Source organism: Mangifera indica, chromosome 11, assembly GCF_011075055.1.
Source record: "Mangifera indica cultivar Alphonso chromosome 11, CATAS_Mindica_2.1, whole genome shotgun sequence".
Lineage (NCBI taxonomy): Eukaryota > Viridiplantae > Streptophyta > Magnoliopsida > Sapindales > Anacardiaceae > Mangifera > Mangifera indica.
The window spans coordinates 12,917,965-12,990,053 of NC_058147.1; the positions used below are offsets into that span (position 1 = coordinate 12,917,965).

The window sequence follows — 72,089 nt, forward strand, 5'->3', positions numbered from 1 at the left end:
ATAGAAATTACATTGAGTTAAAAAAACAAGGCCAAATAACCAAATAAAAATCCTAATCTGTCCTTTCAAGGAATGGATAATCGGTGTAACCAATAACAGGATCTTCTGTGTAGAAAGTATCTCTATGGTACTTATTGAGAGGGGCATTGAGCTCAAATCTCTTCGGCAAATCAGGATTAGCTAAGAACCAACGACCATAAACAACAAGATCTGCGCGACCCTCAACTATAGCCTTGATTCCATCTTCCCTGTCAAAACCACCGGCAACAAGAAAAGTACCATTGAAAGCCTTTCTCATGGGCAGTAAACTGTGAGGACATTCACATTTTTCTAAAACTGCTCTCATTCTCGGTTCAACCATGTGACAATAAAGAATGTCATACTTGTTCAAGGACTCTGCCATGTAGAGGCCTAATGCTTTTGGATTTGAGTCCCCTGCTTCCATAAAGTCTGCAAAGGGAGATAGTCTTATCCCAACTCTCTCTGCTCCTATCTCATTTACAACAGCTTCAACAATTTCTAGTGCAAATCGGCAACGGTTCTCAAGCGATCCACCATACTGGTCTGTCCGATCATTCACTTCATCCTTCATAAACTGTTCAATTAAGTAACCGTGTGCACCATGAATCTCAACTCCATCGAAACCTATACACAACATGAGCACAACATTAGCATTATGAATATCAGGACTAGATGTGGGTTATGAAAACTTTTATAGAAAATTAAGGGTAAAAATTACCAGCCTCAATAGCATTCCTAGCAGCAATCCGGAAATCATTCACAATCTGAGGGATTTCATCTGTGCTTAGTTGCCTTGGAGGTGTGAACTGTGCGACATCAATGCCATTAGATCTAATTTGAGGTGTCAATGGCTTGTTAGTACTGGAGATTGGAGCTTGACCGTTTGGCTGAAAATCTGAATAGACAAGAGAGTGAGAACAGTTAAAGATCTGACCAAAGCAACATAAATGAAACATAAAAACAAAAAAAGAAAAAAGAAAAAGAAAACGATTGAGCTCTTACTAAAACTTGATAAACCCAGAAATGATTCAGCCATTACAACATACAAAAGAGAGAGAAATAGAACAAACCTTTATTTGAAACTCTTCCCACATGCCAAAGCTGACAAAAGAAGATCCCACCTTTGGCATGAACAGCATCCACAATAGGTTTCCATGCTTCAACTTGCTCCTTTGTCCATATACCAGGAGTATGTGGATACCTAAAAAATCAAAGAAACAAAAGAGCTTATCAAATTTCAACCAAAATAATTCAAATTAAAACCTCAAGTCCTCTTACAATTCTTATCTAAGACATATATAAACAAAATTAATTACCCTTGAGCAGTGTCAGAAACACCAGTGGCTTCAGTTATGAGAAAACCACCTTTGGTGGTTCTCTGAGAGTAATATAAGATGGCATGAGGCTGAGGAACATTGCCATAAGATCTCTGTCTAGTCAGTGGTGCCAAAACAACTCTGAAACATACAACAGAAAATCAACCATAAAGTTCGATAATACCTAACAAAGAACTGCAGTTTTCCATCCAAAAAAAGTCATAAAATTGCAACACTATACTACTTTACCACTATTTTAACCCATTAGCAAATTTACATGCATGAAAGGCTATTTTTTAAATAGGAAAGTGTCATCTCAGCTGAAGAATCAGCAGGTCAAAACAAGAGATAAACAAACAGTTTATATAGACTGTCTCCCCAATTTTGTTCAGTGATCCTTGGGCCCAACGTCGGAACCAAGATTTTTTAATAACTGAAATATCAAAAATACAAAAGCTGGACTAGAAAATTAAAAGTAGAGGTGTCAATTAATACTTTTACTACGAAAGAAGAAAAATTTAGCCATAAATGTAAGAGAAAAATTGCAATTATTATCTCAAAGAAGAAAAATAAAAACTTGAACTATACTGGAGGTTGAAGAAAAAAAGTCAAAACATGGAAAAATGGGTGACATAGATACTTGACTACTTTCACAGAAGAAGACGGCTTTTGTTACAAATTAAGACAAAATAGAAGGAGATTAGCTCAATCAGCCAATGTCATTGGGACATGGAGCCCCCACTCAGCCCTCAGTGGCTCCTTCCCTGCTTGCGCCACTATATAAAAAGTTAAAAACCCAGCTAAGAAAAACCTTACCCAGATGTCAAAACATCATATTAATCCAAACCCATCAAACAAAAACATTAGGAGTCAATGGGGACATGAGCACCCACTGGGTCCTTGGTGGCTCCTTCCCAACAAAGCAAAAGTTCAATTACCCGGAAGTCAGAGAATCATATTAATTGATCCAAACCCATGAACAAAAACCAATAGAAATGGAGTACAAGGGGTGCAAAATGTAATATTTTCAAAGTTATAATACCCACCTGTGAGAAAGATTAAACGGGCCCATCTGGTAGGGGGTGAGAAGAGGAATACGAGGAGTTTCTTCGGACATGTTTGAGGCTTTGAGCTTGCTGTTTTAGTAATAAAAGTGTTAAGTTGCTGAAGTTGTAGAATGAGTGAGTATTTATAGTGTGGTGGGAGACAAGAAGAGCAGCAATGAGTGTGATAAAAAAAAAAAAAAAAACCTAGAAAGCGAAGACGAAACCTGCATCCCACAGTGGTGGGGCTACAAAAAAAATTCTGACGTGAGAAATTACGTAAATTTGTTCGTCAATCTTGACTAGCCGCCGCCCCCCACCCACCACCAGTAATGCACAAAAAGACGCGTAAAATTACATCATACGAATTTGTTATGAACATATTTTTTTACACACATTTGCGCCAATGTAATATTTTTATAAATGGTTTATGTACGTTTATATAATTTAGATATTAATTTTATGGGATGCTTCAAAGTAAATTAAACTAGGTAGACTTGTAATTGGACAATAGAACAAAGCTTATAAAAAAAAGTAATATTATACGTATTTATTTTAAGTATATAAATAAATATATATTTATATATATTATTATATAATTAGATGTTACTTTATTATTAATTTAAAATTATTTAATCAATATATGTTTATTTATTATTTAAAATAGATATATATAGTTTTATTGTTAAGAAAAATATATTATGAAAAATTAATTATAATAAAAAAACTATGTACATACATTTTTTAGTTTACAATTTGGTACATTGATGATTTGATATTATACGATTGAGTGATTTCAAATTAATGATAAAATAATATTTAACCGCACAACAACATCTCATCTGTGCACACACCCAAGCATATGTATATATAACATTGCTCATCAATTACATTAACTATTTAGGGGTGTAAATGATTTTGTTAAGATGCAACACTTGAACCTACAAAAAATAAGGAGCAAACTCACAAGAAAGAAAACAAAAATATTTGGTTTGAGTTAGACACAATAGTGGGTCATGTCAGTGCAACCCACCATGCCTACAAATCATGTCGGGTCGACTTTGAGTTGCACAGTCAGCGGACTTTGTACTGGCCAGCCTACAAAAATATATATGTCCACGACACAACCTGTGCTACAACAAGTCATATTGTATTGGGGTCTTAACGGGTTAGATTGTGAACTTTTGGTAGGTAGACCTGTTAATTATATATATATATTTTTAGGGATATTAATTAAAATAGGTACAAAATTTTGTGCCTAAACCTTTTTAGACAAACTTTTAATGAATTTACTTTTTAAAGTAAACTCAATATTTATTCTAATAATACCCCTCTCTAGTAATTATTTTCTTCAATCGTGTTTTTTTCTCGACAGTGTTTTTTCGACAGTATACTTCAACACTATCACATTGATTGTAAGTTGGATAACTTATGAATCGAACCATTTATAAACTTGTTTGAAAATAGATTGATTTTTGGTTTGATTGTTGATATATCCAAATTGGAATGAAAAATAGAAAAGATGCAAGTGCCAGTGCAAGAGAATGTGTGAGATTTTAGTATTTCAAAAATTGTCTGAATTATGAATTAAAAAATTGAATGGAATCAGTTGTTTATCATTAATATAAAAAATATGTATATAAAAATATTTATGTACATGAGTGCAAGATAAATATTTTTATTTATATAAATAAAAATATTTTTATTTTTATAAAATTCTTTTATATAAATAAAAATATTTATATAAATAAGTACGAGAATGCTCTCGCACTTCTAACACTCATGGACATAAATATTTTTATATAGATATTTTTTAGATTATTTTTATATACATATTTTTTATATTAATGACAAACAATTGTTTTCATTCAATTTTTTAATTTATAATTTAAACAATTTTTGAAATACTAAAATCCTGCACTCTTATTTTCATTTGTTCTGTTTTTCATCTTGATATTAATATATCAACAATCAAATAAAAAATGAACTTGTTCTCGAACAATTTTATGAATGTTTTAATTTATAAGTTACCAAACTTACAATCAATGTGATGATGTTAAAGTATGTTATTGAAAAAAAAACATAATTAAAAAAAAGTAATTATTAGAGAAGAGTATTATTGGAATAAATATTGAATTTGCTTTAAAGAGTAAATTTATTAAAAGTTTGTCTAAAAAAATTTGGATACAAAATTTTATGTCTATTTTAATTAAATCATTTTTTTTTTCAAATTTTTATTATTTTTTGTTATGTCTTTTACATTTTCCATACTAATTTTTTAGTTTCCTCATAATAATAATAACAAATAATTAATAAATTTAAATTTCTCACATCATCTTTCGGTTTTCCATAAAATTAATAATAAATTTATTATTACTTTTTAATTTCTCATGACATTAATGAATACTTTTGAATTCCTTATGTAAATTATTTGGATTCCCTATGTAATAATAAATGATTAATAAAATTAAAAAAAATATGCAACGTGTTTTGTTGGGTCGGGTCGACCCAAGGGATGTTATAGTGTGTGTTGGGTCCCCACCGGCCGTGCCAAAAAAAGAAGGCTCGGTTTAGCCTGACACCTTTGACATGTTTAGTTTAGGCCAACCTAAAGTGGTATATTTGAAAACCCCATTAATTAATAAATCAACCTTTAATGAAAAGACATAAAGCTCTTTATGACAGTGCAATTTTTAGAATGAAAAAAATCATGGAAACTCTTTTTAATTATTGAATCCCAAAGAGCCCTATTACATAATTTAATAGCCCCTCATAATTCCATCAATGTCTCTCACTATCTGGGATCACCTCATCTAAAAACAAAACAACATATCTATAAAGAAAAAACTTCTTATAAATCTTCTAAACAAACATTGTGGGACAAATGACCTTTTACAACTTTTCTTGAACAAGAAATGTGGGATAAGATCAAGACATAAATGTAACATTCAAAGGTATGTATAAGGGCATATATGCCTTTTTCCTTGCATTTAAATTTGATTATGTGTGTTTTGGATGCATGAATGATTGTGCATCACAAGGGCATATGCCTATGCATGCCTTAAGGAAGGCAAAATAGTCACTTCACATTGGGCATGAAAAGTGGCCAAGGAAAGCAGGAATAATGACTGTGTGTGTTTGGAATGCACATCCATGTATCCATTCATCAAATTTCAATTTGAATAAGGATTCGGTTCTTAACAATCTCAAAACATGTTTCCAGTCATGTAACTAAAGGAAAGATTGTGGATAAAGGAGGCATGATCGTTCGTGACATTATTTTGGTAAACTAAAAAGAGGCACAAAACCTGACATGTTTATTTATGCATAACTTTCATAGAGCCACACAAAGGGAAATTATGAGCTTAGAGCATGGTCAGAGGACATTAGAGGAGAAGTTGAATCACTAGATACCTTGCCACATGAAAACTTAGCTAGATTTTGAAGGTCATGTAAGTAGTTGACGTACTTTTTTTTTTTCTATAGTTCGATTATTTGTGGAGAATACCATGGTTCTGTAATAGTGTGTTATATGAGGATAACATGTTATGTGTTTCATAATTGGCAGAATGGGAAATGGATTATGATGTGTTTGTATATAAATTGATATGCTATGTTGTGAGAACTTGATGTTAAATTTATGATATTGTAACACCCTTCTATAGAAGTATTGTTATTCGGAGGAAGATATCACTGAATTGACTATTTGAGCATGCATTTATTTTAAAAAACATATAATAAAACTCATAAAATCTTTAAAAGAAACCTCATTTATTAATCATTGAACAAATTATTAAAATACCCCTATTAAAAAAAGTATCAAAAGTGTATAAAAGATGTCTCAAACTATGAACATAAACTGAAAAGTCAAGATATGTGTAGCCAAATAAATAGAAATCAATGATACTATAAAAGCTTAATAAAAAGAAATGACGGAAATGTTTATTGGCCGCCATTTGTCTAGTAGTCATTATGTTCATTTGCATCCTAGACATATGAAAGTAAGGGAGTGAGTGACAAAACACTCAGCAAGTAAAAGACTTTACTACTAGCTTATACATAATCTCTAAAATACCCTTGATCTTGACCTACACAATTTTGTCATCTAAAGTTAACATTAAACTTCCACTAGGATGATGGTGGATCATATCTATCATCTCTATGCTTATACTAAACTCTAGGGAATATCTAGGCTACATATCTTAACTTTCAAATCGAACTATGTTTTGCTCAATCACTAAAGAAGCATTCCTTGGATTCCTACTAAGCTGATTAGATGGAAGCACTATCATCTGAAAGCTATAATTGAGACTATATACTAAGCTGATTGGATCAAATCGAATACAAGGATTTGGCACCTTGGTTGTATGAACTATCTCTCTATTCTACTACCCCAAAACTATATCTCAACTGGACTTTATTGCGAGCAAGTACCCTATTGTGGGTAAGGTGTCCTATTATGGATAATGTAGGGAATGTGTCCTCATGGTACCTCTTCATAATGATCCTATGAAGTTTAGTATGCATGATCTCGAGCCTTAACTCGACTAGGCTCATTCTCACTTCCACCTAAAGTATAACTTATGTTTTACCAAAGTTTTATCTCACACGCACGTAGGGTACTACTACGTACTTGGGATTTCTATATTGTATCTCGAGATGACTTATAGATCTTTGGCCTAGTTCCCTTTTCTCTTGTCTTTCTTCGGTGTGGCTTTTTATACAAAAGGTTGTATCCCTTTATTTGCTCGCATATGACCATCCTCTTTGTAGCCTTTCCTTGTGTGGGATTTTTCTTATACCCACAAGGGTATGCTCTGGTTGCATAGGTATGTGCCCTTAAGATCTCTAATGCACTTTTCTTTTTAAAACTTATCTTAATTATGCCACTTCATTTCACCACACATAACAGTATGCCCAAGTGTTCTAATTGACCATTCATTTATCAACAACATCCAACGATTGTCAAAACACTAGAAAACTCGATCTAACTTTGGGGTGGCATGTACATGAGTGTGTGTCTAATACCACATTATTGTATGGCAAACCCAAAATTCAAACCTTGTTTCACACTCTAGTCTAGTTTCTACGCATCCTATCATTGTTCTATGAGATTTAGCACACAAACCATCCTTATACTAACACCATATTTTAGCAATGATCACAAGTATCATGACTAAACAATCATTAAATAGAAATTCAGCTAAACACATACATAAATCAATCAACAAGAATCATCGTGGCAATACTCATTCTCTGGTTCATATATTTTTTATAACATCATCTCAATAACATTACATATATATACATAGTTACTAACCATCTTTTTATAGAAATCAACCAAATTTTCCTTTACATAGATCACTACAAACTTTGCCATATTCATGATAACTTCTCTCATAATCGTTTTCTCAATTGATAACCATGAATTTGACAAACAAAAAACCTTGTTCTACATACGTCAATAATCGATAACAAAGGAATGAGAGCCCCACTTAACTGGAATTTTTGCTGCCAAGGATGGAGATACTATTATACTCTTCTTCTTACTACAATCTCTACCGTTCCTTTGCTAGAAATTGTCGCCAAAAACTGCTAAAGTAAGGCTTGAATATTAGAGCCAAACACTTTCTCTCTCTCTAACAAAAGTCATACATTTGGATAGGGATTAAGATCCCTAAAACATAGCCATCATGCTTTATTTAAGTTGACTTTGCATAACATCATACATGGGAGTGTATCGTGCAATTTAAATTTTACACGAAATCTCCTTATCTGACTTACATAACAATGATACATAGGCGTAACCTTCATATACACAACCATGTGTCCCCCAAAATTTATACTTTGACTTTATATCCATATTAAATCATTCACACATCAATCAAACTCATGCATAAAGACTATTTTTCCCTTGAGACGTACCAATGGATGTTGTAGATATGGAATTTGGAGGCTTGCTTGATGATTTATTCTATGTAGAAACATGTTTAGGGATGAACTTAGGGCTAGATTCAAGCTAAATTGAACATGAGCATAGGCTTTTCAAGCTTGCTTCAAAAGAGCTTGAGCTTGGGTTGTTTCAAAAGAGTCGAGCTTAAGCTTGAATCTAACTTCTATAAAACGACGTTGTTTTAATACATATTAGTCAAAACGACATCATTTTATATCAAATTTTTTAAGCTTGCGAGCAAGATAAGCTGAACACCCTAAAGTTGAAGTTCGAAAATATTGAACTTTCAGGCTTGAGATCACTTCAGCTAAGCTTGTTTCAGGCTTAAGCTCGAGCTCAAACCAATTTGGCTTGAATCCAGCCCTAAATAAACTGATATAGTTTTACATGATTAGAATATACTATACTGTTAAGGTTTGGCCAAAAAAAAAAAAAAACTAGTAGGATCAAAATTTCTAGACGCCTATGAACAATCGTTCATGCATACATGGATACTTGTTCATCCTTTAAGAAGAAGAAGACTCCTTATTAGTCAAATGTGCATTTGTCCTAGCGTATATGCTTTAACATATGTACAATATAGGACATACTTGTTCATGGTGTTTAGAATGAACAATGTGATAGAGAGATAGACTATTGCGATTTCAAGTATAAGGACTTAAAGGCAATAGTCAAATGTTTGGTTGCCTTTAGTCAAAGGTTCATATACACACCTGTCACTTGTAAGGGTGAATGGTCATGCAAATGTTAAGGTTGAAGCATAAGGATCAAGGGCTAGTATAATGTCCCATTTAAAAGTATGATCGTTTAAAGAAATATGTCACTAGCTTTGATTATGTCAGCATGCATTCACTTAATATTAAAATCCATCACTTAACACATATAATAAAATTGCACAACACTTTTATTGAATTAATAATGCAGAAACGTGCAAAGGATGTCAATAAAACAATATATTACCTCTAAACATGAACATCTAACTCAAATTAATTGCTTAGCATTAGTGTTGCTTTTGAATATTACACAAGAAAATTTATTTAACATATAGTTCTAATGACTCAAATTAATTGTTTAACATCAGTTTCACTACCATTGTTAAATAAATCATTGGACTTCAATCCAATGTGTACAACACATATAAAATATGCTATAGATATAAATGTGGGTTACAATTTAAAGTATTTTCTTTGAACATTTAACGGGTATTAAAACTCCCACTACACCTTAGGTAGTAAATTAGACCTTTTGTTTTATGTATTCACCTTCTTAGTTTAACCAAAGTAATTAAATTCATGCATTAAAAATTCTCTATTTTATTCTTAAATTCCTTGAATTTCTTCAAGATATTCAGATTTACAAATCATATTCATTAATATTTTCAATAAATCGGTTGAAATTTATAATTTGTTGTGCTCGACATCAATTGTTAATTCTCGTTGTTTGGAAGGAATTCAATAGTTGAATAATGCTCCCACTGAAAATAGTGAGAGGTTGACGTAGTCACACTTGTCTAAAAGACATAACCAATATCCATCATTCAACAAAAATTGAATGAATCAAAATTCTAGCCATGACTGAGTCTTTCGTGTCATTTGACATAATATTGTTCAATAATTGTCATTAAGACGATATTCAAAAGTTGAATAATATTCTTACTAAAGCTAGTAAGAGATTGACAAAGTCATCTTTGTCTTAACAGACAAAAATAGTATTCATTATTTAACAAAAATCAAGCAACTCTAAATACTAGTCATGACTGAGTCCTTTATATGTAAAATTAATGGTCTAATTTATTTATACGATTAAGAATTGTTGAAATAATCACAATTATAACTCTTGTGGAATTTTTATTTTTGAAAAAATATTACAACTAGATTTTATTTCTTTTCATTTTGCATGTAAAAAGAGTGAATACGTTGATTTATAACTATTATGGACTGCACGTGCTGCATTTCTAACTTTTAGGTCCACCTCTTCTCTTGGCAAGATTCCACTATGTCTTGGTTCCTACATATCAATCAAATGTGAGAATCCTAAATCCCATCTTAAATAAGATGAGATTTCGAGAAAAGATTCGATTCTCAATCATACCTGAAGTTAAAGACTCAGTCTTCTTTCTTTTGTTATTCGATGAGGTTTTGCAGTGTTTGTTCCAGTAACCAGACTCACTACATCAAAAGCAAATTACCTTACTCTTGCTAACTGCACTATTATAAGGGTTTATTTTGTCCTTAGGTACTAGCTGAGATTTAGAATTCAGTTTGGTCTTAGCCTTACTTATTTCTTTTTCCCTTTTCAAACTGGTTTCAACCTATTTGGCCATTCTTATATGTATGTCAACATACATTACCATCCTTAACAATCATTTCATGGATTCTCCTTTGTTATCCTTTAGAAAGTCTATAATGAACTTAGTGTAGGGTTTAGGTAGAGATGAGATTACAAGGTTGAAAGCCATGTTATTTGTCATATGTGCACATAGAGTTTTAGCCCTCTCGTTCAATTTAACTATATTAAACGCGTGAATTCCATTCTCTGCTTCATCATCCATTTTCTTATTAAAGATTTTCTTCATCACTTGATATTGCTCAAAACAGACATGACCTTCTACAAACAATCAATTATATCTTTATTACATAAACCATTAGTTTGCATATCAGGGGTCAACAAAGATAATATAATGTTCAATACAAGTCTTACATATTTTTTCATGTTTTTTGAAAGCATCATATTCCCTTATTTTAGCTCCATGTTTAGGCACATTAGGTAAATCTTATAATACAACAGATAAGATTTTTTTTCTTCTAGTATAGTCCATAGACGTCGATACTAGTGGACATATCTAGCATTTAACCCAAACTTGTTTTCAAATATCTTTTCAAAGGTTGGGTCGATTATTAAGTCCATTCTACAAAAGACAAAAATAAAGTCATATTTTCATTTTATATTTATTTAATGTGGTCTTTCGTCAAATGAATGCTCCCACTATTTTATTCAAGTCAATAGCCCTCTCAATTGAACTCGAGAAGTCTAGATAGATTTCTTAGTGGGCTGAGATCCTATTGCATTAACTTTCCCTTTCGCTTTGGTGAACAAGTTTGAATTAATCAACAGGTAGGTCAATCAAACCAATCACAAAAATTCATGATATCTAATTCAGTAGTTAGCATGAATCAATTGTGAGATATTAATTGTGACTCTCAGTTTACAATAGGGTGGATACTATATATCGTCTTATGCAATGATAATTGTAGTTCCCTACTTCTGCCTCTATTACACTTTCACCTTTGCTTTAACGAACAAGCTAAGTGAACTAGTTAAGTCGAACCCAATATGAATCATTCGGTCTTCTGCTTGAGAGAAGTATACCTTTTGTTTTAGAGAATAATGTTCCAACGAATAAAGGTTTGTCTTGAAGCATCGTATTGAAAGACATTGGTTATTTTCAACTTAATATATTTAATGGATTCATTATGATCTCACCAATTTTAATTGTTTAGCATGTAAGGTGGTTATTTTGAAAATAAAACTTAACATGCATGCTACAATGTAAATTTAAATATGCCAGTATACAATTTTAACTAATGTCAATTCCCCGAGCCATGAAGAATTGACTGGTCAACCTAGGTCTTGCTCTTCGAATCTTTAACTGTCTTTCATCTTCAATTTTTTAAAGGTACATTTCTTTATTTCCAAGTTACAATTTTTTAATAAAGAAAAACAAATTTTATTCTAATTTTACATTCGAGAAGAATTAAGTAAGGAAAAAAGTATATCAGAAATTGATAGAAGGCAAGACATCTTAGTGTTTGCTTTAGTTTTGAGCATTGATGTTACTTGGGGTATGCTTCTTGTATTTTGTACTATATTTTTTCTTTTATGATATCTTTTAATTTCTCCAAAAAAAAAAGAGAAGGCAGGACACACAAGTCGTATTTTAAAATTACAAACCCAATAAAAACATCCATAACATAGGTCGTCCAACTATATACTGAACACCATGCATATAAACAAACATGCATATATGTAATCAAAATTAAAAACTATTAATTTTAATTTTTTTTAACCCAAGTGTCAATCTTTTTAGTCCCACAAAGTTTACATTATTGTATTCTACCCCAAAGGTTAGGAAAAATTATAATTCAATCCTAATTCATCAAAACAAGACTAAATTAAAATTTTTCCCACCTTAGCCGAGCGTGTTGGTAGGTTGCTAGAAACGTGCACAACTTAGTGCCACCTACACTAACCATGCACAACTATGCCATTCTTGGGACAATATAGGCATAGTTGGCACAAGGAGTGTCTAGCCTTGCCATTATTAGGGCACATAAACCATACTCACGCTAGTAGCAACCTTTGAAACGTGTAGTAAAACATATCAAAGATGATTTCACACAACAACGTGAAACCAATTCAACCTTCAACCAAACTTTTAATAGCCTGCATATTAAATTCGACAATATCCAACAAAACTAAAGGAGAAAAACTAAATAAAATCAACACAAATTTATGTTCTCATTGCATCAATCACAACATTGCTTCAACAATTTTTATAACAACAATTTACAAATTATAGATTTCCGATATCAACAAAATTTTATGCAATCGAATAAAATAAATTCACAAGTACAGTCTTTTGTGAATTAATCCCTCAAGGGTGGCTCTGATGTCACTACAACGATTTTATGGTCTTCGACAATGGAATAGCAAATTAAAATTTAATTTAATCAAACAAAAAATCTACAAAACCCCTTTCTAGATCATCCCCGTAGTATAATTAATTCACAAGCATACAAAATACATATAAGGTGTTTGTTAAAAATACCTATGTGAGCAGCTCATTGCTTGTTCGATACATATGGAAACAGATTATGAAGAAGTCACTATCAATACCAAGCATAGGCCCGCTCCTTGGTATCCATACGAAGTAGTAACTATGAAGGCTATATTATGCTCATAGCTTGTTAAATGCATAGGACAACTTGATGTATGAGAAGGAACGAAGAATATCTCCCTCTAAAGCCATTGGGATTTTTTTTTGTGCATATGTATATATATATATACACTACACACGTCTGCCACCTAGAACTTAAATATCTCCTAGCCAATATAACCATGCACACCTGACACAAATGAATGTGTCAAGTAGATAAGACTTGCGTTGGAAGATTCCAACTCAACTTTTGCATATACAACTTATGAAAGTTGTATTCTTAGTCAATATGATAAATGCGTATATCTGCTCATTATTATCCAATTATTTCTTCACCATTTTTGGCATTCAACCCAAATTTAGAAGATTATGATATTAATGAAGATAGGATAAAAATAGTATCGTAATCTTAATTTAAAATTCAAATTAGGTGACGTGGATTTGAGTCAATCCAACTCAATCCTATCAAAATCTCACATACACCCAAGCAACTTAGGATTATTACACTAAGGTCCTAAAATAAATTAAAATATATTTCAGGTCTATAGACCTTTCCAAGTAAGTCTCTAGATTCTCATTCTATAATATGAATTGAATCCAACTTGGATAATCCTCACGCATCTAAAGATCATAAACTCTTTTTATGTGTGACTTATAGGCTTTTTACTAAGTTAGCAGTGATTGGATTCGTGTCAGACTCTTGAGCTAATATCGATCTGAACATAGATTAAGATTAGCCTCTAACAAGGCATCATGGCTACCCGAATAGTAGAGGTTAACATATGACTTCTTTTAACCAGATAGTGATATGTTTACTCATATAATTCAATCCTTTTGTCATACGATATCTCTTCAAGGTTGAGGTACAGATTAAGTGCCTCATTCCAGCCTCTTCGAATAACATAGATTAACTTCTGTTAATAATCGGATAATATTGAATCGAGCATCAACTTAATTCCACTATAGCCATAGATTTAATTGGTCATTAACATCAACCAAAAGGCCTTAATTGAGGTACTAACTCTCATACTCGAGAATGAAAAATCCTTTATTAATCTACTATAGCCTTTATACAAATCTCGATATAGTCAATCACCACCTTTCTTGTAATCCTCTGATCGGACTACGTTAGATTGGTATCAAACCATACTAATCCTTGTATATTTTCCACCTTTCTTGTAATCCTCTCGATAACATGTACCTCTGTTTACTAAAAGGATATTTTCCATAGATACTATAGTAACAATTTATATGGAATCCTCTGGGCAAGTCAGTTTGGTGGACACATCTATAACGTGCACTAATGTGTTGCACCAAGTCATTAACAAACAATTTTGATACGTGAGAACTATCATCATCTTTTAATGAGGTCATTTAACACTATAATAACTCTATCACTATTACACGTACCCTTAGTCATGGTAATATCAGAGTTACGAATGTTTTAAGAACAACCACCTAATGTACACATAAGATTCTCATAATCAAGCGTCCAACACTAATCCCTTCATCATGGCTCAACTATTCTTAGGGTATTTGACTAAGTATATATTAATATGCTTTACAAACTCTGAATTGTCATTAGAAATGACAACTATGACCTTTATTAATGAAGTTGTATCATTATAGAGATTGGCTCTAGGGCACTAACCCTAACATGTACATCAAATATAAATTCATCATTGTAATACCCTTCTTCAAATACATACCCTTACCTGAAATATATACCTAAAGGATTGTGTCACTTTAAAAATTTCCTTTATAACAATTACAATAATAAGTGAATAAATGCATGTAGGGATGGATTTGATTCGAGCCTGTTCGAGCACAAGCCAAGAATTAACAAGCTCGAGCTTCATATGCCAAGAAAATTGAGCTTGAGCCTAAGCCTGAACTTTAAGCCAAGTAGCCCATGAGCCGTGTTTTTCTCACACTCAAATGATGTCATTTTTTATTAAATGAAAAGAAAATGAAATTTTGTAGTTTTCTTCACTTATTTCAGTAGAGTCTCTCTCCAAGTATCGAGTTTTTAGTTCCAGAAAATCTTTAGTTTTGGCTTCTCTTCTCCGTCAACCAAACTTTCCTTATAATGGAACAGTTCGTCAGTTCAAGTGTAGTCACGTGCTAATAGAAGATTTTGGCATTGGAACACTTGTGTCTTCTATTTGTCCAATGAGCGGGAATTTGACGATGAGGACACAAGGACATTTTAGGTTTGTGTTTTTCCATTTGTTTACTTTGAATTTGTTAATTTTTGGCTTAAATTTATTGAATCATAACTTTGGAATTAGGGTTTCTAAATTGAGGGTTTTATCATACTTGTTTTTTTGTGTTGTTGGCTTGCTATTGTGGATTTCATTTTATGCCTTTGCATTTTGAAATTGGTTTGTTTCAATTTCTTTTTGATGGAGATGTGCTTAGTCTTTCTAGTTATTTGATCTATTTTGTCTTGTAGCTTCCTTATACAGAGCAGTTGCATAAAAAAAAATGAAATGCACATTGTTTTTAATAAAAATAAATGGTTCTTTGTAGTGAAGAGAATATATATGATTATTCGATGTATATTAATACATAAGAACATAATAAAGAAAACAAATTGCAAAATTCAAATGATCATAAATATAATGAGCTACTTGGAATATAACTTCTTGTATCATGAAACCGAAGCAATCGATAATTTCCATTGCACAAAAATGGTAAAAGACAAAACACTTAATAAAAAATCTCAACTAATTCAAACTTGTGCACTTCAATCATAACATCACATGTATGATGCCTTCACCATATTCTAGAAATATAACATACCAAAATCAGAAAACCTCTTCTTTGGTGCATGAAGAAACTCAGCTCCTCACTCTGTCTTATCAAGTTGCAACACTAATGCCTTCTTGTGGCAATACCTTTGAATTGAATAAAGATAACAATTAAAAGAAAAAAGAAACAAGAGTAATGTAGCACTACCATTTTTCAAATCAAGTTTTTATCAGAATGCTAGTACAACTCATTTAACTATCCAAGTTATACTTTTACTATTTATCCTTCATTATTATAATTTTTATATTCTATATATATTTTATTTATTCTAATTACATTTACAACTAACCGTCTAATTTTGATTGTGATGTAGAATCTGACATCAAGAAGAGTAAAACCATCACGAGCAAGTCGAGCTTCATTATAAGCATCTACAACTAGCACGATGGTTCCTTCTACACGTACATCCATTAAGAGAAAATCAGTGCAAATTAAAACACCTATACCTACTAAAACAATTGGAATTGATGATGTGGACATCGATTTGGCTGCAATAGAAGATTTTGATGTCTCATTTTCATCTGAAGAAGATAGAGCAATTGAAAACCAAGGCTACTTCCTATTTGACATGACATATGAGTCCATGTGTTGATACGAAGAAAGCAATAGGGAAAGATTTTGTTCGAGAGAGGGGGGGGGGGGGGGGGGGGAGGGACAAACTATCTTAGGTTTTGAGTGTTCAAACTTAGGGTTACCTACTCCAATTGTGGTGAAAACAAAGATGAATTATAAGCATCTCAAGGTCAGTTTGAGTTCAATTAAGAAAGTTTATTGTTACTATGAAACTGTTATGAAATTAATTGTTTTAACTAATGTAATGATTATGGTATTGGTGTTTCAGATTCGAAAGGTCTTGGCTCACCTGGTTATGATATCTGAAGTGCCATTTAATATAGTTAAGAATCCCAACTTCATTAATTTTTACCACATTCTGTAACCTCTTTATGAAAAAGTTGGAAGGAAACAAGTAAAAACTGATTGTATTAAGGTTTATCAAGCCAAGCGTATGAAGTTGAAAAAGACTTTTGAGGAAACTAGAAGGATTAGTATTACTATTGATCTTTGGAAGTCAGATTATTAAAATATTGAGTATATGGTAATCATGGCATATTGGGTGGACCAGTCGTGGTCCCTAAATAAATGAATTAAAAATTTTATGTACCTACCTCCACCTAGGAGAGGAATAAACATTACAGCAGCAATTTTTGACTGTTTAAAGGGTTGGGAGATTAAATATAAGGTAAAATAAACTTTGCAAATTGTTTTTAGGAATGCACGTATAATTTTTTTACATCTAATTTCATTAATATTCATTTGGAAACTGTCATAGTAGACAATGCTACTACAAATGATAGTTGCATTAAAAGATTGAAGGAAGATTTTCAAATGTAGAGACCTTTGTTGTGTGATGTAAAAATTTTCCATGTTAGGTGCACTGCATATATTTTAAATTTGTTAGTTCAGAATGGGCTAACTATAATTAAACCCATCATAGATAATATTCGAAAGAGTGTGAAGTTTATAAAAGCTAGTGAGGCAAGACAAAAAAATTTGCGAAAATTGCTATACAGTGTGGAATAAAAGAGAGGAAACTAGTTTTGGATTGTGCTACATGATGGAATAGTACATACAAAATGCTAACGACAGCACTGCAGTTCAAAGAGGTTTTTTTTCATTTTATGTTTGTTGAGTCAAGTTATATATATTGCCCGACAAGGGAAGAGTGGGAGAGATTGGAGTTTGTCTGTGACTTTTTATAAATATTTGATGGCATAACAAAATTAATTTTTGGGTCGCAGTATACAACTGTAAATAGGTATTTTCAGAAAGTGTTTAAGATAAAAGGGATTCTTAAAGAGCGAGAATTTGATGAAGATTATGCTATATCAATGATAGTGCAAGCAATATCAGAAAAATTTAACAAATATTGGGATGAGGTGACTTTTCTTATGGTGATTGCTAGCATCATGGATCTATGGTAATGAAGTTATAATTGATTGTGTTTCTAACTGATTACTTTAGCTTACGATGATTTCAAGATAAAGTTTCTTATGATTACTTTGGCATTTTCCATTTTATATAGTGAAGAAAATGCCTCTGTAGAGACAGAAAACATCGAAAGAATGTTAAAAAAATTATAAAATGAATACATTGACATCTTATCATCAGGAAATCCATCTACTGCATTTGCACATCCACAACATCAGCCAAAGACCCAATAAGCACTATCAAGTACATCAAGTACATTAGATCATTGTCATTAATTGAAACTTTTTAACATATCATAAGTTCTAATATTTAATTTAGAGGTAAATCATCAAGCTCTCGATATTTTGAGAGTAGAAATTATGGTCTTGGATGTAGTTGGTTGCGTTTGAAAGATCATAAAAAGAAAACATACTCAAGAGAAACCATGAAGTCTGAGTTAGAAATGTATCTTGAAGAACGTTGTGTTGAGATATCTAATGATGTCAACTCAAGTGACTTTAATGTACTTCACTGGTGGAGGGACAATCAATATAAGTATAAAGTACTTTCACAAATGGCAATCTATATCTTAACGAATCCTATTACAACAGTGGCCTCCAAGAGCACATTTAGTGCGGGTAGTAGAGTGATTAACACATATAGATCATCCTTATAGCTAGAAACAATCAATATGTTTATGTGTAGAGCTGATTGGATGAGAACACGTTATAATATTAAGAAACAAGATGAGGTAGTCAATTACTTACCACAACTGCATGTTCTTTAAATTGATTTTTCATTTAATTGTTGGCAATATGATTAATAGCTTTCATTTATTTTTAATTTCATGAAGATGGAAAATGAAAATGAGACTACTGAGCTTATCTTGCCAGATAAATAAAGATATAAGGTAACATAATTTTTAATAGGATTTGATTCTTAATTGTTGTTATCTTTATAATGTTTAATAGTTAAGTAACTTTGAGGGTGTATTTGACTTTGTTTTTTCTTCTTAATAGAATCTGATTAGGTTTTCCTTAAATGCCATCTGGTTGATGTTTTTTGATCAATCCATTAGAGCTTTTTGGGTTGTAAAAGTTGTCATTGGAAAGCCATATACAATAGACTTTACAACTACTGGGGGTTGCAAAAGTTGTCATTGGCAAAAAGAGTGAGCTAAAGAAGTTTGCTGGTGGACTTTACACAAGAAGTGTTGAGGTAATTAATTGATTTCCATCCTTTGACTATCTCACTTTGCAAGATTTGACACGTTGAATAGACAGTTAATACCAAAATTTTATTGAGAAAAATCCATTGAATAGCTTGATCATAAGCTGAAAAGATCTTCACTAGTTAGTTATGTGCTGCAGTTGAATTTATTAGTTCATGCTTTTCTCAAGCATCACTTTTCTTCTAGTGTTTTAACTCCATACCATACAGAGGAGGTCTTCTTCTCTTTGAAAGAGTTAGAATCACCAAATGAAGATGGTGTTTCAATCCTTTCTTATTTGCAAAAGATTTTTCTAGGTTTATACTTTGCTCCTATTATTTTTTACAACATTGGTTTCCTTAGAAAATTTCTCCCATTGGATTAATCGTTTTTTGGTTATAGATGAATGGAACAACTTTCTTGAGCAAGTGAGATGCCCTAGTGAAAAAGAACTTAAGAGGATCTTATGAACTAGAAGAAGAGCTCTACCTTTGAGCATCATATAGAGGCCAAACTTTAACTAAAACTGGTATTTAATAAGCCTCTCTTTGTGGGTTGTGGGTCTATTAGAGTGTGGATCTGTATTACACTAGGTTATAATTCTCTACATTGTTGTCCCTTGTCTTACATCAATTGACTGATACTTTGTTATGAATTAAAGTGAGAGGTATCATGTACTATCGAAAAGTGTTTTCACTAGAATCTAAGTAAGTGGTGCGACTTCCCTTGTTTGATCATGAAATTTTAGAGTTTTACTGTTACACACATGAATTTGGACAACACAAATTTGTCAATCTCGTTTCCGGACATGTCCAACACCTCCAACTTGGTCAAATAATTTAATCCTGAGAAGATTTTAAACAGAGTAAAAGGAATTAGACCCATTAATTTAGTTGTCATAAATCTGCAAATTAATATGGGAGAAGCAAACTTACCTTGAAGATCAATGGCTCCTTTCAGTATATTTCTTCCTAATTTAAGAGTTTTTAATGATGGCAGCTTAGCAACTGATGATAAGATGCTATTATTGAGGAAGTTACCACTTAAATCCAGAAACTCCAAGTTATTGAAATTTGAAATAAGTCAAACAATTTCGTTAGTAAAAAAAGAAACATTTCGCATAGTAGTTGGTTACCTTGAATATAATATGAGATGTAAACTTAATTACCTTGAAAGTTGACAGATCCTTGTAGTTAGCTATTATTGAAGAAGTTGTAGCCTAAACTGAGAGACGTTAAGTTACTCAACCCCGATCGCCTTTCAAAACCTGCATATATACGTTAAAATTTAGTCTTCTAAGAGAAAAAAAAAAAACTCGCAGCTTATTGAACATTTTTGTGGACTCCTTTATTTTTCATTTCTACCAACATGTATAACTTATTAAATTTATGAGCCATGAATGAATCTCACCTTCACTTGTAACAACTTCGACTATTTTTTCATTCGAACTTAGGTCAAGAGACTCTAGTTGTTGGAAGGGAGAGAACAGAGAAAAGTTTAGATATTCCAAACATCGTAAACCACCAAGGTCAAGTTTAATCACTCTGCCTGTTTTATTATTGCACTCAACCCTTTCCTATTCACAGCACTCAGAATTCTCCACCCAGTTCTCCAGATTGTTGAATTCAGAAGAAAGCAAGTGTTTAAGTTTCAAGAGAGCAACTCTCTCTTGCCCCCAACAACCCTCACTGCACCACCCTTCTAATGACACCAACATCAATACTATGTACACCCATAACCATTTTGAATCCATCTTACTTGATTTATAATACCTATGCTCACTACGACTTGAAAGATAGCTTATACTGTCACTCTATTTATATAAGAAGCAGCTCCTTCTCTTTTGCTTCATAGAACCATTTTTTCCGTTAATTAAAATTTGAAAAGGGTCTACCACATTATTTTCTAAGTGATGGGTTCATATACTAAGAAATTATTGGGATTTCCAATGTAATACTTAAAAGAAAAATATGTTTCTATACTAATTAATTAGAGAAAAAACAATAAAATTTTTACTTTTTATCTAATTTTTTTCATCAACTTTAATAGTAAATATTTAAGTAATTTTATTTATTAAATTTTAACAACTAGTTATAATTTAAAAAATCTTGCATCTTCCATCCAATTCTCTCTCTTTTCTTTCTTTATAACCACTAATATTGAATGTTAAGGCAAAAATTTCACTAGAGATATCAATTCTCACTACTAGGCTCACTTGTAAGATAATTGGTTGAAAATACTTACCTTTTATCTATACAACTATTAATGATCAAATTGTAACACTCCTTTTCAAAAGCATACTTCTAGCGGTAATTATCTTGAAGTGACGTGTTATGTGTCAATAAATTTTTAAATTAAAAACACTCATTTAATGTGTATGAATAAGTAATATCACATATTTATTGAAATTAAATAAGTATGTCAAAAGGTATTCCAAAAGTGAATTTAGCAAATAAAATTAAATTAATGGTTTGGTGCTCTCTCTTTTTGTTAAAGAGACAAATTGGTGAAGACGATTCGTGAGAAGATAAAGACAAATGGACTTCCATGGTGTAACACCCACAGGTAAGCCCAAGGGCATTTTAATCTTTTTCCCTAGTTTGAAATTTGGTGATTAATAATTTTCAAAGTTACACACCAGTGTATGAAAGCACACATGGTCGTGTATGGTCAACAAAAACTTAAACTTTTGGATTAGATTGTAATCACGGTGAAATAGGAAGTTGCTCTAGTTATACAACTTGATACACGACCGTGTATGACCTATATACGCCCATGTATTGCATGTTAGATTTAAAATAAAAGTGCGATAACCCTAATTCTCTCACATTATCATTCACAACCATGAAAAGCAAAGATTCTAAGAGAGAGAATGAGTAATTTCATCACCGGAAGAGTCAGCATCAATCATCAGAATCACTATAGCCATGCAAGGAAAGTGTTTTCACTAGAATCCAAGTAAGTGGGGCGACTTCCCTTGTTTGATCATGAAATTTTAGAGTTTTACTATTACACACATGATTTAGGGTTGTTTAGATATAACAATGATGATCTATATGATATGTTTGATTTAATATGCAATTGTAATGAGCATATGCTTGCCTAGCCTCTTGATTGTATAGATTTGATGAAATTAGAGTTTACATACATATGAGCAGTAATGTGTTATATGTTCTTACATGTGTGTGATGGATTTTAGTGGATTAGGTGTGGAAGAGACTATTTGATTTATGTGTATACATCCAAGAATCATATCAGCATGATTATGGTGTGAATGTTATGTGTTTTGGCTTGATAATGCAATAATACCTAGAAGTGATTGTATATAAGTTGTAATGCATGTTTTCCAATACGTATACCTGTTTAAGGTTCTTTAGAGATATGGACGAAACTTGTTGGTATGGTTATAGTGCTTGTGTTATGTCTGTGTACTATAGAAACCCTTAGGACATGATTATAAGAAAATGATAATACTAAAATATCTTTAAATTATACTTATACACGAGAGATGTGGAATTGTGAAACTTTTAGCATTGATGATATATTCTTATTTGCAGTAGCTATTGAAATTATGAATAATGGTGATTTTGAACTACATACTCTGGCTGAGTGCGAAGAAAGACATGATTAGCCCAAATGGGAAGAAACAATTCGAGCAAAATTATCTTCTTTAGCAAAACATCAAGTTTTTAGGCCTGTAGTTTCAAGACCTAAAGATGTACAATCTGTTGGATATAAGTGGGTATTTGTGAAAAAAATAAATGAAAAAAATGAGATTTTTAGATTAAAAACCAGACTTGCAGGCCAAGGCTTTTCCTCAAAGGCCAGGTATAGACATTGATGAAACATATGCACCTATGATGGATATAATCACATTCAACTATTTAATCAGTTTAACGATCTCTGAAGGACTAGATATGTGTCTAATAGACGTAGTTACTGCTTATTTGTATGAAAACTTAGATACTGAAATTTAAATGAAACTCTTTGAAGGATATAAATTACTTGAAGCAAAAAAGATCAATTCAAGAGGTGTGTACTCAATTAAATTATAAAAATCATTATACAGATTAAAACAATCTAGAAGAATGTGGTACAATCACTTCAATGAATATTTAAAAAAAAAGAGCTATGTGAATGATTCTATATGCCCATGTGTATTTATTAAAAGGTTAAAATCGAGATTTGTCATTATAGTAATTTATGTTGATGACATGAATTTAATTGGGACTTCTTAAAAGCTCTAAAAAACTACTAAATATTTGAAAAAAGAATTTGAGATGATGAATTTGGGGAAAACAAAATATTATCTCGACCTGCAGATCGAACACAATTCAAATGAAATATTTATCCATCGATTAACGTATATTGAAAAATTATTAAAATGTTTTAATGTAGATACAACTTATCCTTTGAGTATCCCAATAGTTGTTCAACCTCTCGATATGAAAAAGAGTCCATTTACTTAGTCCTGAAGTATCATATCTTAATGTTATTGGAGTCTTATTATATTTGGCCTAATGCACTAGACTGGATATATCCTTTATAGTCAATTTATTGGCCCGATTTAGCTCTGCACCAACCTATCGCCACTAGAATAGAATCAAACAAATACTTTGTTAACTATATGGGACTAGAGATTTGAGATTATTATATTTTGTCAAATCCTCTAAAAATCTTAGTTTGGTTGGATATGCAAATGTTAGTGATCTTTTTGACCTTTATAAGGCATGCTCGCATACAAGATATGTTTTACTTATAATGACACAACGATATCCTGATGCTCTACCAAATAGACTTTGATTGCAATATCTTCAAATCATTTAAAGATTCTAGCTCTCCATAAAGCTAGCTGAGAATGCATATGGTTACAGTCTATCATCCATCATATCTAGAATACATGTAGTATTCTTTCTACAACAGACACTCCTTCCATATTATATAAAGACAATACAACATATATTGTTCAAATAAGAGGTGGATACATTAAAGGAGACAAAACCAAATATATCTCACTAAAATTCTTTTACACTCATGTGCTCTAACAAAGAAGAAAGATTGATATCAAATAAATACGATCTAGTGAGAATCCTGTAGATCTGTTCACCAAGACATTACCAACATCAGCATTTGAAAAGTTAGTGTGTAACATCAATATACGACGGCTCAATAAGTAACCAAATTAATCTCACTACAAATAAGGAAAACATTTATTAGGGGGAACATTTATCAAGGGGAGCAAATTTTTTAAGTTTATCACATATTAAACAAAATGTACGTTGTAGTTTTTTTCTCTTCATTAGGTTTAGTAAGGTTTTTAATGAAGTAGTTTAAGCACGTCCAATCTCACTTTACATGACCTTAAATAATTATGTTTCCTTACTTTGATTTTTATCTCACTGGATTTTTTTTTAATAAGGTTAATATAATTATTTGTAAGTGATGAAAATTTAAGGGGGAGTGTTATGTATGGTAAATTCTTCTACCATGTGAGAGACTTTGGCCAAAAAGTTAATGTGAACACATTAAATGCCTTGAGAATTAACTTTAGAGTGCGGCAATAATTTATATAAATAGCCCCTCCCCTTCCTCCCCCGAGGCCCCCCGCCCCCCGCCCCTTTCTTCATTTGAAATAAAAAAAAAAGATATACATAGATTGATTGGCTTTTAAGCCTTTCATCTTTCCTTTATATTTCTTTCAATTCTTTTTCCAATTATATAAAGTTTTAAACAGAAGCAAGGTTAATAACATTTTTCAAAGAGGAATGTGATTGAATAATAAAATATCCTTGTTTTTTAAATAATAAAAATAGCCTAAAACTACTCTAAAGGTAAGTTCTAAGTTTTAAAATAAAGGTAGCTGATAGGGTTAATGACACATTAAAGTGAACTATGAGAAAGAATAATCATCGAAAGGAGAAAATATATTTTTTTGAGATGTAAATGTAACGTTATGAATTTTGAGAAAATGACTATTAATTTAAAATATGAAACCCTAAATAATGGGTTAAAAAGGTAATTTTTTAAAACTTTATTAGAGGGAAATTGTCAATTTTTAAAACTAAAGTAAGGAAAAAAGATATATTTTACTTTATTTAAATGAAATTATTAAATGACATTTTAACCCTAACATTAATACCAAAATTTAACAAATAGATAGATATTTAGGATTATAAAATTTTGCCGGTGAAAATTTGACAGGGGTGTGCATAATTCGGTTGAAATCATAAAATCGAATTGAACAGTTAAAAATTATAGTTTGATTTGATTTAGTTCATAAAGTCGTTGGTTTGGGTTAGAAATTTTCCAAACTGCCTTATTAAGTTTGGGATGTGATTTGAGCAATTTTAAAATTGAACTAAATTATAAATTATATTTTTTCACATATTGAAATTATATGCTTTTGTTTCAAGAAAAATTGCATGTGTGTTGATTTCAGTTGCCGAGTTTAGTTGCTTTCGGATTTTTTAATTGATTATTTTTTATTTGGTATAACCTTTTGATTCTATTTAATTCATGTATACGAACATTTTGTTGGTGAGTTTAGTTGCTTTTAGAATATTGATATGAGTATTTTAATAGCTTTTGTTGTTATGTGTGTGTATAAATTCATTCTTGATTGCTTTAACCTTTTTTATTATATTAATCTGTGTTTTTTTTTTAAATAAAATGAGTGATAATTTTTTTTTAAACAAAAACTTTGGACTTTTATGTTTTGATTTCAGGAAAGTGCGCATACGTGTTAATTTAGTTTTTTTTTAGATTATTGGTAGAAGCCTTTTTTATCCGTTATTAGAAGTTTTATGTTATGATTTTAGTGATTTTGCTTACTCGGATGATAACAGTTTTAAATTCTATGCTTTGGTTTCAACAAAATTTGCATGTAGCGTAATTAGTTGCAGAGTTTAGTTCTTTCTTTTATATATATATATATATATATATAGTGAAATTGATATTAATAATTATAGTTCAAATTGTAATCTAAACCAAACAAAACCGTATTTTATCAATTTGATTTAGTTTGGTTTAAAAATTTTTTAAATCATTTTCTACAGTTTAATTTAAAAAACTTTAAAACTACACCAAATTTGGAATTAAACCAAACTTTGGGTGGGAATAGGTCTTCCGACCTAAAATAAATGTTAAAAAGGTAATTTACAAATATTTAGAAATATATTCAAACAGCTCTTGTTATAAGTTTTAATGGTAAATTTTTCATTAAAAGTCAAAAGACTTTTGTCATCTTAGAAACCATAAAAATGCTATTTTATTATATCAAAATTTATTGATTTCGCCAATCTTAAGACTCTAACAATTGATTTATTTATGACAAATAAGTTAAACAATAAAATATCAATAAAATTATATCTATATATTTTTTATATATAATTTGAATATATATATAATTTATTAAAATGTAATTAGATAACTTTGAATTAAAAATAAAATAACATTTAGAAAATATTGATAATTGAATAAAAAACTACATACAAAAAATTAATTAAAAATTTTCAATCTCATTTGAAAATCAATCTAAGGAAAGAGTATATCCACATTATAAAGAATTTTCAATATTTAATCAACAAATTATTTTATGAGATTCAAAATAATCATAACATTTGGTGTCTCAAAATAGTAGAAATAAAACATCATGCTATCACTTAATGTGATGGTTAGTCCTAAGTAACTTAATATTCAAGCTATGTTAATTTTCCAAGTCAATTTTAATGAGTAGACAATGCAAGTGGAGACTTTTGTTTCTATCAACACCCATTGACCTTGACTCTGACTTTTGAAAATGCAATGGTTAATTAATTTCTATAATCAATGACTTTTCACGGAACCATGACTTGTCTTTCGTTAAAATCAAGAGATATTTCCTTTAAACAAGGGTAATAACATTTTTTCGGAGAGGTATGTGATTGGATAATAAAATATCCTTGTTTATGAAATAATAAAAATAGCCCTATAATACCCTACAGGTAAGTTTTAAGTTTTAAAATAAAGATAGATGATAGAATTGATGACACGTCAAAATAAATTATTAAAAATAATAGTATATTTTTTTGAGGTATAAATGTAATATTATAAATTTTAAGAGGATAACTATTAATCTAAAATATATTTACTAGGGAAGTTTAATGGATGACTTGAAAGTCCAGTTTGTCATGGTGCAACTCCAATAAACATGCATCTCATTGTTCTTGTCTCAATACATTGGGTTTCACCTTATCTAGATCTTTCTTTTGTGGGTATTGGTGATGGTTCTACATGAGGAAAGGGGGTTTTAAAGTACATGATAATATACTTGACAATAAGGATGCACTACCAGATACGTTTTGAAGAAATGCATTAGAATTGGGTTTTAACACAAAATTATGGAATCAACCAAGTCTCAGTGGGAAATCGAATATTTGTATGAGCAATGTTGATGGTGGGAACAAATAATAAGGATTGAGGGTTGTTACTATTTCCAACCATGCCACTTAGATAATGACTACACCTTTTCTTGAGATCAAATAATGCTCCATCATAGACAAGTTGGTTCACAAGCACTTGGACAAATTTTAAAATTTTTTTATCATAGTTAACTATAATTATAAGCCAAAAAAAAAAATTCTTGATATTGCAAACATGTTAAAAGATTGATATTTCATAAATACAATGTAACACCCCTCTTCAAAAGTATTACCCTTTGGAGTGAAATGCTATGATTCCTGATTACTTAAACATGATATAACTTGAAACTTTCACCTATTCAAGACAAAAAGAAAATTTCCAAAAGTACCCTTCATTAAATATAATTGCAGAAACAGCAAAGGATGTCTATAATAAATTATAAATCCTCATATATCAGTATAAATATCTAAACTCAAATAACATATGGTACATGTTGTCGTCGACATCCAAATTAAAATCCTAAATTCTTACAACAAAAATGTAGTAAAGGAAAGTGGGGATTATTCTTTCGAAGAGCTTTGATTAGTATATCGTGACAAACAAATCGAAACAAGGAAATAAGGGGGGTTTTGAATTGAATGCAAATTAGATTTAAAAACTATAAATAAAAAATCAACAAAATAATTTGAAAGTAAATAATCAATTAAACAAACCTTAGTCTACGGTCACATCCACCATTGGAACTACGATTGATCATCGAAACCAAAAATATCAAATTAATTATTCAACTATTCATTGTGGTATTAAATTTACCTGTCCTCCCTTACGAATAGTTAATCAAGAACATGTATTCCAATTAACCCTTATTGATTAATAATTCGAATACGATCTCGAATTTAATTAAACAATAGCATTACGAATTAGAAAGACCAACGAAGCAAGACAACACAAACGTACGATGTTGCATTTAATCCAGTTGATTATTTTCCTAGGATTTACAGTTTCTGACACAGCAAACGATAAACCTAGTTGCCACTTCGATTAGGTGAATTGAACAATTACAGATTCAACACCTAAACTAACAGTATATTATATTAATTGATAAACTAATTGGGCACCTTAGAAATCAATCAACACAATCATGAAAAATAATTCAGAAAGATAATCAATACTCGAATAATTAAAAAGATGCATTAAAGAACAAAAATAAATCTCACAATCATTGTAGTTCCATGGTTTCAGATCCCTTCAACCAAGAGAAATTATTCAGCCACTGTAAACCATATTTTGCTCTCTAATCCTCCAATTACAATGGTCGATTCCACTCAGCAAAATAAAAATAAAAGTATATATATTATCTCCTTACTAAAAATCTGGAAAATAAAAGTCAATCCTAATCTCCTAATCCAACCAAGCAAAAGTTATACATATCTTCCCATAAAGAAAGGAAAAGATATGTATTTTAATGTATATCCTTCCTTATCTATCTCAATTAATCCTCTTTTCCAGCTAGTAATTATCCATTTTCTAGGAAGCAAATCTTGATATTTTGTGGACCTTTGCAACTGATATGGACGTCCAAATTTAATTTTCGGATTCTGTTTTCATCATTTCATGTGCCCACGCCTAGTCAACATCATAGAATTTGCAGATTAATAGGTTTGCTCTAATTTTTCATCTTTTTGGCCCAACTTACTCCAAACATGCTCAAAGCTTTCTAAATGCAAAAAGATAAGTAATTCCATTAGATTGAATTAAATTTCCACACAACATAAGGGAATTATAAATCAAATAAATAACAATTAATGGCGTTATCAAATTCCCCCACACTTATCTTTTGCTCATCCTCAAGTAAAACAAAAACAAAATCAAAGCACATACAAAAAGGTTCCATCAATCTCTTTTCTCATGATACCAAAAAGTGTGCATACCTTAGGATTCAAACCAACCAAGATTCAAGCATCAATACACATCATTATCAAACTTCACAAGGAAATACGCATAAAGACAAATCAAGACAATCACATTCTAAAGCATGTATAAAGTTTTGGTGAATCTCCTCACGATTATCACTCATATCGCTCATGTGTTTAATGGTTTGGTGTTTCGCTCAAATTCTTCCAATGCAAACATTCTACCATAAGCTTGCTTATGCACCAAATCTCCACCACTTAGATTATATACATGCATAAATCAAAAGGACTTTATTTTAGGTTGTAATGGGGCTTTGGGTAAAGGTGAGGATTAATGGATACAAAAGGTTAAAACCATGAATATTAAAAAAGCATTTAAACACATAAGGGAAACAAAAACGTAAAGCTAAAATCACCACATTCACCACATTTCTTTGCTACTTGCTATTGCCTTTTTCTTCTCTTTTTTTTTTCATCATTTTTTTTTTGAATAACTAAGAGAATTGGATAGTAAAGATAACAACATAAGGCAATATCAATAACACTCTTCATGCCAACTTCTTTTCATCATCTCATCCTAATGCATTTAAATCCCCATTTTCCCCCACACTTAAAATTTTTCAAGATAGCAACTTCACCAAGCAACAAAATTTAGTTTAAATGCCCTACTAATTTTCATGGTTGGGTGAGGATATTTGTTTTAAGGCTTGGGTTTGTAACATGGTTTTAGCACAAAGAATCGAGGGCTTTGTAAGGCTCAAGGGGCTAACTAGGGAAATTAAAATAGGTTGGCTTTTTAAGCTGAAGGTTTTAGTTTATCATTTTCATGCATGCACATATCAATATGGTCTCAAAACGGTTCAAAACAAGTTCCAGAGATATATTCACACAGGAGAATATCACTCATCAAAGAAACATAGATTGATATATATGTTTCAATCTTTTTCAACTCAAAACTCACGGGATAAATAAATTCACCTCAACTTCAAACAAAACTCTAGGAGTCAATTATCAAAATTTGTTTAAGTGCATACTCCTAGTTAATCTAACAAATCAGTGTACATTGCTCTTCTACTTAATCAGCTAAATCCCAAGGCATGCATACAAATTAATTTATTCAAAGTGAGATTAATGGAATTGTTTGGTTGACTAAAAACAGGGAAGGATACATCAGCTGCCATATTAATAAAAACTAAACTTTGTCGAGCAAGGAACAACAACATAGACAAAGCAAAACAAGGCATACCAAAATAAGCATAACACAACGAATACAGAAAAAAAAAAACTAACAGAAAAACAGAACAGGTGGACAGAACAAAATAAAAGTAGAACAGAATGGAAAAACATAAGAACAGAGCAAAATAAAAAAAAAAAAGACAGGTAAAAAGAAACAGAAAAAAAATAAAATAAAACACAAGTACACCTTCCCCCACACTTAAACCAAACATTGTCCTCAATGTTTAAACAAAACAAAATATAATGAGAACGAAAATTTAAAAGAAAAGGAAAAAGAGACTTCTTTGGATATGGGGAAAAGGAATAGTATTTCGAATTATGGAAAGTTGCAATTAATGGAGGATTCTTCAGATTTTGATGACAACTCTGGTGTAAGAGGCCTCTGATGGGTGTATTATGCTGGTCTTTGATGCTATGAGCAAGTTCTAACCATGGCATTGCAGAATAAGTACAGGGGCTGTTAGGGCTTAAGTGGGAGAGAAAGTGTAGTTTGACGGTATTGGCAAATGAGATTTCATATAACCAAGCATTATACTTGCATTTAAGCATATAGACCCCTTATATTTAACAAAATAACAAATCCAGAGCTAGAGTTTGACAGAAACACATGACCCAGTTCCAGAACACCAAAATGTAGATTTCTCCCCCCGTAAACATTTGTAGAAGGCTAACTGGGACTTGTAGGAGGAAGAAGATGATTGAACAGTAACATAAAAATAAATTAAAATAAACCTAATCGAAAATCATAAAATAATTACTAATTAAACATCCAAAAATCCTAAAACTGAAATTTAAAACTAAAATTGAGACACATAAACCTAAATTAAAAACAAATGTCTAGAAATTAAAATTGAAGCATTAATCAAAATAAGATTGAAAGCTTAGGTTGCCTTATAAGTAGTGCCTGAAAATAATCGAAGTCTTAAATGATAAAGGAGAACATTTTGGCCAAGTGAAAATTTTTTTTTGGAAATCATTTTGTCACGAAATGCTTTTATTTTCTCCTTATAAATTCTAGAACTCTCGTATGCATCATTGCGAATTTCTTCTAATTCTTATAGCTGTAATTTCCTATGTTCACCACTCTCATCCAACTTCATATTGCATTACTTGGCAGCCCAATATACTTTTTGCTTTAATTCAAGTGGAAGATGGCAGGCCTTACCAAATACTAACCTATACGACAACATACCAATTGGCGTTTTGTACGCTGTTTTATATGCCCACAATGCATCCTCTAAACGCAAACTCCAATCTTTTCTTGTTGGACCAATGGTTTTCTCAATGATAGATTTAATTTCTCGGTTCCAAACCTCAGCTTCTCCATTAGTTTGTAGATGGTACGACGTAGCAATCTTGTGTGTTATACCATATTTTTTTAGCAGCTCCTCCATTGTTCGGTTACAAAAATGTTTCCCTTGATCGCTAATTAAAGCCTTCGGAATGTCGAACCTACTGAATATGTTAGATTTAAGGAAACTTGAAACAACTTTAGAGTCATCAGTTCGGGTAGTTTTCACCTCTACCCATTTCGAGACATAATCAACCGCTAACAAAATATAAATGTAACCAAACGAAGATGGAAAAGGCCCCATGAAATCAATACCCTAAACATAAAAAATTTCACAAACAAAAATAAGAGTTTGAGGCATTTCATTTTTCTACGAAATATTACCTGTTTTCTGACAGCATTCACAAGATTTGCAAAAAGAGTATGTGTCTCGAAATAAAGTTAGCCAGAAAAATCCACAATCCAGAATTTTTCTTACTGTCTTTTTTACTCCAAAATGGCCTCCACAAGTATACGAATGGTAGAAGGTAATCATAGAAGAAATTTTAGTTTCAGGTAAGCACCTTCTTATAATTTGATCAACGCAATGTTTTCACAGATACGGATCATCCTATACGTAATATTTTGCATCATTTTTCAGTTTGTCTCTTTGAGCCTTAGATAAATCAGCTAGCAGTATGTTAGTAACCAAATAATTGCGTATCAAGGCAGTCTACAGCTTGTTGAAAATAACTTCTCATAAGGAAATTGCTCTTTCTGCTCTATTTTTACATGAATCAGGCAGCTTAAATGGTCAGCAATACGATTTTCTTATCCAGCTTTATCCTTGATCTCTAGGTCAAATTCACTCAGCAACAGAATCCATCTTATAAGCCTTGGTTTTGCCTTCTTCTTTGTTATCAAATACCTAAGGGCTACATGATCAGAATAAATAACCACTTTAATACCCAACAAATAAGAACGAAATTTTTCTAATGTAAAACAATAGCTAAGAGTTATTTTTCAGTGGTCAAATAATTCTTCTGTGCTTTATTTAAGGTCATCGAGGCATAATATATAGCATGCAACACCCTTCCAACTCGCTGCCCCAAAATAGCTCTTACGACGTAATCACTTACGTCACACATTATTTCAAATGGGAGACTCCAATCAGGTAGCTGGATTATTGGTGCAGAAGTCAGCAGCTGCTTTAACTTGTCGAATGCATTTTTATAACTTTTATCAAACTCGAAAGCCACCTCTTTTTGTAGCAACTTGCATAATGGCAATACAATACACGAAAAATCTTTAATGAAGCATCGGTAAAAACCTGCATGGCCAAGAAAAGAACAAACTTCTCACATATTAACGGGGTAAAGTAAAGATTGAATAAGATCAATTTTAGCCTTATCTACCTCTATACCCTTAGCTGAAACTACATGCCCCAAAACTATACCTTGCTCAACCATAAAATGACATTTTTCAAAATTTAAAACAAGATTAGTTTCAATGTATCTTCGTAAAACAAGTGTAAGATTGTGCAAACAATTATCAAATGAGTCCCCATGAATAGTAAAATTATCCATAAAAATTTCTATAATATGCTCAATATAATTTGAAAATATACTGCCTATACACCTTTGAAAAATAGCCTGCGCATTACAAGCTCTAAATGGCATTCGTCGATATGCAAAGGTTCCAAATAGGCATGTGAAAGTCGTATTCTCTAGATCTTCTAGAGTAATTACAATATGAAAATATCTTAAAAAACCATCTAGAAAACAATAGTAAGCTTGACCAACTAGCCTTTCCAATATTTGATCAATAAATGGCAACGAAAAATGATCATTACGGGTTACCAAATTTAATTTCCTATAATCTATACAAACCTGCCACCCATTCTGAACTCGAGTAGGCAACAATTCATTATTCTGATTTTTTACCACTGTGATGCCAGTCTTTTTCTGTATAACTTGAACAGGGCTGACCCATTCATTGTCTAAAATTGGATAAATCACTCTGGCTTGAAACAACTTCAAAATTTCCTTCTTTACCACTTCCATCATCGATAAATTCAACCTCTTTTGTGGCTTTCAAATTGGTTTAGGTCCTTCTTCAAGAAGAATTCGATGCATACAGGTAGAGGGACTGATTCCTTTAATATCAGCAATGGTCCATCCTATGGCTATTTTGTGCTTTTTCAAAATCTGCACCAGTTTCTCTTCTTGCTGCTCATTTAACTTACTGGAAATGATCACTGGTAAGGTCTCCCCATCTCTAAGGTACACATATTTGAGGTGATTTGGAAGAGGTTTCAGCTTCAGCTCTGGTGCCTGCAAAACAGAAGGTACCAGATTTTCATTTTAGGCACTAGCAGCTCAATATAAGATATATTACCTGTGTTTTTAAGTTCCACAAACTCATTCATCTCTGCCACTATATTCTGCACATTTGAAATTAATTTAAATTCAACTCTTTCTTTCAAAATATTTTCATGGTTAGCCACTTCCAAGTCATCTTCATCATAAAAAATATCCTGTGCTAGAGAATCAATCAAATCAACTGAATACATAGGAAAATCCACATTAGGATATTTCATAACATCCTAAATATTAAATTGGATAGCTTCACCATCAAACTCCATGGTCAATGTGCCTTTATGAACATCAATTTTCATTTTAGCTGTCTTCAGAAAGGGTCTTCCTAGCAAAATAGTTACAGATTGGTCATTATTTTCCATGTCAAGAACATAAAAATCAGCTGGAAAAACTAATTTATCATTAACCTGAACAAGAACATCTTCTAACCTCTTAGGATATGCATTTGATCTATCGGCCAACTGAATAACTACACCAGTTTTTTCTAAAGGTCCAAGATTAAGAGCAGAATAAATGAAATATGACATTACATTAATAGATGCTCCTAAATCTAACATGGCCTTTTCAATTTTAGTGCCTCCTATTGTGCAAGGGATGCAAAACATACCTGGATCTTTACATTTTTCAGAAAGATTTTTTTGAATTATGGCTGAAACATTTTCTCCTACCCTTGTTTTTTCACATCTTCTGAGTCTTTGCTTCCTTTTCAATATACATAGCTCATTCAAAAATTTAGCATAACAAGGCACTTGTTTGATTGCATCAAACAGTGGAATATTGACTTCACACTTTTGAAAGGTCTCATATAAATCTGCATTATGTTCGTACTATAGTTTTAAAGCGTCAGGAAAAGGGGGAATAGGTTTATATTCACTAAAAGAAGGATATTTACCTGTTACTGTATTTTTGGAAGGATTATTTTCTACTGTCGCTTCCTCTCTGTTTTTCGCTTGCTGTGTTGGTACAGGTGGTTCTTTAATTGGCATCTCCAGCTCTTTTCCACTTCTTAGCACTATGACACTAGCATTCTCCTTTGGGTTTACCACAATCTGTGATAGCAGTATGCTTGAATTTTGTGCTTCCAATCTACTGATTGCAGTAGCCACCTAACTCACTTGATTTTTCAGATTTTGAATGCTAGTTCTGGTTTCCTGCTAAAATTTCACAATGTTAGTAGCCAAAGTTTTAACAATATTTTCAAGAGATATACCTGACTCAGAATTTTGAGTTGGTTACTACTGTCTAGGAATATAAGGCTACTGGTATGGCTGAAAGTTATTCAAAGGCTGATTCGTATGTGCATTCCCATAACGAAGATTAGGATGATCTTTCCAACCTGAGTTGTAAATTTTCGAATAAGGATTATAATTGTGATTTCGTTGTTGCTATCCTGAAAATCCACCTACTGTATTAGCTTGTTCAAGCAGTCCTCTTGAAGTGTTGGGCACATATCAGTTAGATGCCCTCCTACTGAACAAATTTTGTAAACTTTTGCTGCCTCTATTTTTCCTATAGCCATTTAACGTACAAGAGTAGTTAGATCATCAAGTCGTCTTTCAATATAAAAGACATTTACCTCATTGACATGCTGAGATGAATGGTCTGATCTATTCCTAAATTGTTGTGAATTCGATGCCATGTTTGTAATTAAATTTCAGGCTACTTCAGGTGTTTTATCAGCCAATGCTCCACCACTTACTACATCAATCATATTTCTCTCATTTGATAGAAGTCTTTTGTAGAAATATTGAATAAGTAACTTGTCACTAATTTGATGATGTGGACAGCTTGCACAGAGTTTTTTAAAGCGCTCCCAATATTCGTATAAAGACTCTCCACTCTGCTACCTAATGTCGTAGATTTCTTTCCTTATGCTGGCAACTCTTGATGCTAGAAACAATTTCTCCATAAATAGTCTCTTCATCTCATGCCAAGTGGTGATACTTCTAACAGGTAAGTAATACAACCAATCTTGCACATCATCTTTCAAAGAAAACGAAAAAGCTCTCATCTTGATTTGTTCTTCGATTACTCCATTCGGTTTCATACCTGTGTATACCACATGAAATTCCTTTAAATGTTTATGAGGATCTTCACCTACGGAGCCACAAAAAATAGGTAAAAGATGAATTAGTCCAGATTTTAATTTGAAGGTAGTATTAACATTTAAATTAGGAAAAGTAATGTAGTGTGGTTATTGATTCAAATTTGGAGTAGCAAGCTCTCTTAAAGTCTGATTTTCAGCCATGTTTTCCTCTGTTTCACAAGCACATCTATGTGCATGCAGTCTCTTTTTTGCTTATTTTCTCAGCCATTTTGTAGTCTTTTCAATTTCTAGATCAAATTGTAAACTAGCTTGTTTCGAAGATCGTGTAACGAACATACAAATTAAAAACTCTCCGACAACAGTGCCAAAATTTGGTATGTGTTGTCGTCGACACTCAAATTAAAATCTTAAATTCCTGTAACAAAAATGTAGTATAGGAAAGTAGGGATCGTTCCCTCGAAGAGCTTTGATTAGTATATCATCACAAACAAATTGAAACAATAAAATAAGAGGGGTTTTGAATTGAATGCAAATTATATTTAAAAACTATAAAAAAAAATTCAGCAAAATAATTTGAAAGTAAATAATCAATTAAACAAACCTTAGTCTACGGTCACATCTACCATTGGAACTACGATTGATCATCGAAACCAAAAATATCAAATTAATTATTCAAATATTTATTATGGTATTAAATTTACCTGTCCTTCCTTACAAATAGTTAACCAAGACCATGTATTCCAATTAACCCTTATTGATTAATAATTCAGATACGATCTCAAGTTTAATTAAACAATAGCATTACGAATTAGAAAGACCAATGAAGCAAGACAACGCAAGCGTATGACATTGCATTTAATCTAGTTGATTATTTTCCCAGGATTTACAGTTTCTGATGCAACAAACGATAAACTTAGTTGCCACTTCGATTATGTGGATTGAACAATTATGGATTCAACACCTAAACTAGCAATAGATTATATTAATTAATAAACTAATTGCGCACCTTAGAAATCAATCAACACAATCATGAAAAATAATTCAGAAAGATAATCAATACTCGAATAATTAAAAAGATGTATTAAAGAACAAAAATAAATCTCACAATCATTGTAGTTCCATGGTTTCAGATCCCTTCAACCAAGAGAAATTATTCAGCCCCTGTAAACCATATTTTGCTCTTTAATCCTCCAATTACAATGGTCGATTCCTTTTAGCAAAATAAAAATAAAAGTATATATATTATCTCCCTACTAAAAATCTGGAAAATAAAAGTCAATCCTAATCTCCTAATCTAACCAAGCAAAAGTTATACATATCTTCCCAAAAAGAAAGGAAAAGATATATATTTTAATGTATATCCTTCCTTATCTATCTCAGTTAATCCTCTTTTCCAACTAGTAATTATCTTTTTTCTAGGAAGCAAATCTTGATATTTTGTGGACCTTTGCAGCTGATCTAGACATCTAGATTTAATTTTTGGATTTTGCTTTTGTCATTTCATGTGCCCACACCTAGTCAGCATCATATAATTTGCAGATTAATATGTCTGCTCCAGTTTTTCATCTTTTTGGTCCAACTTACTCCAAAAATTCTCAAAGCTTCCTAAATGCGAAAAGATAAGTAATTCCATTAGATTGAATTAAATTTCCACACAACATAAGGAAATTATAAATCAAAATAATAACAATTAATAGCGTTATCAACATAAAATCAAACAACATAAATAAAATGATTGAAGTGCCCTTATGTCCAACTTTAGACTATTTCACTTATAATGTCCTGCTTACTTGTTACTTGCAAAAACATGAAAAGCGAGAGAGTGAGAGATAAGTTACTTAGTAAGGAGGGGAATTCAACTTAACTTTATCTTATATTTTCCTTAACTTGGATCCACCCTAACTAGGTCATCAAAAGCACCTCTCTTAGAATCCTTACTTTGATGATGTGGAACTTACTTCACATAACTTATCTCAAGAATAGTTATGGTCCCTTTTAGCCATCTCGAGAAACTATAAGGTCTTGTAACTTTGATGACTTTCTCTCGACCATCTAAAGTACGCTTGAGATCCTAAATTTGGATGACTCTCAAAATATATGGAAACTAAGATGAAAGTGCTTAAAAAACTTCCTTCACATAACTTATCTCAAGAATAGTTATGGTCCCTTTTAGCCATCTCGAGAAACTGTAAGGTCTTGTAACTTTGATGACTTTCTCTCGGCCATCTAGAGTACGCTTGAGATCCTAAATTTGGATGACTCTCAAAATATTTGGAAACTAAAATGAAAGTGCTTAAAACATTATTGGTACCTCTGTGTCAATTGGTCTAGGTTGAAACAGAGATTTGACACCTTGACCATGTGAGTTACATACTATATGTAATCTCTTTTCCGTACACACACTATTAGACCACAATATCATGTATAGGCTCTAGTGTAAGTACTATGTTCCTATGCGAACTGTTATGCTCTCTTGCGGGTGTGTGTAGAAAGCATTTTACCTGTGCCCCTTCATAAAAACCCTCATAAAATATTAGAAAATGTTACTATAAATAAAAAATTAGACAATTTAACAACCATACTTTATACAAAATCATACAAAAATAAAAAAATAATGTAAAAATCATTTTACCACCTAAGTGAAAATATTATTTTACCCCTTAATGGGTGTGCATAGACAAATATCCATTTGTCTGCTAGTAGGTGCAACATTATTGATGAGAATATAATTTAATTTTTGGTTAAATTCATCGTTTCACTCTATAAATTGAATCATAAAATGACCATAAACATTTTCCTATTAGCTAACAACCAGTTTTAACTTAAAAAATCTTACATTTTTAAGCGAAATTCAAAAATTTAATTTTACTCCTTAAACTTTTTATTGGGGGTGTTTGTAGTCCAATTTGGTATGATTTGAGAGTTTTTTAAACCAAACTAAAAAACGGTTTGAAAAATTTTCAAATCAAAACTGAAAAAATATGACTTGGTTCGGTTTGGATTACAGTTTGAATCAATTAAAATCATTCAATTTTAAATATATATTATTTAATAAAATTAATTAAATCATAGTTTTCTAGAATATAACATAAACATGTAAAATAAATGTAAAAGGTATATGCAATATACATATAAAGAAAATAACAAAATAAAAGATAAGTTATACACCTAATTTCTTTTTCAAAAACTATGTCAATGTAGTTATATATATATTTTAAAAAAATATGGTCTACAGTTTGTTTTGGCTTGAAAATCGTTCAAACTATAACTTAAACTAAAAACCATTTTTTAAAAAATTACTAGCCCAAACTAAACCATTTTACAAACCAAACCAAATCAAACTATAATTTTTAAACAATTTAGTCCAATGTTACTATTTGAATTGAATTATGCAACCCTTGCTTTTTATTAATGGAAAATCTACCATTTTTTTTTATAAAGTTGCTATTTCAAGATTAAATCTATACCTTAGTCTAACAAATAACTAATTTTAAACTCAAAAAAGTGATATTCATCATGAAAAATTGAAAATCCTAATAAAAAAGAAAAACAAAACAATGAACGTTAAAACAAATAATTAAATAAGTTAATACTAACCTTATAATTTATATTAGGTTCAAGTCTACCAATGATGGGTCGACCTGACCTGGTTTCATTAAAACTGTCAAAAGGCAGTTACATGGTAGTTGGACTATTACATATATATATATATATATATATATATATATATATATATATATACACATACAAAACTGCACCCAACATGAGAGGAACATAATTTATATTTTCTAGAAGAAGAAAATCTTCTTCCTCTTGGAGAACAAAATAACACAAAAAAAATAGAGATCATGTCTCCCAAATGAAATGGGGTCGTTAAAATGACTCACATCAACACTTGGTGTCATATTCAGATGGGCTTTGTCGCAAACTCTTAGTTAGGTATGCCAATTTATGTTTATAGTATTCACATAATGATTTTTAGCATGATTTAAATGTTTCCAATGTTGGTATCAGAGTCTAGATTATGTATATGTCATGTTATCTATGAATAAAATTATGTATTATGTGAATAATATAATCTAAATTTTTTTTTTTTGTGATTGAAATTTTGTTTAAATTTGAATTTTGAGCATGAATTGAATTTGACCAAATTACATGAAACAAAATGTTAGAAACATGTTAGGATGAAGCCTAGATGTCCTTTACATGCATTGAATTAAAAATCGCCTAAAAATGATGTCAAAATCAACACATTTAGAGCCAAAACTTGAGACCCATGACGTGACTTTCATGCCACCATTTCCCAGAATTCTGACAATAATGGAATTAGAAATTGGTACGAGAAGACTCATCATCAAATAAGCTTCAAAAGCCCTATGGTATCGTCAACGAAAGATGGCAAAAAAATGGCCAATTGAGTGGTTTAGAGTCTAGGATTCTTCATTGATAAAAGTTGTAATTAAGTTGGGAAAACCTGATTATTTGACCATTTGGTCAACTAGTCAACTTATGGTTAATCAAGTTGAACTCAAACTAGTCAATGCCTATCTGAGTAGTCAACTAGTCAACAATCAAAGCTTGACTAGTCACTATTAACTAATTAATAGCAATTAGTCAAGATTGATCAACAGTCAACAACAATCGTTTGATGTATGTGAGTATGTAGAGGGCACTTGAAAGACTTCTTCTAGCATTTATGGCTCACTCCTGGCATGTGTATGCATTGTTTTGATGTGTACGATGCCCACTCAATGCATGAAGGTGCATAAGACCATGTTTTGGTGCAAGACAACATATGAGACATTGTTTCTGACATGTTTGAGTGCATGAAACCTATTTTTGGTGCATGACAACCTTGATGCTTGAATCTGTGCATGGAATGTGTCATATAGGTCCTATGATAATGCAATACATCATTCGTGCTCCTGAAAACACATATCGATGTTTAAAACATATGTTTCTAATTCATGCTAGTTTGTTGACTAGGGACCATCACTTTAAGTATATGATGTGATCATTTGATGATTTAATGGTGTATGTTAGAACTATGTATATATAATCAATTATACTTTCTTAATAGGAAAAGAGATGGTACATAGTCTAATCATATTCAAGCATAACCATTAGCCCCGTAATTAATGATCTTGTTTAGGGCAAAGAGTGAAACACGGGTAAAAGCCACAAGGAAGTAGTTGTGTATGAGTGAAGTAAATAGACACACCCTTGTATGCCAAGGTATACACGTCTATGTATTTAAGGTAGAAGAAAAACAAGTGTAAGGTAACTAGGCTAGAAATTTAAGGGTTGTCCTAAACAATAGTACAAAGATCCCTAGTATGCAGTAGTACCTTACGTGTCTAAGAGTTAAGTCACAGAGTGGCACAAGATATATTTTTAGGTGAAAGTGAGAACAACCCAAGTTGAGTTATAGCCCGAGATGCATGCATGCTAGACACCATAAGATTGTTACAAAGGGGCATCATGAGTACACATTTACTATATCGCCTACAGTAGGGTATATCTGTAGTAAGATAATAAACCTACAGTAGGGTAGTTGCTCGTTGTAAAACCCAGGAAAGATACAGTTTGGTATAGTGAAATAGAGAGATAACTCATATGGCTAAGGTGTCATATCTTTGTATTTGATCTGGATCGATTGACTTAGTATACAACTTCATTATAATTTTCAAATTTAAATGTTTCCATTGAGTTAGATAGGGTCACATCAAATAAGAATCTAGATGAGTGGTTCCTTAGTGACCAAGTAAGAGCAGTTTGATCAGAGAGTCTTCACATATAGTCTAGATAATCCCTAGAGTATAGTATAAACATAAAAACAGTATATCAGACCTAATATCATCCATAAAGGAGTTTGATGCCAACTCTGGATGACAAAGATAGCAAAGGTCGAGACCAAGGGCATTTTGGAGATTTTGACAAAGGTTATCAATAGAGTCTCCTATTAACTAAATGTTCTTATCACTCATTCCTCTACTTTCTTATGTGTAGATACAAATTATTATGATGGCTACAGGATGAGTGTCGGTCAGGGAGCATAGAACTTTAAGGGCATTTATGTCTTTTTAGTTTATTTCCAAATTTCTTATTTTTTATTTTTATAACTGTGTTAGACTACTCATATTATGATTTTAGTTTGTGCTTGTATATTTGTCATCTTTTGTTATGCTTCCAAGACATTTTTTATCAAAGGTATTTGAATCATTTTATAGGTTTAATAAATACAATTTTATTCAAGTGTTTTTGAATTTATTACTTGTTTGGTATCATTTAATTGCCTAAAATAGACAATTTGGTGAGTTTTTCTTCTAAAAGGCAATACTTGTAGAGGGAAGAGTTACACTTGGGTGGCATTGAGACTAGGGTCAAAGGGTGGCGACCCTTTAAGGAAGCCAATAACCATCACTATTGCGTTTGGAAAGTTCTGATGAACTTTCTAATGGACCGAGATCACATTGCATTAATTCTCCCTTTTGCTTTGACAATCAAGTTTTAATTAATCAAATAAGTAAATTACAAATTATTCACAAAAGCCCATGATCTGAAGTTAGGTGTTACACCAATAAATCATGCAATCTCAATTGTGACTCTCGGTATCAATAGGATGGATATACATATCACCTTACATCAACAAATGTATTCCCTACTTATGCCTTTAATATACTTTACGTTTACTTTAGCAAACAAACAAAGTATATTAGTTACGTCAGACCTAATATGATTAACTCTTAATTTTTCACCTGGTAGAAGTGTATCCTTCACTTTGGCGAATAAGGTTCCAACGAAGAGGGGCTTAATTAGGGTGTCATATTAAAAGGTACCAACTGTAATCCTAGACTTAATATTCACTTTGAATGTTTTAATTAATCAGTCTTATTGATTTTAATCCACATATTAGGTGATATTTATGCAAAATAAAACCTACACATACATTCTACAATGTAAATAAAACATACTAGTACACAATCATAACTAATGTCAAACCCCTTGAGCTAAGAGGGGTTTGATTAGTCAACCTAGGTTAGTCTTGCTCTTTAGGGCTTTGTGTTTGTTTTTCGACTTCAATCTTCGATATTACATGACTTTATTTCCTAGTTATAATATTCTACAAAACAAAAATTAAACCTAATCTAAAAGAAGAATAAATGATAAGGTAAGACATGCATACCTTATTTTATAAGATTACAACCCCTAAATAAAACATTCAAACACATAGTTCCTTTGGTTGTGTACTAAACATCATGAATAAATACATCCATAGATGTATAATTTAAAATTAAAATTAATTAAATTTAATAATTATTTACCAAATTTCAAATTACATTTTGGTCCCTTGAACTTGAACTTTTGCATAATTTACTTACCCAAAAAGTTCAAAAATTTGTAATTTAGTCCCTATTTATCAAAATAAGCTAAAACTAAAATTCCAAGCTCATCCAAGCATGCAGGTCATGGTGCTAGCCATTCATGCCTTCTACCAAAGTTAGGTAATATGCCATGTAAGTCATCCTCACATCAGTAGCAACAACACAATTTGAAGGTGATTTTATGCAACTACACAAAATCAATGACTTATCAACTGAATTACAAAAACCTACAAATTTAATAAAGACAAGCAAAAATCCAAGAATCCAAAACTCAACAAATTGACAGAGCTTACTTTGCACACGAGACACAACAATCATTCAATAACATAAATGCAAATCGTAATTAACAAATTAAAAAAAATTGGTTTTTATTAACCCAATTCTATATGTAATCAACATACAAAAATTAATCAAAACATGCAACAGACATGTTTTAAAGAAAAATATGTCAAATGGTAGCAGCTTTAACACCACGTTCAGTTCTTGGGGCACCGATAACTAACAACATAATGAAATTTAAAACTTATAAAAACAAATAATCTTAAAAACCTAACTAGGATGCTAGTTTTGAACATATGATTCATGAACATGCTATTAACATTCATAAGGTTTAATTGAATTTATACTTGGATTAGACGACTCCTTCATTCTTTATGTGGCAAGAGAAGACACTATCCAACCTTCAATAGGTGATACCTTAATATCAACACAAAAAACAAACTTGATTAGAGGCTTATTCAATCACGAGAGGTTATTAATATGTGTGTTTGAGAGAAAGAGTAAGAGGCTAGGGTTTTGCAAAAATTCTTCTATTATTTTTCTCATGAATGTGCATCTATGTATATAATTTGGACACCTTGAATGGTCAACACATTAACATGGATGTAACACGCATAGGTATGTCTTGAAGGAAAACTAGTCTTTGTGCATGAGTTTAATTGTTGTGTGAAGGATTAAGTATGATTTAAAAGTCAAAGTGTGAGTTTTTAGTGACACATAGTCATGCACAGTAAGGTGATACCTGTGTGTCATTGCCACATTAGATAAATAAAAAGGTTTCATGTAAATTTTAAATTTAAGTGACATATGGTCGTGTGCCTATGAAATACACCTATGTGTGTTGAACATGGTTTTAGTTTTTTAAAAGGTGCGTTCGTTGTGTTTTAGGATTTCTATCTTTAATCAAATGCACAAGACTTTCAAAGTGTGAGAGAGAGAGATCGCAAATTTGGATCATCTAGCTTCATGGTGACAGTTTTAATGAGTGAATTCTAATGTTATGGTAAAGTGAAAGGAAGAGAGAAGAAGACCATATGGTTAACCATGTTGTAGTAATCTTGGCAAAAGGTAAGTGAAACTTTCTCTATACTGAGTTTTACTTTCTAAAGAATAACTCCCCACCGATTTGTGATAAGAATCTTTGTTCATGCATTGATCTTGTTGTAAGTATTTGTATTGTATATATATTATACATATAAAGGGGTGATTATGTACATGATGAAGTATATGATATTGAATGAATCTTGAAATAGATGGTATTCTTTTGTGTCAATGTGTGCGATGAGAATAGATGTTTAATTACTTATTTATTTGAGTTATATGCATTTAATTTGTTTTTAAACCTGTTCGATAATGATAGTCACTTTGAGATAGGTTGAAGACATGAGAGGATTATGTTTTGTTGAATAAGTTCTGGGGATCTATTGAATTATGGTCATATATTTTGTGATGGATGAATGAGCATGCGTTTACCTGCATTTAGACATAAAGTAGAATTGGATTAGAATAATGTGTTGATCATTATTTTGTGCCAAGATTGCTTAAACAGTGGGTAAACATGCAAAAATTAAGTAGGGATTGAATTAGGGTTCAATTCTTAACATTTTCTACATTTTAGACTCGATGCACAATTATGTGAGAAGGGACACATGATCGTGTATATAAAACCTATAATTTAGCTTACATTTTCTGATAGCCCAATGATTATTAGACATCATAACTAATGAGTAGTCAACAAGGCCACATGGACTACACATGTGTAGGAGTGAAATGATTGAAACACCTCTATAAAGTGGCATGGTTAAGATAAGTTTAGAAAGGAAAATGGAATAAATATCTAAAGGGGTACACACCAGTGTTAGAAAAATCACATGCCTGTGTGTATAAAAAAATTAACATATAAGGCGATGCCACAGGGAATTAGCCATGTGCATGGAAGTAAAGAAACACACCTCTGTAGGTCCATAGACATGCACCCCTATATGTGTAGTGTAAATTAAAGATAAAAAGATAGGGAAATAGGCTAAGGATATATAGGTCATCCCAAAAGCTAGAAAAGAGATCCTAGGTATGTAGTAGTACCTTACGTGCCAAAGAGTTAAGTCACAGAATGACATAAGATGCATTTTTTTAGGTGGAAGCGAGTGCAAGCCAAGTTGAGTTAGGGGTCAAGACGCATGCATGCTAGATATCATAAAATTATTACAAAAGGGCACCATGAGTACACAATCCCTACACTGCCTATAGTATGGCACATCCATAATAAGGTACTTACTTATAATAGAGTCTAGTTGAGATATAGTTTTGGTGTATAGAACAGAGAAATAGCTCACATGGCCAAAGTGCCAAAACTTTGTATTTAATTTAAATAGATCAACCTTATACACAGTTTCAGCCATAACTTCTAGATTCAGATACTTTCATCGCATTTAGTATGGTCATGAGAGATAGGAATATGGAGAGTAGTTCCTTAGTGATCAAATAAGACACAATTTGACCTTAGAATTATGACATTTAGCCTAGACAATCCCTAGAGTATAGTATGAGCATATAAATGATGCCTAAAACTTATCATCATCCACGGAGGAGTTTAGTGTTGACTTTTGGCAATAAAGATAATAAAGGTCCAGACCAAGCGCATTTTAAGGAGTAAGTAAAAGTTAGCAGTAGAGTCTCTTACTTACTAAATGTTTTATCACTCACTCTTTTACTTTCATGTATATAGGTACAGGTGATCGTGATGGTTTAAGGACGAACAAAGGTCAACGAAAGTTGTGAGGACATTTCTGCCATTCTGGCTTACATGAGTTTTATTATTGTTATGAGTTTAATTATGTAGTTGACTACATATTGTTACTTTTTAATTATATTTTGGGTTATGACATCTTTTACACACTTTCGACTATGTTTTTTATTAAGAGCATTTTGGTCATTTTCTAGAAATTAATAAATGATGTTTATTCAAAGCCTTTATAAAAGTTCATTTATGAGTTTTAAATGTTTTGAAAAGTTAAGCATGCTTAACTAGTCAATTTAGTGACCTCTTTTTCCAAAGAGTAGTATTTCTAGAGAGGGTGTTACAATGGAACAACCATTCCTTTTCTTGTGGTGGTGCACAATCACCATGTACAATTATGCTTAGTCAAGGAAAAAGTCAAACTAAACTATTTTAATCCTATTTTCACAAGCCTAGTTCATTTACAATGTCACTTTCATTACCAAACACCAAGATCATCATCAAATAACCTTGTCTTTGAGTTCAAATCAACTTCTATGTGTATGTGACCTATAAGCTCTCTATTGAGCTAGTAATACCTAGATTCAGATTGAATCTAGGCATAGACCAAACTTGGCCTCTAGTAAAACATTATACCGACCCAATTAATAAAGTGTCAGTAGACATCTCTTAAGCTTTTACAATATCTTGATTTTATGACGTTCAATCTTTTTATCAACCAACATCTCTCAAAGCTAAGACATAGAAGTGTGTCTATCTTAATAGCTTATCGATATGAAATGATACAAATCAATGACCAACACGGATAAAACTGCAAAGTAATCCTATTGTGGCCATAAATTCAAGTGGTCATAAATGTTTTTTAGTACTCTAACGTGAGATATCTTCTCTCATGCTCTAAAGTGATGAATTATTTACTAGTCAATTATAGCCTTTATGTATCTCACAATGTATCCAATCACTACCTTTATTGTTACCCCAATCACTACAATATGTTGGATAATGTTAAACTATACCAATCCTTATACGAGATAATTTGATGACCTCAAGTCAAAAGATCAAATGCACTCGTGGTGTTCAAAAGATTTATTACATAAAGACTAGAGCAATTATCTATATGGATATTTTCTGGTCAAGTTAGTCTAAAGAACACATCTACAACGTACACTCATATGTTGCACTAAGCTATTTATAAACAGTTTTGAAACATGATAACTGTTGCAACCTTTTAGTAGAGTTGTTCGACATTATGATAATCTCATTATCATTATATATGCCCTTAGTCATAGTAATATCGAGATTATGGACATTTCTAGAATAGCCACTTAATGTGTGCATAGGATTCCCACAATTGATCATCTAATTCTCTTATTATAGTTCTAGTATCCTAAGGGCATATTATTCATACAATCATATAATCAATACACATTCTTTATATTAGACTTGAGTTTACAAGGTTTTCATATATTTGGTTTTGTGTTTCTATTTCAAACATAAATGGCTAATTCTCTTTATTATAAGACTAAGAAGGATCGGATAGTCCTCATGAACTTATAGTACTTTTATTTTTATATTTAATAACACCTTGATGTTTGATTTAATGAATGGAACCGTAATACTTATGTCCTGTTTAGGTCCAACTTTACATATTCTAGTAGGCTTACATAGACTATCGAAAGGTAGATATAAAATTAGTGCATGCATTCATTAAACTTAGAACCTTGATACTAGAAATAGGTCAAATCCTTATAGTCATTAAAGTCATAAAACGTATGTTATTTGAGTATGATGTAAGTAGGTGCTTGTTTAATGCTTACACATTTAGTCAACCTCGCAAGGGGAACTAGAGTAACTTAGGATATCCTACCATCAATACGCCACGATCACTATAGGAATTTTACATCATCTATGAGTTTATGAAGGATAATCAGTGAAGTCTTATTTCTTACGAGCTCTTATTATATAAGTTCAATAACAATGATATAGCTATGATAGTTGCATTAATTAGTTCTATTTTATGTAGTCTAGTTATTAAAAGTAGTCGTAGTCAAATTTTCTTATTACAATTTTACATTACTCAATCTCCTTAGCTAACAAAAATCTAGAAACAAATTAATAGTCAGTTTCCCAATTCCTGTAGGATTAATCTCTATTATACTACTTGTTGACTTGCACACTTATGAGTAAGATGCAACAAGTTTTTGGTGATGTTGCTAGGGGTTGGTGTTAAAATTGATACTAACATAATTCGTGATGTTGCTAGGGGTTGGTGTTAAAATTGATACTAACATAATTCGTGATCTTACTAGACTGAGGAATTTCTTTCTTTTCACTCGCAAATTATTGTCTACGAGAGTTGATCACTCTTGTTCTCTTTTGTAAGCTTTACCTAGTTTATGACCAAATTGAGGATGACAAAAAGACTAGATTTTGATATCAAGATCAAGAAAACCATTCGTAATATGAGAAAAAAACAAGCAAGAACAAGAAATCAAGCTAGAGGAACCAGAGATTAATCCTAATACTAACATGGTGGAGATGATGAACCAACCACAAGCACTTCAAGACAATATGATCCCATCCACCAAGGATACTACCACAAGTGTTGTTAGGCCAACCGTTAATGCTTATAACTTTGAGATAAAACCTGTCAATGCTTTTATATATATATGTGTGTGTGTGTGTGTGTGTATACACAAAAAAAAAGAAATTCATATTTATAAGCAATAATCATAAGATACAATAAATTTTATGGTATCTCAAAATTATATTCACAACTAAGAAATAGGGTTAGGTACTCCGTTTTGATATTATTGTTATGTTTTCTATCTCAGTGGGATGATGAGTCTTAATTAGAGATGACAATTTTTGCTCGAATTTAGGGTCCCTGACCCTTTCCAAATCTAATAGGGAGGGAATTCCCTAATAAAAAAGAGATCGATATGGAGATGAAAAATATCCCTTTAATAGGCGACAAGGATACATGTATCCCTTCCCCTCCCCACCTTCGTCCCGATCCCTACTCTTTTATATAAATATTTTTATTGAAAAAACTAACATATCTTTATAATTTTAGATTATTTGTGTTTTTCAAATTTATTTATGTTTTTGTTGTGCATATTAAGGTGATTAACATATGTTATTTGTGATATTTGAAATAACGAGTTAGTTTTAATTTTAATTAATTTTGTTATTTAATATATTTATGTTATATTTAGAGGGTACGAGAAAGAGAGTTTTCCCCATAGGTACGAGAATGGGGAGGGGTTTCCTCGTGAGCAAGAGATAGGGAGAGGATAGAAAATCTTTGTCATCCTTGTAACATGGATAGGTCAAGGACGAGGATTGATATACCCAATGAGAATGGAAACATAGAATAGGGTATTCGATCCTATCCCTCCCCATCGCCATATTGAGTTTTAATTCACTGAAAAAAGGATATAAAGGTTGAAACATTTGTGCATTAAGTGAAATTTATGATTTTGTGTAACTACGATAACAAAAATATAATCTTCACTAAACATCAATATTGATATATGTACCTTAATCTTGAGTCATTAGTATATCTTTGTGAACTATAGTTTCATGGATATAAGAATACTATTTCATAAATATGGAATTTCAAAAAAGTTTAAGCAACACCACCTTTCGGTTTTTACAAATTCTTGAATGATGAGACTTGCTCAAATGTTTAATGAACTATTCATTGAAAGTTTTGAAAGTTATTATTCATTAGATTCAAAACTAGATGCAAGGAAAAGATGTAATCCAAAGGGCATATCAAAAGTGGACAAAGTCCCTATAATTGGTGTTCTAGGAGAGTATATGTGAAATTGTCACTAAATTGATATACTTCAATCAAATAATTTAGTTAGATTAAATTATTAAAGTTTCTAATAAATAAAATGCTTAATTCAAGAATATGATGTCATCTGTATGGTGGAGTCAAACAATGTAAGTGAATTCTTTGTCTTACATTTATGATACAAAGAGGTACCATAATACTTTGGTGAAGTGGATTAAAATTTATATAGCAGTGACTATCCTTAAGTATTTGGTGGAAGAAATGGAAAACGTATGGGTTTCTTTGAGAGTTATAGGAGTCTAAGACAAGGTAATCCATTGTCTCTTATTTGTTATACTCGAGGAGGTATTGTCTTGTCTTTTTTGTGTAAATGGATTGGGTAAATTTGATTTTATCCAAGGTTTATATTTAGTGTGACTTTGATAAAGCAATATCTAACATTTTTTTTTTTGAATATAAAATTTGGTATATATATTATAAAATTGAGAATTATTAAATCTTTAATTTAAAATTATTCGATTATATTATAATACATTATTTATATAGTAAAAAATATATACGTAGAATTTTATTATATATCCCACCAATCTCAGATTCCCTCTATCTCTTTTTTAAATTTTAAACTCAGTTTTCTTAGCACTTTCTCACTAACCAAACACTCGTAAGATACAAAATAGTGGGAGATGAAGCAAGGACTTCTCTGAAACAGCATTCTTCACTAAACCAAACAAAAAGTTTAGTTACTCAGAACACCGTGCAAATTCAAATCTATCATAAACTAAGTGAATTCTAAAGAGGGTGTAAAATGCAAAACACTAAAGTTAGAATATGTACTGATGATATAAATTGAAATTGCAAAATTACTCAGAAGATTACTTTTCAGATGAGGACTCTGAAAACGATGAGGGAAAAATAAACTTGTCTAAAATAGATAAGGATGTTAATTCTCATCGGATTTTTATGAATAGAATAGAAAGTTTACAAGTACCTTTTAATATATTCATAGACGATGAGGAACTCATATCATTAGAACCCGAAACTAATCCGTAGTCAGTGATTAGCTTGTCTACTAATTATGAGGATACATCGGTAAGCCTAAATGGATGGGTAATCCCAAAACTCTCACCTAGAGAAGTATTTGGAAAAACTTCACGATGGATATTTCAAGCTCAAGGTTTAGAAGATGTACATGAAAAACCTATTAGAGTAGTCTTAACCCAATCAAATGAAAGGGAAATCATTTTATCAAATGATGAATGGTTATTAAAACTGCGTGAACTTGTGAAACGGGCAAACAACAAGTATCACTATGTCCAATTAAGAGTTGTACAAGTAAGAGTATAGGAGTTATTCCGTGGTGGTATAAATGTCGATATACAAGTTGCATTGCTTTTTTTGGAGATGAACTATATTTACTAAAGCTTTGGTTAGAGGGTTTCATGCCAACCTAGCTTTAGGAGACTCTTATGGAACGATTCGAACAGGATATATGGTCAGTCTTAAAGATCCTAATCTTAAGAGGATTATGGTTTTATGAATTCATACTTCTGGATTGGAAGAATTACTACAATCTAGTAACGGCATGACAATTCAATATAGGATGATTTACCGATTGGTAAATTCTATAAATCCTATGTCAATGCACTCTCATTCGAATACTAAAACACATGGTCCTGGATGAAACTCCATTATTCCCATAAATCCCACCATAGTCAATCCTCGTCAATGACATGGCAAAGGAATATGGTTTTAACCTTTACACTGCAGCCAAACGTGGTGGATATAGAAATAAACCTAGGAATAAAGATTGAGGAGATTAGAGAGAAGGTTGATATTACTCTCCCTATTCCAAGAAACTTAGTTTCAAGGAATGTTATATTTTCACCAAGAAATTCAATTTCTAAAAGAAGAGAAGATGTTGGACCAAGTGCACGAAGGATTAATATGCTAGAAAAGGACAGATTAGACAACTCAGATGCGAAAAACCATATTTCAAGGAATTCTTCTACAAGAAGAATAATCGATTATAAATTTGTTCAAATTCCAGTATATGAAGAAAATGGTACTTCGTCAATGCGAATGATAATGTATCATAAAATAAGTTGTCATGCATTGGTACAAGGAAAATTGACACTTGTATCACTACTGAACTTTCTTTTCCAAAATATAAACTTTATACATTAGATGTTCTGGTAAACACATGCATGAAAGTTTTGTTTTCCACCAAAAATGTGGATAGAACTTGGAAAACCTATCATGAACACTATTACAAACAGAGGACAAAATATGATCATAGAATTTGTCTAAGACGTGACCATATTACTAAACAGGAAAAAATTCATTCTAAGAGAAATCCTTTTGTTGGATTACTTAGAATTAGATTTCATTCTTGGAAACTCATTTCTTCATGGACAGGTAGAATTGAGGCCTTTTATCCAAGACAATGACTATATTATTCTTGAAGGACATACAATTCCTATTTTAGCAAGACCAAATATCTCTAAAGTTCGAAATGGCTTTAGGCCCAAGAGATTACAACCTGAAAAAGAGCAAATCATATTCTCTGTCAAACCAAAAGAGAAATGGTGGATTAATGCTTTTGAAACAAATAGGAATGAAATAACATGTCAAGTTAAATTTGACCCTCAAAATCAAATATATCGGATCACTCGAGGAAAAACACAGGAAATTCAAGTCTCTAATATATTCCTTGAGAATACGGATAAAATAATAGAGAGGAATAAGATTTTAAAGAACGATAGTTATGCAAACTCTTGGATTCTTGAAAAGATTAAAAAATTCAAAGAGGAACTTTCTCCATGTTTTGATGATTTACCATTAAAATTATGGGAAAGGAAGAGAGTATTTGCTAAAATAAAATTATGGGATCCAAGTGATAGAGTAAAATCAGAATCACGTAGATACTCCCCTGACACAAAGGAGGAATTTACAATGCAAATCCCAGAATTATTAGCAAAGGGATTAATTCGAGAAAGTAATAGCCCTCACTCTTCTCCAACTTTTATGGTAATGAATAGAGTTGAGCAGATAAGAGGAAATGCTAGAATGGTAATCAACTATAGGCAATTAAATAACAAAACTATAAACGATGCATACAAAATCCTTAACAAATCAGCTTTACTAAATAAAACTAGATTTGGAAAAATATTTTCACACTTTGATTTAAAGTCAGGATTCTGGCAAATCAGAATAGCGGAACAAAACATTCCTTTAACAGTCTTTACGTGCCCAGAGGGATTGTTTGAATGGCTGGTGTTGCCATTTCGATTAAACCAAGCACCTACCATATTTCAAAGGAAAATGGATAAGGTTTTTTTTTTACTTATCTGATTTCTGTGCTGTTTATGTAGATGATGTACTAGTCTTTAGTAAGACTAGAGAAGAACATAAAAATCATCTAGAACAAGTAATTAGAAAATTCCTTGAACATGGAATGGTTTTATCCGAAAAGAAGATAGATTGGTTCCAAACCAAGATTAAATTCTTGGGGGTTGAATTTGGAGGAGGAATCCGACTCCAGGATCATATTGCAAAGTAACTATTGGAATTTCCTGATATGCTTGAAGATAAGCATATGTTACAGTAATTTCTTGGACTTGTAAATCAAATGAGGAAATATGTCCCAAATTTGGCCAACATAATAAATGGATTAACAAAAAAGGTTAGTCCTAAGGTACCATGGTCATGGTCCATGGAAGATACCAACTGCGTTATCCAAACCAAAAACTTGACTAAGAACCTTCAAGCATTAACACTCCCAATAGACTCTGATTCTCTTATCATAGAGAGTGATACATCTAATTATTATTAGGGACAAGTTCTAAAAGCCAAAGGTACTGATAATATCGAAAGAATAGTTTGGTATGCATGAGGAAAATTCTCACCTACTGAAATAAACTATCTTGTTTATGAAAAAGGAAGTTTTAGCAGCTAAAGAATGTATTGATAGATTTTGATTATTCGTTATTAGTCAAGAATTCACTTTAAGCACTGATTCTAAATATTTAATTCATCATTTATGAAATTAGTCTTAAAGGATGATAAAACTACACTAATAAGATGGCAAATCTAGTTTGCGGAATATCACTTCAAGATTGAATTCATTTCTGGAAAGTCTAATTTTATTGTTGACTTTTTGTTTAGACCATTGTAGGAGAATGGACAAAAAGGATCAAACTAGAAAAATATTTTCATGCTTCAAATGTCAATCAACGACTTATTTAAGGAGAAACTGCCCTTCTAGGAAAAATGTGGCAATGCCAGAAAAATCAAACTCTAGAAGTGAGAAGGTTGTGACAAAGATAGTTAATTCAAAAAAAGCCAAAAGAAACTCTTTTAGAAGAGGTAAATATTGTGTTCAAACAGGTTCTTACAACATTACAACATATTACTGTGAATCAATCACAAGAACCTTTAGACATTCCACCTATCTTGATACGTTCCAAATCTCAACAATCTCTAGATACAAACACTTCAGATAGAGGAAACCTGAAATATCAGAAGGCTACTACAGCAAGCATGATGACACCAAGGATGAAAAACTTTGAGGTTGGAAGTTCTAGTAAAGTGAAAGGGAATTCTGAACATATTTCAAATCCCAAAAAGGACTTTCAAAGAAAAGGTGAAACTGTTATAAAACAGGATACTGCCAAAAAGTAGAAAACTGCCAAAGAGCAAGAAAAAGGAATGAAAAATTTACAAAAAAAGCTTAGCTATATAGAGAAATTCGACATTCCTGAAAACTTGAAACTTACGGAAGCCAGCAGAGCAATATTAGAAGACCTAAACGGTCAATGTTGTATAGCCCTAGCTATGGGACAAAGCGAAGTAGAACTTGGGCAGATATTGCAAAAACTAGCCAATAGACTAGCTTGGCTTGAAATGGATAGGATTTATTATGAAGAAGAAGAACTCTTAAAAAGATTTGTTCTTCAAAAACTACTTTTAAGGTCTAGACTACTTAGATATATAACAAACTTCGAAATGTCTTATCTCGAAATAGTCACTTTAAAAGGATTAATAACATCTCTAAAAGAAGAAGACAAAAAAGATCTTCAAGAAGGACTTTCTGTGTTCTTGGATGGACTTATAAAATTACATGTTCCATGGAAGCTTTTTTGGAAGGGATTTTATGGATCATTTTTGAAAAAGGATGGATAGATGTAATTGAGATCAATGTACAGGAAACGATGGTTAACTCGAAATACCAGATGTTGTTAAGCAAGCTTTCTGTGTATTTGATAGAAGAATTCATACATTCACCTGTGTGATAACTTCATCGATTCAAGAGGATGATGACATGCAACCTGTACAAATTTGGGAATTTGTTGTAGAAGAACCATGGTATAACATAATGGTTCGAAAAGATGTCTTAATAGGACAAGCAGCACTGCAACAACTTCATGAACTTAACAAGGTAGACGAATACTGGACGAGACTACATACAGTAAAGTTACTAATGGTCTAATCCAGGTTAGGAGAACTCTTGAGAAAAAATGAAATAGTTCACATTGACAAGGGAGTAATTGTTATCTCGTCAAAGAAATACGCAAGAGTTCCAAACACTTTGTTTAGGGAAAATCGAGCCCAAATCCAAGATATGGTTGCAGGATTTAAACCTCATAATATATCTAATCAGGCTCTGATTGAAAATACAAAGGATATACTTCGACTTGTTATTACTCAAAAGGTTAAAGCCCACGCCCAAATTGCAGAAGTTCAACCGGAAGAAGAAGGAACCTTTGGAGACTTTATGGACTCATTAGATCAGCCCATAGAATGAGCCCAAGAAGAGGGAGATCTGCTCAACCCAAAAGCAAAAAGAGCAGCACGTGTAATCGCAACGTGTATCAAATATGTGGAAGACAAGTGGAAAGCGAAAACAACAGATCAACGGAGGAGACTTTGCCAACACTCTGAAGATCAACGACTGATAAAGCACCACTTGGATTTTACTGTTATAAAATATGTAAACATGACTGACATATAGGAGACTAAGACCCCAGTGCTTAGAACACGTGGTTGTCTGGTTGCATCGGTTGGAGACAGCCTAGTACAATTATTTAATAAGTTTACTATTCACTTGTACTGTATTGTTGGCGGATTCAAAATTGTTTGAAATCCGGAAGCTTTTTCTCTTCTATAAATAGAAGAGACTTTGCTAAGTAATTGTAAGAGTGGTGTAAGAGTGAATATAGGTAAGCTTTTTCTTAGCTGGGTTTTTAACTTTTTATATAATGGCGCAAGCAGGAAAGGAGCCACTGAGGGCTGAGTGGGGGCTCCATGTCCCAATGACATTGGATGATTGAGCTAATCTCCTTCTATTTTGCCTTAATTTGTAACAAAAGCCCTTTTCTTCTGTGACAGTAGTCAAGTATCTATGTCACCAATTTTTCCATGTTTTGACTTTTTTTCTTCAACCTCCGGTATAGTTCAAGTTTTTATTTTTCTTCTTTGATATAATAATTTCAATTTTTCTCTTACATTTATGGCTAAATTTTTCTTCTTTCATAGTAAAAGTATTAATTGACACCTCTAGTTTTTAATTTTCTAGTCCAGTTTTTGTATTTTTGATATTTCAGTTATTAAAAAATCTTGGTTCCGACGTTGGGCCCAAGGATCACTGAACAAAAATGGGTAGACAGTCTATATAAACTGTTTGTTTAGCTCTTGTTTTGACCTGCTGATTCTTCAGCCGAGATGACACTTCTCTATTTAAAAAATAGCCTTTCATGCACGTAAATTTGCTAATGGGTTAAAATAGTGGCAAAGTAGTATAGTGCTGCAATTTTATGACTTTGTTTGGATGGAAAACTGCAGTTCTTTGTTAGGTATTATCGAACTTTATGGTTGATTTTCTGTTGTATGTTTCAGGGTTGTTTTGGCACCATTGACTAGACAGAGATCTTATGGCAATGTTCCTCAGCCTCATGCGATCTTATATTACTCTCAGAGAACCACCAAAGGTGGTTTTCTCATAACTGAAGCCACTGATGTTTCTAACACTGCTCAAGGGTAATTAATTTTGTTTACATGTCTTAGATTAGAATTGTTAGAGCACTTGAGGTTTTAATTTGAATTATTTTGGTTGAAATTTGATAAGCTCCTTTGTTTCTTTGATTTTTTAGGTATCCACATACACCTGGTATATGGACAAAGGAGCAAGTTGAAGCCTGGAAACCTATTGTGGATGCTCTTCATGCCAAAGGTGGGATCTTCTTTTGTCAGCTTTGGTATGTGGGAAGAGTCTCAAGTAAAGGTTTGTTCTATTTCTCTGTCTTTTGTATATTGCAATAGCTGAATCATTTCTGGGTTTATCAAATTTAGTAAGAGCTCAATCGTTTTCTTTTTCTTTTTTTTTTTTTGTTTTTATGTTTCATTTATGTTGTTTTGGTCAGATCTTTAATTGTTCTCACTCTCTTGTCTATTCAGATTTTCAGCCAAACGGTCGGGCTCCAATCTCCAGTACTAACAAGCCATTGACACCTCAAATTAGATCTAATGGCGTTGATGTCGCACAGTTCTCACCTCCAAGGCAACTAAGCACAGATGAAATCCCTCAGATTGTGAATGTTTTCCGGATTGCTGCTCGGAACCCTTAATTTTCTATAAAAGTTTTCATAACCCACATCTAGTCTTGATATTCATAATGCTAATGTTGTGCACATGTTGTGTATAGGTTTCGATGGAGTTGAGATTCATGGTGAACACGGGTACTTAATTGAACAGTTTATGAAGGATCAAGTGAATGATCGGACAGACCAGTATGGTGGATCGCTTGAGAACCGTTGCCGATTTGCACTAGAAATTGTTGAAGCTGTTGTAAATGAGATAGGAGCAGAGAGAGTTGGGATAAGACTATCTCCCTTTGCAGACTTTATGGAAGCAGGGGACTCAAATCCAAAAGCATTAGGCCTCTACATGGCAGAGTCCTTGAACAAGTATGACATTCTTTATTGTCACATGGTTGAACCCAGAAAGAGAGCAGTTTTAGAAAAATGTGAATGTCCTCACAGTTTACTGCCCATGAGAAAGGCTTTCAATGGTACTTTTCTCGTTGCCGGTGGTTTTGACAGGGAAGATGGAATCAAGGCTATAGTTGAGGGTCGCGCAGATCTTCTTGCTTATGGTCGTTGGTTCTTAGCTAATCCTAATTTGCCGAAGAGATTTGAGCTCAATGCCCTTCTCAATAAGTACCATAGAGATACTTTTTACACAGAAGATCCTGTTATTGGTTACACAGATTAGCCATTCCTTGAAAGGACAGATTAGGATTTTTATTTGATTATTTGGCCTTGTTTTTTTAACTCAATGTGATTTCTATTATGATTCTACTTTATTTTCTTATATCTTTTAAGTGTTATTTTTGTGCTTGTATGAATTTAGAAAATAACTCAATTGATAATAAAATAATAAGGGCAATGACTGCTTATTATTATTATTTTTTTTGGCTGCACAGATGACTATAATTTTCTCTCCAAATGACTATTTTAGTGTGAATTGTAGCTGCAGTTACTCATTTATGTGCTTATAAAGTAAATTTACAAACAACTATGATATAGAATTATTATATTTTACCATGTAACCTTTCATTTAAAATGTTTTATTGCTGAGTGGTAAACAAGATTTCACTTTGGACATATTTGCGTTTGTCGACATATAACTAGATCTAACAAATGGGTAGGGTAGGTTGGGGGCAAGCTAGATCGATATGGGTATTAATAAAAAATAGATCAAGTTATATGAGTGATGATTTCTAAATTCATATCTGGCTCGATGGATACAGGTTGCCCTGCAGATTGTCTATTAATATTAATTTTTCACTATTTCTCTTTTGTTTTTGTTATTTTAATGTATTATTTTTTTAATTTTCAATATTTTTCTCTTCAAATATATAAATATTTCATAGAGGAACGAAATTTTATTTCAAATTATAAATTTTTTTAAATAAATTTGAAAAATTTTATTATTAAACATAAAATGAATATTTATAACAAAATTTTTAATGCTTATATTTTTTAAATTTATTTTTAATACAACAAATTTTTTAATTTTAGAACAGATTTGAGTTCATTTTATGTTAAGAAAAATGAAAATATGTAAAATTTATGTTTAGTGTATTGTAAATTTGATATTGAAGTGGAAAAAGAAAGTGAATAAAAAAAAGTCACCCATGGGCACCGGCGGGCATACCTGACTTGTCCACAAAAATTCATTACCTATGAGTATGGGTCTAAAACAAATATAGGTTTAAAAATCTAAAATTTATACCTATATTTAGATAAATTACCCATGAGTTACATAGATTGCCCGCCCATTTTGCCCCTCTACATATAACACGTTAATGCCGCATTCCGGGGGCATGTTGGGCGAAAAGTGCTCACTTTGCCATCTTTCAATTTTGTTTTTTATTCTGCCATTCAAATATTTTATGTACACTTCAGTTATATTGTGAGATTAAAATGAACAAAAAATCTGTTTTACCCACAGATGTGATTGCTCTGGACCAAGGAAACTCGGCTAGGGAACTGTTTAGTTTGTGATAAACAAAGGTTAGTTTGGTAATTTTATTTTATTACTAACATTATTTTATTTAATTTATAAAAAATAAAATATTATATTAATCTTATATTACCAATAGTAATATGACAAGACAAGTATTATAAAACATAATTTGATTACCAATTCTGTCTTAATTATTACAATATTATCACCATACTTTTGATTTTTTTATTAATTTTTTATAACATAAAAACCTTGATTGTCAATTAATATAGCAAGTCATATAATGAATATTTTAGAATAAATCATTCTCTGGAAACCGTAAGCCATGGAAATCGTTCATCTGTTGCACCATCATAAAATAAGTGTAAGCGATTGTTTCCAAATGAACAATTTGTTGTCCAATAAAATGATAGACACCAGGAGAGATGACTAGGAAGGAGAGATAGTGTCGAAGAGGGAAAGACATCATCGGGGGAGTGCCAAAAAGGGTTGCCATCACTGGAAATTTATTACTAAAAAATTGAAACCTTAGGAGGGAAAAATATAATTTTTCAAAACCTAAGTTTGAGGATAAATTGTTAGTTTTTAGGGTTTATAGGAGAAAATAAGATAAAGGTCTATTTTTTTTTATTGTCACTAGTTAAATCATAATTTTACCTTTAAAATTAATAAATTTTGTTAACTTTAACAATTTATAAATAAGTGTTTAAATTTTTAAAACTTTACAACTAAGAATTTGTGAATACACTAATCCTTGGTGGGAATAAGTATAAGTCTTTTGGCCCTATAAAAAATACAAAATATTTGTTCACTTTCAGATAGGCATAAAGCGGTAAAGTAAACGGTGACTAAACATTTTCCATTACATTACATTTTTCAACTCTTTACGGCACACTCCAGTAAACTAGAATATAGTTCTTTTAAAATTGTATTGAATCAATTAGTATGAGCGGTTAAATGATAAATTAGCTTACAATTTAATTTGACTTTATAATCTGGTTTGATTTATACATAAATATTGATTTATTTCAAATTTTGCTCAAACTTAGTAAACTCATTGAACTAAAAAATTTATTTAAAATTAACAAATTAGGTTTACATAACACTATATAATTTCTGTCTTATTAAGATTTAAAAAAGTTATAATTTGTAAGATTTTAATTGAATTAATGATAAAATTTATAATTGGTTTTTTTCCTATCTATGTAATGGAATATCAATTATTTAACTAACATATTTGAAATTATTTTTACATGTTTTATGTTTAAAAAATATATTAAATGTTTGGTACTATTTAAAAAATATATAATAATTTGTCAATGATTAAATTGGTTGATTATTTGATTGAATCGATCAAATCACAAACTAATAAAATAATCGATTCGATCATCAAACCGATCTTAAAAGACGTTACTAGAATGCAAGATAGATCTAGATTCGATTTGAGTCAAGTCAAGCTCGAGCTCGAGCTCGGGCTCATTGAGCTCGCTTCAAATAAGCTCGAACTCGATTCGTTTCAAGCTCAAGTTCGAGTTTTTAACTAATTCGTTATTAAAATAACGTCATTTTAATACATATTGATCAAAACGATGTCATTTTGTATCAAAATTCTTAGCTAGCGGGTTTACTGAGCTAAACACTTCAAAGCTCAAGCTCAAGCTAGTTTGAGATTAGCTCATTTTGGACTTGTTTGAGTTGAGCTGGTTTTGAATCCTGTCGTAATGCAAGACATTAAATTTTATTTTTTGCAGGTTTCCACCATAGCCCTGTACTTTACTCCGTTTCAAACCTAATTGATGATACAAGTCCCACCTTTGTTTTTTCACGTTAGGTCATTTTTCCTTCCAAAAAAGTAGTGCCAATATGTTGTAAATTTAATTCAACAAATATGAAATAAAAAGAAAGGGAGACTTGGTGGGTGAATGGGTCCATATATGTCCCCTTGAATCCTTTGTAGGAATGATAGGGATTCAACTCCAATTTTAAAGGGAGATGGTCTTATTACTAATTTGCCTTAAGAATAGGCGGTACAAAATTTTTCACTGGACAAGAAAATTTTATGATTATTTAATGTATATCCATGTAAATTTTCAATAATCCTATGCATCATTGTAGATCTTGGGTGGCCTAAACGATTAGGTCAAAGCATAAATGCTTTTAGATCAGAAAACTTCTAGTTCAATAGTACACAGGTTTCAATTGCCTTTATCATTGTATAGTACAATCTAGCTGATAAAGCGAACAATTTTTCTAGTATAAGCCTTTTTTCAGAGGCATTACCAGTTATACAGATGAATTATGCACAATTTTCACTCATGGTTTCATTATGATAACTATTATTTCTTATATCTTTAAAACTAAGCAAATTTCTTTTAGATCTACTTGAATATAATGCATCATTGATGCTTAATTTGGTTCTATTTTTAACATAATTATGGCTTTTTAGAAGCCTTCAATCATATTTATTGATCCTGATATAGTATTTACTTTAGCCTCCATTGGTGATAAAGTTAAGAAGAATTTCTTTTCTTTCAATATTTGTGTAAGTGGTTGCACTATCGACCAAACGCATATTTCCATCACCAACTTTTGAAGTTAATGCTTCAATTATGGAGTCCATTTCCTTTTATTTTAAAATTTACATTAGTTCTTACCAAATTTGAAAGAAAGAAATATATATAGTACTAATTACACACTATAATATACATAATTTCTTAATCTTGATGAAATTTTAAAATATCAAAGTTCGTCAGATCGACAAGGTCTAGATCATCAACACAATTTGATTATATTTCTTGTCTGCATTTTTTATAGATGCTTGGTATAAATCTACCAAATGTCTTGGCATACGATAGGTACGTGACCAATGACCTTTAGAACCACATCTGTAACATTTAATTTCATGGTTTTGTGGTTTACTCTGTATCATTTTCTCTTTATCCTATATTGCTTCATCTCTGGTCCTTTGATAGTGAAAAGATTTTCTTTTATGATCACCTTTGGATCGAAACTTATTTAGTCTATGACCTCATTTGTGCCCATGATGATTACTACTAGTAGTTGCATTCACTTCAGGGAATGGCGCAATACCAGTGGGGCATGTCTGGTGGTTTCTCAATAGCAATTCATTGTTTTGCTCAACCACCAATAAACAGGATATCAATTTAGAATATTTTTTAAAATTTTTTTCCCTATATTTTTGTTATAGGAGCATATTTAAGGGATGAAATTTGGAAAAAGTTTTTTCTAACATATTTTCTTCAATTGTTTTTTCTTCATATAGTCTCATTCAGGAGACGATTCTGAAAATAATAGCGTTATATTCACTTACAAATTTAAAATCTTGTAAGCGTAAATTAGTCCATTCATATTAGGCTATTGGCAATGTTATTTATTTATGATGATCGAATCTTTTTTTTTAGATTTCTCCATAATTCTAATAGGTCTATAATATCCACGTATTCTGCTCGTAACCCTTCGTGGATATGATGATGAAGGAAAATAGTAGTTTTAGATTTATCCTACTAGGATGCTTCATTTCCTTCTTTTATTGTTTCTCTAAGGCTTATTGATTGTAGATGGAGAACCGTGTCTAAGGCCTATTCAGAGTAATTTCTCCATCCAATCGAAGGGCAACATATTGAAGTTTTACAAGATTTGCTATTTTCACCAATTGTAGGTTGATGAAAGGAATAAAAATTAGTGATATGATGAGGGAAAAATTATGTGTGAACTTTAGGTTCGTATTTGTCTCATATTCACAAAACTTCTGGTTTTATGATTAATATTTATGATATTATAATATGTAAAACTTACATAATATTTTAGACTTCTATGTGATTATTTTCATCACTTATGCAATCTTCAGACTGCAAATAGGATATAGTTATAATACATATGTTAATGAAATTTAGGACTTCAGGCCTATATATATTTTCTCATGATTTTGTAATCTTCAGGTAAAAAATCATATACCGTAATCATATTTAAAACTTCAGGTCAATATTCATAATTTTATAACTTCAGGTTGCAAATGATGTTTAGGACTTTGGGTCCAAATTTATAATATTCTAGACTTTAGATTCAGATTTATGATTTTGCAAACTTCTGGTTGCAGATAGGGTACACTTATAATTGAAAAATTAAATGGACGCATAACAACAAATAAAATATATATAATAATTGAGAGATTTTAATGATATACCTGAGCAAATCCTGCTGATAACGTGTTGTAAATTTAATTCAACAAATATGAAATAAAAAGAAAGTAAGAGAGAATTGTAGCAAAGAAGATAAAGCATAACTGAAGAAAGAAATAATTGAGAGAGTGTTTTTCATATATCATCTGGATACTTCAATTACAAATGGAGGGGGGTGTATTTATAAGCCTCCATGTCACCCTCAAGTCAAGGAAAATGGCTTTCACACTCAAGTCAAGCAAAAGCAATTTAATGTTTTCACACTCTTTTGGCCAAAGTTTCTTCTCACATGGTGGAAAATCCACCTTCGGTAACACAATAGATATTATTACCGTTTATGAAAACAACTCTTTGATATGTAAAATTTTATATTAGGTAATTTCATGATGTCATCAAATTATTGCCAAAACCATCACTTTCTTCGTCTCCCATCACTCTATAAATACTTTCCTTCATATCACTCATTTCAACAATTTCAACATTTCTAAACTTGTCTTTGTAAAACGAGCAGCTCAAACATGTTTGAAGAAACTCCACGTATTCTTCTTCTCAACTTTCGATCTTCCTCACTGGTAGCATCTTAGAGCTTGGACCCCTTATTTTTACTTGATTTCTGATGGTTTTGCTTGATGAGTTTGGAGTAACTTGATGGTTGATTTTGCATTAATGTTTCAAAGTTGTTTTGTCACCATTGACTAGACACAGGTCTTACGCCAATGTTCCTTAGCCTCATGTCGTCTTGTATTACTCTTAGAGAACAACTAAAGGTAGGCTTCTCATCGCTAAAGCCACTAGTGTTTTCAACACTGTTCAAGGGTAATTTTGTCTTATATAATTATTAAGATCAATTGTTTCTTTGTTTGTTTAGGTATCTTGTATTCCAACCTAACAAGCCATCTTATATTACATTAAAAGGGTAACACTATGTATTAGGTCTGGATCTACCCATAACAGGTCAACCTAACCTGCTTTTATTAAAACTGCCAAATGGCAATTATATGGCAGTAAGAGTATCATAAATATGTGCTCTTTTGTTTCCTTTCTCAGAAATATACATAAGCATAATAGGTATGAGAATTATGGTGTCTCCTTATATACAATTGAAATGGCAATTTACGTATGCAAATCGTGTTGTGGAGAAATGACTAATCGTTGTAACCTCTACGAACCATCCATGCAGACAAAATACAATCTAGGTATGCCATAATTTCGAAAACCTTATGTTCATCCCACCATGTTTTAAATTATGCATATATGAGATGTATGTAAGTCATGCTTACTTGAACTAATTAAAATTAAGTTAAACTTAAATCTCTTTAATTAAAATTACTAAATCTATGCCTCTCATCATGGGATAGTTAAATTCTATAACATAAATTTTAATATCCCAAGATTTCTATTATGTAAGGGGTGTAAGATTTATGTCATTGAAGCCTGACAAGATCATAATTTGAGAGCCCAAAGCTACATGCTAGCTTCAATGAATAGAGATCTTCAAATAAAGCATGAAAACATACAAGGTGCATATGATATACTCATGACATTATAAGAGTTGTATGACAAGAACTTATGAGTAGTTGAGTACAATTTGGGTGCGACACTTTTCGAAATGAGACTAAAGGAGTGAATACCTCTAGATGACCATATTATTAGAATGATAAATATTTTGGAGCAGCTAAATGCCTATAAGGTTGTGATTCCCCACAAATTCAAGGTGAACTTGATTCTCAAATCCTTCCCAAATAGTTATAAGCCATTTATAACAAATTACAATTTGAATATAATGAAACGCATACTATTAAAGCTTCTGAATGAGATTCAGGAATTTATAAGTAGGGAAAAGGGCATGGGGAAGTTAACATTGCCTCTATAAATGAAGCAAAGAAGAAATACAAACAACCTTGAAAAGGCCCAAAAGTTGGACCAAAGAAAAAGAAATTTAAGAAAGACCAATCCATTACAGACAAGGCCAAGGCAAAGGGGTAGTGCTTCCACTACAACAAGGATGGACATTAGAGAAGGAATTGTCCTTATACCTTTAGAGTTTGAAGGAAAAGAAACCAGGTATATTTCCTTCATTTGTGATAGAATGTGAGTTAAATATTAATTCAAATAATCAAATCTGAATATTAGGTTTAGCAATTACATCTCACATATGTGTGTTATTGTAGGACTTGTAGAATAGTTCTACACTGTTCAAGAATGAAGTCATTTTGAAGATGGCCAATGGAGCAATAGTTACAACTAAAGCCATAGGGGATTGTTCTCTAAAGCTTCCATCAAAACATCTTTTGAGATTATACAAAGTTTTGCATTTTACTAAAGCTATTAGAAATATAATTTCTATATCTGTCTTAAGTAAAATAGTTACAATGTGCAGTTCAATGGTAATGAATGTTTGAATTATTTTTGAAACTTTCTAGTTAGCAAAGCAATAAATACAAATTGTTTATATGTTTTGGAACTAAATTATCTAAATATTATAAATTCTCTCACAAATAAAAAGATCTCAAGAAGAAATTAAAACAAGTTCTAAACCCTATCCAACTAGAAATTAACACATAAGAGACAACTAGATAATGAGACTTAAAACAAGTGGAATTTTGAATTCATTAAGTTCTAAACCCTATCCAACTTGTCAATCCTATTTTCAAGAAAATTTGACCAAATCACCCTTTAAAAATAAAGGGGAAAGATCTAAAGAACTATTGAAACTAATACATTCTGATGTATGCGAGGCCATTTGATGAAATAGTGAGAGGTGGTTTTCAATATTTCATCACCTTTGCTAACAATTATTCAAGGTATAAGTATGTATATTTAATGAAAAACAAAGTTAAATCATTTGAAAAGTTCAAGTAATTCAAGAATAAGGTAAAAAAACAATCTGGAAAGAATATTAAGGCCTTACGATCAGATCATGTCATGAAAGTGAATATTTAAGTATAGAATTTCGAGACTATCTAAAGGAAAATGGAATCATATCCCAGATGACTCCTCTGTACACACTATATCATAATAATGTATCAGAAAATAGGAATTGTACCTGATTAGATATGGTATGGTCCATGGTAAATTTTATGGACCTACCAACATCATTATGGTGATATGTATTACTTATTGTTACACATATTCTGAATATATCACCATTCAAATTAGTTCAAAAAACACCATATGAGATGTGGTATACTAAGTCTCCCAGTGTCAATTATCTTAAAATTTAGAGATGTCCAGCTTATGTTAAATTAATTAAAACTGATAAGTTGGATGTCAAGTCTAAAAAGGCTCAATTCATAGGATATCTTAAAGATTGTTAAGAATATTACTTTTTACTTCCCAACTAATCAAACAATTTCGATCAATAGAAATATACATTTCTTGGAGAAGGAGTTCTTGTAAAAAAGAGGTGTAAGAAGAACAATAAAGTTTAAAGAAAATTTCAAAAAGCTTTAGATCGAACAGGCTAAGCTAGCAGAGTCCTCTTAGTAAACCTTTACATTTAATGTACCAATTCTAATTTGAAGATCTTCTAGCATATCCAAACCTTTAGATAGATATGAATTTCTTCATGAGCAAGATTTTGAATCTTACTAAGTAGGAGAAATAAATCATAATGATAATCCTAAAACCTATGAGGAAGTAATATTGGATATTGATTCAAGTCGATGGTTAAAAGTAATAAATTCTGAAATAGAATCCATACATGTTAATCAAATCTAGACCCTTGTTGATCCATTGAAAAGAATTGTTCTTATTGGTTGAGAGAAAGATTGGCAAGGATACACAAGTTGAGAACTATAAGGCATAACTTTCAGCAAAATGTTATACTTAGAAGCAAAGGTTAGATTATCAGGAAACTTTCTGAATAATGCTAGCTATCATAACATACCATGATTATGAAATTTGGCAAATGAATGTCAAGACAATGTTCCTCAATGGATTCATTGAGGAAAACATATATATGGAACAACTTGTAGATTTTGTATCTGCATTTGAAAGACATAAGACATATAGGTTGCATCAATCCATTTATGGATTGAAGCAAGCTTTCATAAGTTGGAGCATATGATTTGATAAAACAATCAAGTCGTATGGTTTCAAAAAGAATCTAAATGAATCCTATGTTTGCAAATGGGTTAAGCATCATCTCATATTGTATGTAAATGACATATTACTGATGGGAAATGACATCGACATAATGAATGAAGACAAGATCTACTTATCTAGAACCTCTTCAATGAAAGATTTGGGAGATGCTACATACGTCCTTGGAATTCATATCTATAAAAATAGAACAAAAAGGATAATTGGATTATCACAAAAATTGTACATAGAAAAGTTGTTGAAAAGGTTCATTATGAAAAACTCAAAAAGAGGACTTTTGCCCTTCAATCACGATCTTCATTTTTCTAAACATATTGGTCCAAAAACTGATGAAGAGTGACAATAGATGTGTAATATGCCTTATGCTTCAGCTATAGGTGGACTCATGTATGCAACGTTATATACAAGGCTTGATATAATATTTGTTGTAAGAGTTATAAGCAGATATTAGACCAATCTAGAAGAGAAACATTGGTCAACTATGAAATCAATCCTTAAGTACTTAAGAAGGACTAAGGATCTTGTTCTGAGCTATGGGTGTTCAAAGTTAAATATTTAAAGATACTCAGACTCTGATTTCTAGTCAAACGTTGATAATAGAAAGTTTACGTTAGGGTTCATTTTTATTTGTAATAGGGGTATAGTTAGTTGGAAGATTTTCAAACAATCAACCATAACTGACTCTACTAAAGAAGCTGAATATATTGTTGCTTTAGAAATTGCAAAAGAGGTTGTATGGATGCATAAGTTCATATCTGAGCTTGTTATGGTTCCAAACATGACGTATATGATAACCATGTTCTGTGACAATACTGATGTCATTACACAAGCAAAGGAATCAAGGGCATAATAGAAGTCCAAACATATTCAATGAAAATATCATATTTTAAGAGAATTTGTTGAAATTAAAGAGATTATAGTTCAGAAAACACCATTAGCAGATAACGTTGTTGACTCACTAAATAAGGCAATGACACTAAAAAGTTGGACCATCATCTTGAGAAGATGGGTATGTGATACAACAATGAATAACTCTAGTGTAAGTGGGAGTTTTGTTACTATATGCTCTAAAAGCCATTCGTGTTGTTAGTTTCAAGGCATTTCATTTTGTATATAATCTTCTAAATTATCTATTAATAAAAAAGTAGTTCTTTTTTTCATATGCATAAACTGTTTCCTTTACTTGCAATAATATAAAGTATGTATATGAGTTGTTTGGATGAGTCACTTAATACAAACTGAATCATCAAATTGTTTCTTACAAACATGATATAACTTGGATAATTATATCACATAGTAGACATTCTAAATATTCTCATTGAATGCCATGAGATGACATTAGTGTGGGTAATGATGATGGTCATGTCATTAAGGTATTAGTATGGATCAACAATTAGAGAACCGTTTTTTGAACATGACCAATAGCGATAAGTCATATAGTCATTAAATCGTAGTCAATGACTTATCATATGATCATACTAATATATGAAGTAATCTTTTGACTTAGGACATCATGGTTGGACCTGAATTAGATATGCGTGGTTCATATGGTGTATAAACACACAGCTAACCATATTCTATATGAGAAACCATATTGATTATGTGTTATTTGTATATAGAGATGAATGATAATCAACATGGGATATGTTGACTCAAAAAGTATTTGATTCTAAATATCCACTTATTCGACCTAAATCTGAGTTTCAAAGCAAAAATCGATAAACATTGGAAATCAAAATCTCTTATCGAAGTATAATGTACATCATATGACGAATGTTCATAATGATGTGTTTCAAATATTTAAATTGACGATTTGTGAATAATCAAAATTAGGACTTTGATGATCCATTAGTCCGAAATCGATCTGAATTGGCTAATGAAAGGATATTACTTACACAAATATACGATTGGTGATATTAAGTTCGATGGAGTATTTCTCTATCATGGTTTATGAGCTATGTCACATCACTAGATGTTTATCATAGTCATTAAGTTTTTGGATACAATTCCAAATCATCTGAAAAGAGACTCACGATTATGCCATGGTGAACCTAAAGGGTCACACCAATCAACCAAGCTTACAAAAGGGAGAATTAATTATCTACGATTGGCTAGTACCTTTCGAAGGATAATAAGAATCATATAAAATGTTATATGGGTACAAAGATGACATCTTAAAAGTTAAAGTGTTATTGAGATGGAATTAATGTGGCTAAAATATATTAGATATATGTATGTATGACAAATCTTTAAATCAACATTTTGGTGGGCTAAAAGTAGAATTTTAAAAAACTACAACTAACCACCATTATAAGAAAAACTCTCTAATATATTTGGCCATTTTTAAAAGAAAAACTCTCTCACTAAAGTTGCAAACTCTCTCCCTTCACTCTACCATATTTGGCCAAGGCTTGGTGGTGGACTTTCTGTAGAAGTCTTATAAGTGGGAGACTTATTCCATCATTCTATATCCATATAAGAGACAAAAGAGTTGGTAAAATGCTTATCCTTTCTTTTTTTTGCAAATGTCTGCTTTAATTTTTTCTCTCTTGACATGCATATTTGTTTTGCATCTATTCTTTTCATCCAATCTTTCAAATACATTTGTGAGAATCAATTTCTTATCGGATGTAAAGTTAAGTTCAATCATTCCTTTTCCATGCACCTTTGTAATATTATGATTCCCCATTTGTACATTTTCATCTCTGGTTGTAATTTCATAATTCTTAAATTGATTTCTATCATTGCATACATAAATTGTTGCACCAAAGTTATACCACCAATCATCAGACTTTGATGGTGTGGCCATGTGTAATTCAGTAACCATGGCCACAATTTCATATGGTTCTTTTTCAACCATATTGGCTTTGTTATTAATAGTATTTTATTCGGTTTTAGGCCTTTTTTTGAACTTGCAACTTTCTTAAAATGCCTTGGTTTACATAGAAATAATAATTTTTCTTTTTGTTGTTGGAAAAGTTATTGGTAGAGTCCAACACATAGTAGACACTTAATTCAATGAGAAGAAAGATAAATTAATCTTTCCAACAAGTGAAGTATGTGCCATAAAAATGCTCTAACTTGTTGACTTCTAGATTAAGGAATTTGTTGCAAGCAAACTATGATTTTATTGAGACCATCAAAGCAAAATATCACCTTAAAATTGTTAGAGAAATGTACTTGAACAAAGAAATGTTGAAAGGCTTTGAGGTGTGTAGATCACTTCCTTTAAGGTGATATTTGCTCCTACTAGTTATATGGTGTTACAAGGATATAGCAAATCACTTCCAAGATAATTTTTAATTAAAGACAAATAAGTAAACAATAAAACGACATATAGTTATAGTAAGTATAATTTTGTATATAAATAATAATTTATTATAATATAATTAGATGATTTGAAATTAGAGATAAAATAATATTAAAAAATATGATAATATAAAATTATTTATGTATAAAGTTATGTTTATTATTTATCTAAGAATATAATAATATAAAATTATTTATATTTAAAATTATATTAATTACTTATACAGTTAGTGTTGCTCAT

General features: G+C 31.4%; 1 protein-coding gene, 1 non-coding gene and 1 pseudogene across 3 annotated transcripts in view; 2 read left to right on the forward strand and 1 right to left on the reverse strand.

Annotated features, from left to right (window-relative positions):
- Positions 1–2,509, reverse strand: part of LOC123230184 (12-oxophytodienoate reductase 2-like) — a 2,627-nt gene extending 118 nt beyond the window's left edge. The window contains exons 1-5 of one of the 2 annotated variants that reach the window (XM_044656341.1): positions 2,384–2,509; positions 1,338–1,478; positions 1,098–1,222; positions 740–916; positions 1–645 (exon numbers count right to left, since the gene is read on the reverse strand). The exon at positions 1–645 is cut by the window's left edge and continues 118 nt beyond it. In XM_044656341.1, coding sequence (XP_044512276.1) covers positions 53–645; positions 740–916; positions 1,098–1,222; positions 1,338–1,478; positions 2,384–2,454 — 1,107 coding nt within the window. In that variant the 5' untranslated portion in view covers positions 2,455–2,509 and the 3' untranslated portion in view covers positions 1–52. Of the gene's footprint in view, positions 646–739; positions 917–1,091; positions 1,223–1,337; positions 1,479–2,383 lie in introns of both variants that reach the window. The other variant, XM_044656340.1, reaches the window with a different exon arrangement.
- A 33,718-nt stretch (positions 2,510–36,227) lies between these two features.
- Positions 36,228–36,334, forward strand: LOC123230228. Its single transcript, XR_006505040.1, has one exon. It is a non-coding gene; the product is annotated as a small nucleolar RNA R71 (small nucleolar RNA).
- A 16,102-nt stretch (positions 36,335–52,436) lies between these two features.
- On the forward strand, positions 52,437–59,003 carry LOC123228756 (annotated as a pseudogene).
- The last annotated feature ends 13,086 nt before the right edge of the window (positions 59,004–72,089 follow it).